This window comes from Micrasema longulum, unplaced genomic scaffold (genome assembly GCF_059751315.1).
Source record: "Micrasema longulum isolate JH-2025_06_02 unplaced genomic scaffold, ASM5975131v1 h1tg000251l, whole genome shotgun sequence".
In the NCBI taxonomy this organism is placed as follows: domain Eukaryota; kingdom Metazoa; phylum Arthropoda; class Insecta; order Trichoptera; family Brachycentridae; genus Micrasema; species Micrasema longulum.
Window position 1 is genome coordinate 217,835 of NW_028277456.1, and position 72,089 is coordinate 289,923.

The 72,089-nt window shown below is 35.2% G+C and overlaps 1 protein-coding gene and 6 long non-coding RNA genes across 9 annotated transcripts in view; 3 read left to right on the plus strand and 4 right to left on the minus strand.

Annotated features, from left to right (window-relative positions):
• SmB (small ribonucleoprotein particle protein SmB) overlaps positions 1-1,363 on the plus strand; it is a 3,322-nt gene extending 1,959 nt beyond the window's left edge. Inside the window, exon 2 of the mRNA XM_088223775.1 lies at positions 1-1,363. This exon is cut by the window's left edge and continues 1,684 nt beyond it. The gene's annotated coding sequence lies outside the window, so the exon portion shown is untranslated.
• Positions 1,364-7,420: 6,057 nt separating this feature from the next.
• Positions 7,421-23,240, minus strand: LOC148283243 (uncharacterized). Its single transcript, XR_015821887.1, has 3 exons — positions 22,585-23,240; positions 17,175-19,135; positions 7,421-9,528 (listed from the first exon to the last, which is right to left on the minus strand). It is a non-coding gene; the product is annotated as an uncharacterized LOC148283243 (long non-coding RNA).
• A 6,466-nt stretch (positions 23,241-29,706) lies between these two features.
• LOC148283244 (uncharacterized) lies at positions 29,707-37,036 on the minus strand. Its single transcript, XR_015821894.1, has 3 exons — positions 36,348-37,036; positions 33,759-33,986; positions 29,707-30,405 (listed from the first exon to the last, which is right to left on the minus strand). It is a non-coding gene; the product is annotated as an uncharacterized LOC148283244 (long non-coding RNA).
• A 218-nt stretch (positions 37,037-37,254) lies between these two features.
• On the plus strand, positions 37,255-41,808 carry LOC148283245 (uncharacterized). Of its 2 annotated transcripts, XR_015821893.1 has the most exons (4): positions 37,255-37,386; positions 37,798-38,190; positions 38,484-38,545; positions 38,692-41,808. It is a non-coding gene; the product is annotated as an uncharacterized LOC148283245 (long non-coding RNA). The 2 variants fall into 2 exon arrangements; XR_015821892.1 differs by having other exon boundaries at positions 37,798-38,545.
• LOC148283246 (uncharacterized) lies at positions 41,019-44,429 on the minus strand. Of its 2 annotated transcripts, none has more exons than XR_015821890.1 (3): positions 43,830-44,429; positions 42,122-42,242; positions 41,019-41,085 (listed from the first exon to the last, which is right to left on the minus strand). It is a non-coding gene; the product is annotated as an uncharacterized LOC148283246 (long non-coding RNA). The 2 variants fall into 2 exon arrangements; XR_015821891.1 differs by having other exon boundaries at positions 42,101-42,242.
• Positions 44,430-44,777: 348 nt separating this feature from the next.
• LOC148283247 (uncharacterized) lies at positions 44,778-48,469 on the plus strand. The gene is made up of 2 exons (XR_015821889.1): positions 44,778-45,010; positions 45,424-48,469. It is a non-coding gene; the product is annotated as an uncharacterized LOC148283247 (long non-coding RNA).
• On the minus strand, positions 48,265-51,608 carry LOC148283248 (uncharacterized). Its single transcript, XR_015821888.1, has 3 exons — positions 51,042-51,608; positions 49,553-49,673; positions 48,265-48,526 (listed from the first exon to the last, which is right to left on the minus strand). It is a non-coding gene; the product is annotated as an uncharacterized LOC148283248 (long non-coding RNA).
• Positions 51,609-72,089: the final 20,481 nt, after the last annotated feature.

Sequence of the window (72,089 nt, forward strand, 5' to 3'; positions counted from 1 at the left end):
TGGGGTTCGAACCTCAGACCTCTGATCCGTGAGTCTGCAACACTTTAAGAGGTAAGATCATGTACGCATATTAGAACTTAACTATAAGCACCTGTTGATGAACTGCATTTTATACAGTTCAGTAGGACTTAATAATTTGTATTTTAATTTTTGTATGTTTTTGATAAATAAATTTTCAAAACTAGCCACGAGACCACAACCCGATTCAAATAATGTAGTCAAACTTAACAAAAGAGATTTTTAATCAAAATCATTATTAAATTTAGCGAGTACTCGAGTAAAAATCCTTCAAAAAGAAATCGACTGGAAATTAGTTAGTCTCATGGTGTACCGGTTATTGCGTTTGCCAGGCATTAAATAAATAAATAATTGTCAAACAATAAATATCGATCAACCCTATTGTATTTTATCATGCTGAGTAGATTTTTGCGGTGGTGTGAAATGGGCCAATCATGAGATATCACGCAGTGGGCTCTCAGTTTGCATGTGCACAGCGGTCCAGTCTCTGTGAATGTACGGTATCAATTTTTAGAAAAAAAAATGTCTTCATCAAATCATAGGAGGCACCAATGCAGTGCCCTATGCACTACTGAGGGCAGAAACGATGATTGGTAGATTGCACGGACACTGGACAGTAACGAGTAGACCTCGGGCCTGATCTAATTGGCCTCCCTCGGTATATATAACAGTATCTACTCATCTCATTCAGTGTAGAATATGTCAAACCAGCAGTTATGAGAATATACTTTAGAATTAAATGTGTTGAGCAATTTGATATTGGTATAAATTCACATCTCTAAGAATTATAAAGGATCTATTTAATTTCTTTAAACAATTTTACTACTTTGAACAAACAAAACATTATTAGCAAGTTCAATTGTACATTTTCAACAAAACAGCTTTGCATTTAGATAAATTTTGTATTGTTTTGAGAAAATGATTAAATAATTGTGTTGTATCCTCGAATTTCATCGTCAGAATGAGTAAGTTCAGTGGTTTTTTTTAAAAATGATTTATTATGTATCGTATTATCAGCTGATTGGTGAATTAGCTTCCCGGAAACCGGAAAAGAACATATTTGAAAAAAAACTCCGCAATATAATTAAATGCTCTAATTTTTACCGCGTGTTAGAAAAAACATTTCATTAACATTTCTTACATCCAATTTCCTGTAGCACTGAACTTACTCATTGTTTGTCATCTTCTAAAACTGTACCACGGAAGCATCAGATGATCTCTAAAATTTCAGCAGTCAACTTTCTATGTTGTAATAATTAATCACATAACTATCACAATATATTCCGCGTTATTTGATTGCTTAAATTATTATTAAATAAAAATTCATTTGATTTTCATCACTAAACTTGTTTGTTTTACGTATTTATGGAATCCTTCATTATCCTAATGTAATAAGTCCTCTATTTTCCCTTAATTTAAATGCTGCTTGTTGCTCGCACTCTGGGAAAATTCTTCAGAGTAATAATACTCCTCCCGCTTATAGTCGCCCATGTGGACAGAAACCATTTAGCAGTTTACAACAATACAACGGGTTTTAGGTACTCAGGTCGATAATTGCAAGCGCAACCTAAAACCTTCCATTACACGTTTGTTGCTAAACGAAAAACCAAACCAAAAATTTGGAACGCTTTTATTCTATGCAATAGAGCGATAGGGCTTCTCTATAAGCGGGCGCATTATTGCTCTAAGGAAAATACACTGGAACCTCGTTTTACACGGTCCAATAATTGAATTAAAAAAAAGTTGTAATAGTAATATAATTATTCTATTCCTTATTAGAATGCCCTACATCGCTCTTTTTACTAGGCGCATAATATATGATGGCGAATAATCTCTGTTGAAAATTAAGGTACTATAAATAGTAAGCAATTTAACTTTTTTGAATTCCAAATCGATTATTGCACAAGTAAAACTATCCAGCATTGTTCTTTTTTAGTATACTTATTTTACACGGTAATGTGTGAAATGTATCCCCCATGTAAAGAGGTTCCAGTGTAGATAAAATGTTCCCGTGTTTCAGAACCACAAAGCAAATCTTCAGATTGCAGTAACCCACGAAAGCTGTTTGAAAAAATATATATTTGGTTTTATGTTGTTCCTACAAACAACTACAAAACTGTTTTTCCAAACTAGGGTAGGTAGACCTAACTATGCAAATAACAATGGAATTTCTATTCCCGATATGCCCTTGTGAAGTATTATCCTAATCTGAACCCTTACCCTTTGAAAGGGCATACATAAAAGAAGTTATTAAAATAATTTGAACATCTCGATCAGTTGGGTAATTTAAAAAATATAATATTTGCACTAGACATGTGCAGTTTGCGATCGAAAAGAGCGCTGAACTAAATGGATCTACGTGTCATTCGGATCTTCGTATCTTTTGTATATTTTTTATCTCTAGCTCGTTTAGTTCATTCGTTCGCAACGATTGTGTCCATGTCACCATACTGTATGCGTAGTTAGTAGATAGGTTAAGTATAGGTAAATTATTTTAAGTTGAGGTCACGCATACATAGTCATTTGCTCTATCTATAAGCATTTCCGAAGTTTACAAGTGTGTTTATTGAACATGTAGGCCGAATTGTCTAAATCCAAACAGCACGATAAAATTAGGGCGGATTGACATTTATTATACTATTTTGTATTTATTTAAAATGTATTCAGGGGCTACTCTTGTAAACACGTCTCCCCTATCATCAAAAGAAATAAAACAGTATAAAGCTTAACATTTATACATGTAAATTGATATTCTCTTTGTAAATAAACCCTACTAAAAACATTGGAATAATTCATAGATTTCCATACAAAACCAGCAATCATTCTTTAAAATATATATTATTTCATCATAATTTTTTTTACATGAAGGTAAGATGATCAGTCTTACGCTTTACTCGTCAGGCCAAGGACTTTGAAATGTTTTAGTGTAAAATGTATTTTTCATTAAATATTTCATGTCAACTGTTTAAAGAACACAAATTTGTTCTATGGCAATTACACATGTTATACTGTAGTAATTCTTAAGTTCTCACATAGAGCTTAAACCAGTAGATGAATCTATATTCACCGTACTTGCTCCCATCCAACAATTTCAACAGCACAAACTCTCCAATAGATCTATCAGATCATCCCGATCCACCTCACTCCCTTGGGTATCTGACTCACTAGTCTTTTGGAGCCCCCTTGTGAGGCCTCAAAGCATCAACTGCTACTATTGCACTGAATTTCTTATAACCGCGCATACCCTTTATGCTTCTGATAGTATACCGGTCAATATCAGCAAAGACCTTAGTAACCATATAAGGGCCACCATACAACGGATCTATCTTGTGATTGATCCCTGATCCCCTATAGTAACACCTTGCTTCCACAAAACATGATCTCCCTTTTTATACTTATGCGCGCCCTACGATGTTAATCATACTGCACTTTCATACGCTCAGTAGCTTTCTCAATATTGCTCTGATCCTCTTCCTGCCTCACTTTCAATTGTTGCGCCCTATTAACGGGTTCAACATCTTCCACTTCACCTCTCAAATCACCCAAAATGTTACTTTCATGTCCAAACATTAACTGATAAGGAGTAAACTTGGTACTAGCATTTACAGTATTTTTTATCCTCCAAACAATTTCTGGTAAGCCTGTATCCCATAATCTAGGATCAGTTCCCGAAGCACGCATAGCGTCAAATATAGTACGGTTTGTTCTTCCAACTTGACTATTAGGTCTTGGTGTAGCTATCGCAATTAAAACATGTATGAACTGCTTCTGCATAGCAAATTCTTTAAAATGCCTATTATTAAAAGCCAAACCCCTATCAGAGATTCCTCTAGTGGGCATACCAAATGAACTGATCAACTCGTTCATTTTTCTAATTGTCTCTATCACAGTATAACAGTAATCGCAGCTCCGTACTTTATCTCAGAAAATCCTACTTCTGATATGTAAAAGGTCGTTGTGTCTATTTATTTATTAACGAACATTGTCCATTTATACAATTTATAGGGTTTAGATATTACAACAAAATAGTTAAAAACATAAAAAAAATAATCATAAAAGCAGCATTGATAAACATAAGGGACATTAAGACAAGATCTGGACTATTTATTTAGTGCTCGTTTAAATCGCTAAAAACATAAACCAAATAAGTCCAGATCTTGTCTTGTGTTAATAATATGACAAAGACGGGTCATTGGAGAATTAAGGCCATGGTTTGTTCTATGCTGATCGATGAACAGTACTTCATTGTTTCTCAACCTACGAGTCAGAATATTGAATTTTACTTGTCCCAGTAATGGTGGAACTTCGATTGTATACTTTAGTATGCCAAACATATATATGGAATCAATATTAGTTCTTCGTTTTTTTAGACTATAAATATTTAACAATGACTATATCTGCATTAAAAAATAATAATCTATCTCTAGTCCAAGCATACACGCTACTTTTCGAAGCAAACGATGTTGGACGAATTCAATGTGATTTATGCGATTGACATAGAATGGAGGCCAGACCACGGAGGCATATTCTAGAAGAGGGCAAACAGTTGAGCAATAAAGAATTTTGGTTGTACGGACATTAGTAAAATCAGAGGATATTCTGTTAATGAAGCCAAGTAATTTGTTCAAAGACAGGTTATATTACAAGTTTTATTCAGAATTTTTGACAACGGAGATCCGGGAAGGAAGTGAAGGCCGCCAATCGTCATTTTCCTGGACTCTGTTTCAGGCAACATGGCGGGCATCAATCACCCTGATTGACTGTTATCATCCCCCCTCCTCAGTATAAATGTTGCCATGTCACAAAATTATTTCAAGCACTATAAGGATGCTAGAATTTCAAACATTTTATTCGTTTTGTAGCTGCAAGACATGCAGAAATCTAGCTTCTATCTCGCACACGCTCCACTCAAGTGAACAAAAAACTAAACGTCTGTTGAAAATCTGGGGAAATAACAACAAAAACGTTAAATAGCCGTAATTATAATTTAATGACTTTTGTAATTGGGCCACTAAAGGAAATTTGTCCCAAATGGCCCCACTATTCACCCTTTTTTGTTCCACTCTACCAAACACCCTGCATAATGAATTAATAATAGTGGTCATTTTTGGCTAATGGCTAATAATGAATTAATAATAGTGGTCATTTTTGGCTAGTCTTGTCAGGACGTTCTCGGATGGGGAAATGTAGTAAGATAATTTTACAATAAATAATTCCATGGCCCCTACATATACAATCGAATCTGTATTTTGGGAAGTTTGCGGGAGAGCAACAACCAAGTTTGATATTTTTTTTTCAAGAAGCTATCAGATGCTGTTGAATTGCCAAACTTTTCTCTATTGTATTTCAATAGACAAATGTTTGTCTTAAAACCGTCGATTTTTGCTTTTTTAAGCAGTTCTTTTTGTCCTTTAACACATCTGTAGAACTCCGTGGAAGTCACCATAAAATAATCCTTATACCGCAATACACTGCCCTGCTATGTCTTAACTAAATGAAAAAAATCATTTTGCGTTTTCTCTTTTTGTAAAAGATGTTCAATAGGCTCACATATTTAATAAGCCAAAAAGTAATTTCTACTTCTCGAACATGAGATATTCTCTTGTATAAAAAGAAAAATGAAGAAATATGATCAGCAAAGCATAAAATGGTAATCTCCTGTGAAATTTGCAATTCAGCAGGTATGACTTTTAGCTTTAGCAGGGCAGTATAGTCCCTGGAAGCAAACGATTTCTTTCATCGGTCCACTGGGTCATCATCAATGGCCTCTACTCTTATCGTCATACTCTTTCCACTGTGGTATAATGGGCTTGAATTGAAAATAAATGTCTGTATAATTTCAACAATTCACAAAAATAAATCCACTTTTCTTCCAGCAGGGAGCAAGTTTAGCCTCTGTGAAGTTCCTTAAATATACATATTGCTGAAAGCATTTGCGACCCAATCTACTCATTCGTAGTCAGTAAGGTTGCGGAAGATTTTTGTTAATTAACAGCTTGGCTGCATTGGGCAAGTTTCGTACCTGTAAAAATAAAGATTGAGGCAAAAGACAACAATAAAATATGTCAGTATAAGATAATGACAGATCATTTCCTCGATCGCAGTTTTAAATCCAAAGTAACCTACCAGATCGTGACCCGACAAGTATCGGCACAGCAGCTGGCGGTGCCACGACAGAAGAACTACTATGGAGATAGAACAATGGGGAGTGTAGTACCATAACTGTATAATTTAATACCAACTAAAAATCACGAGGAAAAAACCTAAATTCATTTTTAAAAAAATAGTCAAAAAATTATTAAAGCATACAAATATATTTTATTCTTCATTTATTGTTGAACTATATACTTACTTATAATTTAATTTTTTTAAATGTAATGTAACCCGCAGACAAGCTTCGGCTTTGCGGGAACAAAAATACAACTGTATGTTATTGATTTGTTAAAATAAATAAAACTTTTTAAAAAAATCGGGACATCATAGGTTTTATCCTGACAAAGGGCTCAATAATGGCGACAGACCCTTATTGGGAGGATGGCAACCCTAGGCATAACCCCAAACTCAGCAAACATTTCCCTTTTCTTATCAACATAGTGGAAAGTCTATTTGTAATAAATTCTTTGATGAATGCATTTTTTCAAATCACAAAATGATCCTCAAGGACAATTACTAGTTTCATAATTTTTGAGGTGACATTTTTATCTGTTTGTATTTTTTTTATGTCTTTCATACATTAAATGTAGTTAGCTGATTTTTCCTTTGGGGGTGGCGATATCACAATTTTAATTAGAATCAAGCTTTTCTGCACTCATTTTTACAGAATGTGAAATTAAGGGAGAAACTTGAGGCTTCTCAATGCTTAACCGTTAGACTGCGGAGAGTCAATAAATTGACGCCTATTATACCCGCCTAAATTGCGGAGCGTCAACAAATTGACGCGTGACTCACCATTCCTGTCCGAACCTAACCACCAGCGAAGTCGCATGTGCCACGTAAACGGTTATCGATAGTCTCTTTGATAAATTTTTTGTAGTCGCTGTAAAAAGGGACTAAATGGAATTTGCGCCCATAAACAGATGTTAAAAAATAGTTTTGTTCATTGTATTTTATATTTATTGTAAATAAAAAAAATTCAACTTTTATTTCTTTTACTTTTATTAAAATTTTGATTCTTTCTCTACAATACACAAAAAGAATTATTAAAATCCGAAAATTTTCATAAAGTTATGGCATTTTAGATTTCTTTCGTTTTTTTTATTAACGCGTATAAAAAATGCATCGCAATTTTAACATAGATTCACATAATGACCTCAGCAGCGTAACGGTTAAACCAGAGATAAAATAAATTTTGTAATCAAATAATAGGCTATCAAATCATTTAAATAATGCAACGATTGTTCGATATATTTATTTATAAATCTTAAGATATCTAGTACAAATATAAAAATAATCTTACATAATATTAAATGATAACATGGGATTATTAATTTAAACATTTATCTGATCATAAGAAGTATTTTTCAGTGGTCCTCATCTTACATTATTCGCCTTCAGTCTGTATTAAATGCCACAGCGACTTACTTTTGGAATCTCTAAGTTCAGTCATATGACTCCACTGCTTGGGGAAATACACTGGTTACATTTTCTGCAGAGGGTGGAATACAAACTCTGTTGGCTTATGCATTAGTCACTGCACAACTCGGCTACAGAATATCTAAAAGGACTATGCATCCTAGATGAACAAGCTGACAGATGTCTTACGCTTCGATCAACTGTATCTACGGCGGTAGGAAAAGTTGTTATACCTGTATGGAGAGCATTCTATGGTCTTATGGCATAGAATGCTCTCCAGGTGCGAAGCTGTGTGACTGAAGTGATGTTCCTGAAAAAACTTAAAACCCATGTATTCTCTAAAACATTTGAATAAATCCTTAGCATGTGCAAAAAGTCTTAAGCAGTTTTCTAACAAAAAGCATTAATTTCAATTTACCTATAGTTTTATTAAATTGAGTCACATTAGCAAATTAATGTCACTGAACCTTGAAATTATCAAATCACAAAAATAATTTAACTTAGAAATTTGTATAAAAACTTTGAGAACGGTAATCTACCCTTGGGTTTAAACACTTTTTTCAGTATGTATAATAAAGGCAAAAAGGTATGTACATGAAAAAAATTCTTGTCACATGTTTTTTTTTCTTAGACTTCTAACTCCTTTTTACATATTTTCTCGATGGAGGGATCGAGTTAATCGACAAATATCGCAAATAGTGAATGCTTGTCTGTGTTAGGTAAGTGCATTTTTATAAAAATATAAAACAATGCAAGAATTTTATATTTACAATAAGTCATCAGTATAACAAAGTAGGTATGTAAAATACAATAAAACACTAACTATACTTTACTTATTCTAAGGGTTAGACAGTAAACATAGCAGATTGAGATTGGGTCCATAAACTTGCTATATAGATAGCTTATAACTGAGAAATATAAAACTTAAAATTAATGTAAGTAAAATCGTAATAAAATAAAGAACATTGACGTTTGTTGTCAATTAATAATACTGATATCTATAAATACTTCTCGCCTCTCGCCCAACTGATAGATTATCAGATATTTAGACTATAAAGAATATTTCAATATATTCAATAAGTTTAGTAAAAAAATCTCATATTAGTGGAAAAACTTGTATAAAAATAGTATGTACTCAATGCTTTAAAAATATTTTTTACCTGTGAAAGGAAATAAAAGTCTTATACTAAAGTATTTTTTACATGTAGACAATACAAAAGACAAGACAATATTGTCTTGCCCCGGCTCCGTGAATAGCCTGGACCGCGCAGGACAGAATGTTGGGACAGTATGAAAATTGTTGCAAAAATTAATATGGCGTTTTAAATAATAATATAATTAATATATTATTTATTTTATACCAAGATGTATTGGAATTGTTAAATGACGAACTAAATATTCTTAGATAAGAACTAGAGATTCTTACTGTATGATGAAAATAAAAAATATATTTTTTTAATAACAAATGGCAATCATACAGTTTCGCATATATTAAATAAATTGTCTAGCTTTTATGTATGTGTACGCGCATTGGAAGGGTATGTTTGTGTGTATATGTATGTATGTATATGTATACATATGTAGGTATCAGTGGCGTGCAGTGACTTTTGAAACAAGGCATGCGATCATGGGAAAGAAAAATACACCATTTTTATATTTTTTAAATCTGTATTATTTTATTTGTTTTTTTTTTTTAATAATTTTTTTTAATATAGAAATATTTGAGTTCTTATGACTTATTCAAATATTTCATTTTCAATGAGTTGTAAATAACTCACTATTAGAAAAATGGGAATCGTGTTGTGGTATAGTGGGATCCGAACCACGGACCTTTGATCCGTGAGTCTGCGACACTAGCCACAAGACAACAACTCGATTATTTGATAAACATAATATTGATGCTTTAGAACAGCAGTTTCCGTTTTTTGTTTATGGAACCTGTAACGTACGCGTTACCACGATGAAAGTTTCGCCGGTTCGTCACCCGCGTCTGCCGCAGTCAAGCTTCCCGGCGTAAGTGGGAAGCCGCCCTCCCAGACAGAGCCAAAGACAAAGTCGGAAGGTAGGAGCACAGCTGCGCCGACCGCAAGTCAACCTCAATAGCCCTGAAAAGGACTTTCCACCCGGTCCAAGTGGTGCAGAGAGGCGAAGGCAGTCAGCAGGCAGAGCGGAGCGAAGAGCGAAGTGCAGGAAGGCGAACAGGACGGAGAACGGAATAAAACACGTGTGAACTGTTCAGAGTTAGGAACTCAACTGATTTAATATCTCCAATTGACCGCCTTATAAAGCGGTGCGCGTCGGGCTCCGTGAGTCGGCCATCCCACCCGCGCCGGCTGCCTCGGAGTGGTGGGGGTAATCTTTCCCCGCCACTCGCTACATGCCGCCGGCCGCAGGTGGCGTAAATACGGGCGCTCAATGCCCGTACGGGCCATTTCGTCGGCAGCCGCGACGCGCGCAACATGACATTTACATAATATATTTTTGTACATTTTATTCATTTTAACCTAGCTATTTTTCCCCGGTAATACTGAGGCCAGGCTCGAAAGTGACCATTTTATCTTTATTGAGAGCCCAGCCATCAGTTCTATACATTTACCGGGGATCCTTTCTAATTAATGTATTATTTTAATTTATTCGATTTTACGCGTCCGGAACACTCCCCCCGTGCAGCTAGTCTGTACTATTTTCCTGCTGGGCGCGTTGTTCCTCTTCCTTCATTAGTACGGCGATCTTCACCGCTGGTCTGGTGTAGGTGCCGTTGGTGGTCCGCACCTCGACGACTCGTACTTGTCCGTCAGCTGCTGGTTCTGCACGGGTGACTCTGCCGCGAGGCCAAGAATTCCGCGGCAGATTTGGGTCCATGATGAGCGCGAGGTCCCCGACCTGTATTGGAGGCGCGGGCTCGCGCCATTTCTTCCTGTGCGCCAAGGTGGGAAGATACTCCCTCAGCCATCGGCGCCAAAACATGTCGGCCATTTTCTGGGCGATCCTCCATTGCTTATGAAGGCAGGCCCCTTCTTCCCTTTTGTTATAATATGCCAGAGTTGGCTGTGTGTTGGCTGACCCGAGCAAGAAGTGGTTCGGGGTCAGCGGTGCTTCGTCGTTGGGCTTGGTTGACACATGCGTGAGCGGGTGATTGTTCACGGTGTACTCTGCTTCAGCCAATATGGTTTTGAGGGTCTCCTCTCTTGGAGCCTGCTCGTTGAGGGTTGCGTGGAGGGCTCGTTTTACAGATCTCACGAGTCTTTCCCACGCTCCCCCCATATGAGGTGATGAGGGCGGAATGAATTTCCACTCAATTTTGCGAACTGTAAGTTCGGCGAGCATTCTGGGGTCCGCCAGGAGCTCGTCTACGGCCTGTTTCAGCTCTTTGTCCGCTCCCCTGAAGTTGGTAGCGTTGTCCGAGTATAACGTGTGTGGGCAGCCTCTGCGGGCGGCCATCCTTCTTATGGCCATTATGGCGGAGTCGCTTTCGAGGGACGACGCTAGCTCCAGGTGGATCGCGCGTGTGGTGAGGCAGGTGAACAGTGCCCCATAGCGCTTTTCTTTTCTTCGGCCGTTGGTGATCATCATCGGTCCGAAGAAGTCAAGCCCGCAGTGCGTGAACGGCGGCGTCCTGAAGGCCAGTCGGGCCTCAGGCAGTTGCCCCATCAGCGGGGGTTGGGGCCGGCTGCGCAGCATTTTACACAGCGGGCACCATCGTGTTATCTTCCTCACAGCCCCGCGGAGTCGCAGGATGAGGTAGCTGGCTCTCAGGTCGGCGATCGTCCTCTCGACTCCCGGGTGGCCACCCTTCCGGTGGCTGTGCGTGATCAGCAGCCGGGTGTATGGGCAGGTCCCGTCCATGATAGGCGGCGCGCTGCAGTCCTCTGCGAAGCTCTGTGCCGCTTGGATGCGCGTTCCCATCCGGATGACTCCCTCTTCGTCTAAGAAGGGTGCCGCTGCATGGAGGCGGCTGTGCGGCGGGATAGGCGCCTTTCGTCTCAGGAGCTCCAGCTCTTCTCCGAAAGCCGTCTCCTGGGACCGCTTCAGCAGCATGATTTCTGCGGCCCGTGTTTCTGAGGCGTGAAGTTCAAAGGTCCCCCCTGGGGACGGCAGGGACTCGTGGCGGCGGCATCGTGCGATGAATCGCAGCACCCATGCCGTCGCCCTGACGAGTCGGGTCCACGACGAGAAGCGCTGCACCTGGGGTAGGGCCTCCGTCCGTCTGATGTGGCCCACGAAGTGGCGGGGTTGTTTCCGCTCCAGCGTCTTCTCGTCCGGTTGTTGTAGTAACTTCTTCTCTTTCGGCCAGTCGGCTTCCCCTTTTCTCAGGAAGCCGGGGCCTCCGAACCATAGTCCCGACCTCGCAAGGTCGGGTGGGCCCTTGTCGCGGGTCCCTATGTCGGCTGGGTTGTCCTTGGTGGGGACCCATTTCCAGTCCCGTACGTCTGTGAGCTCGTCAATCTCGCCCAGCCTGTTTGCGACGAACGTGCTGTACCGCAGTGGGTCGGTTCGCAGCCAACACAGGACCGTGCTCGAGTCCGTCCAGAACACGGTTTGGGTGATGAGAGCTCGACTCTCTTTTTTTATGGTGGCGGCCATCCTTGCCGCTAGTAGCGCTGCCTGGAGTTCTAGTCTAGGCACTGACAGAGGCTTTAGGGGGGCCACCTTGCACTTCGCCATTGGGAAACTTGTGGTATCGGCCCCCACAAAGTATGCCACTGTGCAGCATGCCTGCTCTGACGCGTCGCAGAACACGTGCAGTGTCACGGGTTCTTTCTGCCCTTGCAGCGAGCATCTCGGTATTGTACAGCCGTTCGCTGCCAGCAGGTCGCGCCATTCCAACCACTTTTCGGCGTGGTCCGGTTGCAGCGGTTGGTCCCAACCTGTGTTTGTCCTCCAGATGGCTTGCAGCAATATCTTCGCCCGTATCGTGAGGCACGCAATGAAGCCTACTGGGTCGAAGATACTCATGGCGGCGCTCAACATGCCGCGCTTGGTGGGTCGCTCCGGGATGGCTGCACTTTCGGCTCCGTGCCGAAATATAAATAGGTCGCTCTTGGGATCCCATACGATCCCGAGGACCCGCTCCGTCATTACTTCTTCCCCTATGGTGACTGCTGTATTGGCCCGGTCGTCGGCCTTTACTTCTTCCAGGACATCTGGTTTGTTTGAAGCCCACCCGGTGAGCCGGAACCCGCCATTGCCGAGTACGAGGGTAACATCGCGTACCAGGCTTGCAGCTGTTTCTTCGCTGTCTGTGGCGTCTAGGTAGTCATCCATGTACATATTGTGCTCGATCGCCTCTGCTGCGGCGGGAAATTCTTTCGCGTGTGCTCGTGCGACTGTGTTTCGCACGAATTGCGCGCTGCTGGGTGAGCACTTCGCTCCAAACATCATGGACGCGAAGACAAACGTGTCGGGCTCCTGCCCGTCCTGCGTCCGCCATAGGAACCGCTGCGATTGCTGGTCGGCTTCCCGGATTCTTATCCGCAGGAACATCTCCCGTATGTCGGCCGCGATGGCTACTCGTCCCTCTCTGAAGCGGATCACGTTTCCGAGGAGGGATGAAAGCAGGTCAGGTCCCGTCAGTAGATGGTCGTTCAACGCCGTCCTCTGGAACTGGGCGGCGGCGTCGAACACGACCCTTATCTTGCCAGGCTTGTTGGGGTTTGTCACCGCGAAGTGGGGCAGGTACCATTTGCGCGAATGGTGGGCGTCTACCTCCTCGCGGCTTAGTTTGACGGCGTATCCCTTTTCAATGTAGTCCGCCATCTTGGCGCGATATGCGATCGCCAGTATCGGATCCTTCCGTAGTTTATTTTCCAGGGAGTGCAGCCGCTTCATGGCTGCTTGCCGGTTGCAGGGCAAAGAATCTCCGTCTTTCGCCCACAGTAAACCGGTCTCCCATCGTCCGGATGGTAGTTGTGTGGTTGAGCTGTTCATGAGCTCCGCCGCTCGCACATCTGCGGCGCGGCAACGTTCCAGGGTGGTTACACCTAGCGAGTCAGCGGCGAAGCTCTTCTTTACCAGTTCCGCTAAGTCCCTTTCACCCTGGCCGTCTGGGGGTAATTCAAAGGCGGGGTGTACAGCCCCGCCGTAGGTGACGGCTCCTAGGGCCGTCTCGATGGTTAGCCGCCCGTCCTCTTGTAGGACTGGCGGGCCTGTAGATACCATTAGGGTGGCGTAATCAAGACCGATTAACATCTTCGGCTTGATGCCTGGCCCGTGTGTCTTGGTGCTCTTTCGGTTGCGGTGCGGCAGATCCATGACCCGCACCGTCTGTGCCTGGACACCAAATTCTTTGTTTCCTTTAACGAGGATTACGGATACACGCTGTGATTGTAGCGTGTCCGTGTTCCCACTGGCACCGATGAGTCTCAACTCCTCGCAGGCCCCGGTGGCGCCCACTGCACGGGCGACATCCTCCTCGAGGAGAGTTACCGATGAACCCTCGTCTAGTAGTGCGTGGATCTCCATTGACCCACGCGGGCCCTTCAAGGTTACTGGCACTACCTTGAAGGTCACTGGGACTTCCGTTCGCCTTGTCAATAAGACTTGCTCGTTCGGCGTACTGTCCACTCTCTCGCGGTGTAGTGACCGATGATGCCGCCCGTGGCACTCGTCGCACTTCGCCGCTTCACAGGTGGTCGTTTTGTGTCCCGGTTCTAGGCATCCGTAGCACACGAACTTGGCACGCACAATTGTCCACCTCTCCTCTACCGTTTTCCGGAGAAACTTCCGGCATTGTCCGAATGCGTGTCCACTCATGTCGCAGAACAGGCATTTTTTGTCCTGAGTGAGAAACACGTGCCTTTCTTGGGTACGCCTTTTCTCCACTCGGGCGGGTTCCGTGCTGATCCCGATGCAACCCGCATTCGGTATTGCACCGGTCAGTCTCGCTAGCCACAGTGCCAGATCCCTGGGGGTAGCTTTTCTCACGGTATCCGCTCGTGACATAATCCACATCATCCTCTCGACTCGTGGCAGCTTCTGAGTCATCTCGGACAGAAGCTTCGGGGAGGAGAGGTGGCTTCCATCGAGGCCCTCTACGGTCGATACGACGTTTCTTATCGCGACCGCGTAGTCCGTCAGGGCCTCCAGGGATGCGTTGTCGGCCAGTTTAGGGAGTTTTCTTATCCGCTCCAGTACTCTGTCCACGACGATCTCCGGGTGTCCAAAGGCGGCCTCTAACATCTTCACAATGTCCGGCACATTTCGGGGATCTACCAGCAAAGACGACACTGTGGCCTTGGCCCGTCCTGTGAGGGCTCGTTGCAGACGGAGAATGTTCTCCGCGTTTGTAAGGGAGCACATCTGTGTCGATTGATCAAATTGCGCCTTAAATATTCGCCATTCTAGCGGGTCGCCGGAGAATTGCGGTAGATCCCTAGCGCCGGTTTGCCTCGCCATGAACGTGTGCCACTCCGGCGGCTGTCTGTATTTCGTCACAGGCTCGCCGGTGGCACCCGGCGGCATGTATTCCGTGGGTAGCCCCTCTTGTACCCACGCGCTCACCGGGTCACGAAACTCGTAGCCCCCCAGTGGTATAGTACGTGCCGCTACGGGCTCGCCTGGCCCGGCGGCGTAGCGTACGTCGGCGTCCTCCCTTCGGCTGTGTGCGGGTGGCGCCTCATTGTCCCGATGCCGCTCATTGTAGCGGCCTTGTAAATGTGCGTTTGTCGCTCCGGCGTAGGCCGGCTCAGCGGCGTAGCGTGTGTTGGCGGGCTCCTTCATCCTGGAGTCCGTCTCTGCGACCGGGTGCCTCCGTGGCACCCCGTCTCTCACCCGGCCGCTGTCGTAGTGGCTCGGCGGAAATGTGTACGCCGCTCCGGTGTCCTCCGGATCAGCGGCGTAGCGTGTGTTGGCGGCCTCCTTCGTCCTGGAGTCCGCCTCTGCGACCGGGTGCCTCCGTGGCACCCCGTCTCTCACCCGGCCGCTGTCGTAGTGGCTCGGCGGAAGTGTGTACGCCGCTCCGGTGTCCTCCGGATCAGCGGCGTAGCGTGCGGTGGCGGCCTCCCTTGCTCTGAAGGCTGCTTCCGTGTCGGCGACAGGGCGCTTCCATGCGGCCCCGTCTCTCACCCGGCCGCTGTCGTAGTGGCTCGGTGGATGGATGTACGCCGCTCCGGTGTCCTCCGGATCAGCGGCGTAGCGTGTGGTGTGGCGTGCGGCGGCGGCCTCCCTTGTGCTGAAGGCTGCTTCCGCGTCGGTGACAGGGCGCTTCCAAGCGGCCCCGTCTCTCGCCCGGCTGCTGTCGTAGTGGCTCGGCTGCTGGATGTACGCCGCTCCGGTATCCTCCGGATCAGCGGCGTAGCGTGCGGCGTGGCGTGCGGCGGCAGCCTCCCTCGTACTGAGGGCTGCGTCGGTCCTAGACGCGTCTGACGTCAGCGGCAGCGGCTTGTGAGCCGGTTCCGACGTCCCGTGCGATGTGAGGTCCCTCTCGATGGTGGGCGTGAGGGGGTTTGCCATGTCTCGTCTGGCGTCCTCTCTCGCGTTGGCGGCCTTCAGCGCGGCGATGATCTCGTTGAGGCTGCTCACCTGCCTCTCGTGATGCGCCTCGCGTTCCTCCATCTGTCGGCGAAATGTCGCCGATGAGATGGACCGCTCCGAGGGTGCGGATCCCTCGTCCGAGTCCTTTTGTTCCTCCAGAAGTCCTTGATGAGGCTCCTCCTGGCAGTCGTGTGAAGGCCCTGGCTGGGGCTCCTCCTGATGTGCTCGTACAGACCCCGGTTGGGGCTCCTGAAGCTCCTCTTCGTGCTCCGTGCCGGCGTCTCGACGCGTTCCCGAACGCGTCGACACAGGCGATCTGTTGACCGGCATGCTGTAGGTGTGTTGTAGACTGGAGACCACTGGCGACGATCCTTAGCTCCGAAGGACCAAATGTAACGTACGCGTTACCACGATGAAAGTTTCGCCGGTTCGTCACCCGCGTCTGCCGCAGTCAAGCTTCCCGGCGTAAGTGGGAAGCCGCCCTCCCAGACAGAGCCAAAGACAAAGTCGGAAGGTAGGAGCACAGCTGCGCCGACCGCAAGTCAACCTCAATAGCCCTGAAAAGGACTTTCCACCCGGTCCAAGTGGTGCAGAGAGGCGAAGGCAGTCAGCAGGCAGAGCGGAGCGAAGAGCGAAGTGCAGGAAGGCGAACAGGACGGAGAACGGAATAAAACACGTGTGAACTGTTCAGAGTTAGGAACTCAACTGATTTAATATCTCCAATTGACCGCCTTATAAAGCGGTGCGCGTCGGGCTCCGTGAGTCGGCCATCCCACCCGCGCCGGCTGCCTCGGAGTGGTGGGGGTAATCTTTCCCCGCCACTCGCTACATGCCGCCGGCCGCAGGTGGCGTAAATACGGGCGCTCAATGCCCGTACGGGCCATTTCGTCGGCAGCCGCGACGCGCGCAACATGACATTTACATAATATATTTTTGTACATTTTATTCATTTTAACCTAGCTATTTTTCCCCGGTAATACTGAGGCCAGGCTCGAAAGTGACCATTTTATCTTTATTGAGAGCCCAGCCATCAGTTCTATACATTTACCGGGGATCCTTTCTAATTAATGTATTATTTTAATTTATTCGATTTTACGCGTCCGGAACAGAACCTTAATTATTATTCATCACTTTTTTTGTGGAATAGTAAAAAAAAGTTCTCGATAGTAAAAATGTAAATTGACAAAAATAAAACCCGTGAAACGTATTTTGAATTAAAAACTAAATATTTACAGTTTTTCTGTTTTCTAAGTTGATTTTCCCGCGCCCCCTAATTCACGGAATTCCTGTGACCTTTCGGCAGAACCTCAGGATTCCGTGAAACACCTTTTAGAAGTTGCTCGTCTAGACAAAGTGATAATAATATAACAGAATCGGAAATTTCTCAGATTATTTCAAAGTCTTATACTAATAACTAACTAAATAACCATCACATCATTTCTCCAAAGGGGTAGGCAGAGAGGATAGAACGCCACACCACTATTTCCTGGCACACTTTCCACGCACGCCGATTCAAAATTTTCCATAAAACTAAATATGCTTTTAATAATAATAATAAATTCCTTTTCATTAAATGAAAGACCACTAAAACTTCTCTTTAGTAAAGGTTCGATTGGGCAATTTCAATTATTTTCCCGATTAGCAACGCGGTTAAGTTCACATGTACTGCTTCCCTGGGCGGCCATATTAGGGATTATGAGTTGAATAGACAAATTAATAACTAAAAATAAAAAAAAAACAAAAATAATAATTCAGATAGCCATTTTGGAGTAAAAAATGTAAAAGTTATCGCGATTAGCTATTTTATACGTGAAAAAAAAACCACTGAACTCAAAAATCACTTTAAACAAGGTTGTTCGGGTTAGGTATTATAAAAACCGGAAGTCAATATTGTTTTAGTGAGAAAACATCAAAAGTCCCAACAACGCTGTTTTACATTAAAGAAAATATAAACATTTTAATTAGGTAATTATTGTTTTTTTACAGATTGAAATACTCATTTGGTTACATAATTATGTTTTGAACCTTTAATTTACAGATTTAATTATAAACATAAAAAATGCTAAATACCACAGAAAAGTCCTTACAAATGGAAAAGTATCTCAAAAAGAATTTGATGATTTTGAGAAACATATTCTTTTGTGATTTCATTTACAAGTTATGTACTTACTACCTACGTAGTTTTCCAGTATTAAACGCTGCATTTATCGCATGTATGGACGACACGCCACTGATAGGTATATATGTATACATGTGTAGGTATATATGTATACATGTGTATGTATTTATGCAAATGTGTATATATATATGTATCAATATGCGTATACGAACAAGTTTATATTTTATTTGTCTGTTCTTTCTATTAACTTGTAAATTATTATTGTTTTTTTTTCAATGATTTACCCAAATATTTCAATTTTGGGGCCATTTTCAACGAGTTGTAAATGACTCACTATTAGAAAATGGGAACCAAGGTTGTGTTAGAGGACCTCTGATCCGAGAGTCCGCGACACCAGCCATGGGACCACAACCCAGACCACATCTGATTATGTATTAAAATGTAATTGCTTAGCTTGGAACGGTGTATGTACCCTTGTTAGCTGGGCAATGTAAAAAAATGTATATATGAGAAAACATATAAATAAAATTTTAAAAATTAAAAATTTCTGCGGCCATTTTGGGCATAATTTTTGAGGGCTCAGGGTGCTCATATGTGTGTTAATAGGTCGATGGGGTAGTTCAGATCGATAGCAAAAATGAAAGTTTAATGACAGTTTCTACAATTAGGATGACATTTCACTATTCCACAGTGACAGCCTCCAGTATTGTCACCGTGCCCCTTTTTCCCCCACCTTGGCCCGCGAGTGGCCCAGCATATCTCAGTCTTGCATTTGCTGCATATCAAATTATCACATCCATGAATTTTTTGAATTACAATCCCACAACAAGGACATTCCATGGCTTCATTCTTAATACTTATCATATTATTTACAAAGTTTTTCGTATGCTTAGTTGCGTCTTTTTCAGTTCTCATGAATTCTTGACACGTTAGAACAGAACTGTTATGTTGACCCTGTAAAAAAAGGAACCCTTTTAACCATTTCTTCACTAAGGGGAATCAAACAACCCCAATGTACCTATTCATATTCATACAGAACAAATATTACGGAATTCGCTTAAATCTCGCTAAGCTGTTTCCGTCGCGTCCATCCAGGGCAGGTTTTGTCGCCGAGTTAATTAAAATATAAATAATCACGCTTACAGTATGTGGCAGTCAACATTTCTCAAATAAAGGTAAGTAAATAAATTATGGTAAAATATTTTTTGTGTTAAACATGGGATGTACTGTTTATTTATTATTTCTTAAATACACTCGTCATAATTAATATTTCACTATCTGCACCCAGTTGTGCATAAGACACTGCATTGGATGTCTAGTTGCAGCGTATCTGTATATTTTTTGTTAATTCGAAGGTAAGATGACCAGTCTTACACTTTAAGTGCCAGTTCAATATTTTCCATCCACCCTATCGGGAACCCAGACAGAACCTCAAGCACGGTAGGCAAACGCGATAACCACTACACTACAAGGCGGACTTACCTCCCCTCGATTTCCATTATAAGGTATAGGTGTAACTATAGAGTAACAATCGACTCGACGACATTCGACAAGGGTTCTAGTTTTATTTCATACACATTCTTCATCCCCCTGCACACAGAATACATGAATAAAACTTTCTGGAACATTAAGTGCCGGGGTTGTTTTACAGGATTAATCTTATTACCAGTTACTTTGATAAAAAGTCATTTTGAAAATATTTGAAAATAAGAATACTTTGTAGGTTTTCTAATCCTCAGTCATCTAGATTCTATTTTAAATGCAGATCATAGCACTATCATCTCTTTTCTGGCCAGAAACATATACAGCAATAGGAAAAGTCACAATTTCCTTTTTTACATATATTTATTCTTTAACTTCCCTTTGTTTGTTTAGTGAGAAAAAAATAACATCTTGCTGGTTGCAAGCTGTGAAATAAAACATTGCTATTTTCGTAAGAAATAAATACGAGTGTTTTTTTTTTAAACACTGTAAATAACACCATGTTCAAGCTGCGTAAATGAATTCTATATCACTCACATTATTTTGCTACTGTGCTAATAATTAGAGTGGAACAAAAAGCATCACTAAGTTCGAGAAAGAATTGTTCTGAAGGCAAACTCATAAAAATGTATAAACTAGCATAATCCACTTCACAATGGAAAATGTATGTATACATTTCGAGGAGTATGCTACTTATTTATCTACTTTATTTTATTTTATTCACTTTGATAATTCAAAAATTAAAAACAAAAAAATATAATATATAAATACCTTAGAGTAACAACCTAATAGAGACGCCTATACGGAGAAAAACCATTCTATGACTATTGACCACGAAGTTAGCTATATATATAGCTGACTTTTGGGGAATTCGCATCCCCCGGTTCAGACCAGCTAGGTTAAGAATACACTTCTGCAGCTCTCATGAATATAACAAATAAATCATTTACAAAATATGCAGTACATTGCTAATGAATTTATTTTTATAAATGAAGCACCACTATTTAAAACTAAATTTAAATTTTTCTTAGAATAAAAAAAAACAATAAATATACACCCCCGGCAACATAATTAGCCGAATGACTAATTAAATACAAAAATTCCTGTTAGGTGTTCAAAGTAATTGAACCTAGGTTTGAGTCATGGGTTATCACTTCTAGGAACAATTAATAGCTACTTATGAACCTGGAAAGTCCTAAATTTCTTCAGTTATATACACCCCATTTGGCAGTGATTAGTCTTTTTTTCAGAGTGTCCCTATTTTATTGAAGCAAAATATCTACGAGACTTAAACTTTCATTAGAAAAAGAAAAACAGTTATTGTTGCGTTATCTAAAACATACTTTTCTAATTGTGATAAAGCAAGGCAAATACAGTGCAATGAATTAACTGTGAGGAGATTTCTGAAAAAAATTCAAAGAAAGTGGGACACTAAACCGAAAAGTGGGCACAGGATTAAAACGCTACGCTTCAAAACGTGATGATCGTGTTCTAAAAAAATTATCATTAAGAAATCGGTTCGCATCAGCTTCAGGACAAAGAGCACGACTACAGGAAACCACCGGTGTTAGTGTACGCACAGTCTCAAATAGACTACTAGAATTTGGATTACTGGCCAGAAGATCTGTAAAAAAAAACTGAACTGAAATTTTATTTGATTGGTCCAGACGGTTTGCAGACAGTTCGCCGCCGAGCTAGAGAACAATATAGCAACGAATGTCTCGCACCCACAGTTAAACATTCGCCTTATATCATGGTGTGGGGATGCATCGCAAAATTGGGTGCTGGTAATTTAATAATGATAGAAGGGTCAGTGAATGCTGAAAAATATAATGAAATAAATTTAGAGGGTGTTGGGCCAGCAATTGAGAACATAACTGAAGAAATTTATGACCCTGTATTTCAGGATGATTCTGCGCCTTGCCATCAAGCTCGTTCTGTGAGTGTGCAATTTTTTTCAATGCATACGCATGATGGTTTACCTTATTGCATTTAACATTTTTGAGACTAGTTTTAGTGTTTTTCTTCATCAGGTATCGCAGCTCAAAGAATCATTGGAAATTAATTCCCTTTCGTGGCCAGGAAATAGCCCAGATTTTAACATAATAGAAAATCTATGGGCCGTAATGGGAAAAAAATTAGGAAGAAATCTCCGAAAACGGTGCAGGAGTTACAATAGAACAAGTGTGGTATGAAGAAATTTCCGCAGAATTTTCGAATAAGCTGTACAAATCCATGCCAAAACGGAAAATAGTGTGATAAAGGCCAAAGGCGGTCATACAAAATATTAATGTTGTTCTAATTAAATAATACATATTTTTTTAATACGCTTTAGGGTATTTTATTTACTAAATAAATGTTTTTAAAATTCAACGTTTCAGTTTAAAGCATAACAATTAAAGAAGTTTTTTTTAATTTATTTTTTGTCTCGAATAGAAAAACTCTCATAACTTTTTTTTATGTCAAAATTACTGTTTCATTGATGTAAAGTATACATATAGGTATGCGTATAAGCATAACATTGGAAAATGTGTTAGAATGGAACGGAAAAAATAAATAAATACCTAAGTTCTATTTTTTACGGGTTCGGCTATTTATGTTGCTGGGGGTGTATAACATCTCCGTACAAGCAGTATTGTCCAGTTTTGGGGAGGGTTTTTACAGAGTTGAAGAAACCAAATAAAATGGCAAGCCTCACAATGTCAATGTTTTTTATTTGCCTCTTTTAATAGGCATTTCTTTATCAAATTAGCATTAAATATAGTGTCGTATACCATTTTGTAACATTCAATTTAATAGATTTGCGCTTAACTAGTAAATAACTTAAATTGACTTTAATTTAATGGTTAGATAGCCTATTCATCCCTTTTTAACTTGGATTTTACTTCTACACTCGAGCAATAGATAAATGAAATACTCACCTTACATAAGACACAGTTGTTGAATTTACAAATTTCACAGATAAAAGAATCAATGTCTTTAATATCATACATGCCTGTACAATCTGGGGTCAGGCATTGCATAATATTCGGTAAAAAGCTTGCGATGGAAAGTGACCTTTCAAGAAATTTTGAGTATATTTCAGGACCTACTAATTCCTTAATTTCACAATGTTGTATAATTTTATCACAACTGTATGTGTCGTCTCTATATGGGCATGTTATTTCTGTGTCATTAGAAATTTTCACAACACTTTTTATGCATTCTTTACAAAAAGCGTGAATACATTCCATTAAAATGATTCCCAAGTTTGGTGGACATTCCGTCATACATATTTCACAAGTGAATGGATATTTATTCTCAATTAAATTTAGATCATCGAGAGCTTTTAATTGATCGTATAAGTTGCTTTTTTTTTTATTTGAGCAGCTGGCAGATGTACAAGGTTCACTTTCGTCATTTTCGGCATAATTTGATATTTCGCTTGACAATTCAGGCTCATTTTGATTAGAGCTAATAAAGTTGTTTGGATCCATTTCCTTAGAATTCTCATCAAAGGAAGTACCCAGAAAAGCACTATTTTCTTCCTTACTTTTGTCATTATTTTCTTGATTCGCCATGTTATACACTGAAAAATTAATATGTGCATACAGTTGTAATTTTTTTTTGACAAACATTATTTTTTAAATATGTTTTCAGAAAATTAATATTGTTATAGTATGTCAACAGAGATTAGAAAACCCTGTCGATAAGGAAATGTAGAAGTCTAGGCATTTACAGGACTTGTCACCTGTCATTAGCTGATTTAGGTAATCAATTTACACTGTGACATTAGAAAAGTTACACCTCAATGATAACTTTACCCAGCCTTTTATATTCCACTCTCCAACTCTGTTAAAATATCTAATATATATATAGGCATATTACCTTAAGGGAATTTCTTCCTACCTACCCAAACTGTTAATTTAGGTATTAATTAATACAGAATCTTATAATTTTTATCAAAAATTTTAAACGAAAATAAACTAAAAATCTACACTATATTATGAAGAGTGGGGAGGGAGGGGAGGGAAAAAGGAGAAACTCAAATATTTAGATAGTGACATTTCAATCATAATTTAAATGTAAATAAAGTCTCTGACTTAGTGGGCAGATTATTCTACTATCGAGCAGCTATTACTGTGAAAGAGGAGGCATCATAGGCACATTTGCCTTAGATGGCAGAAAAACATAAAATATGAAACTATTTTATTTACTTATTTATTCAAAAATTTTGTACAATGCACACGGAGAGGGTTTATTACTTCATAATAATTTCTTCCAATCAACCAATGTGTATTATTTAGTTTTTTTATGTGTTTTTTTCATTAGTTTATTCAGCCTTGCCAACTCTACCGAATTCGATGGTGGTCACTATTTTTCTGAATTTACCGATTTCAGCTTGATGGAAGTTCGCAACGTTGAGCTTATTTCTAGACCAAGAGACAAGTCTGTCTTTCATCCACAAAGATCCGTCAATTCATCTAGCAGGAGGTGAACGTAAATTGGGCTTTTCTTAGCAGGCTTCTTGCCGTTCCCGGGTGAATCGGTACATATCCATATTCACAAAGCTCGCTAAGTATATTGGGCACCGGCTCTCGAAACTAGTAAATGTTAATGAAAATTGGCAGCTCACACACAGAACTGTATTCCTTTATCCACCCGAACATGGTAGTTAGAATTATATTATATTCAAATATAAATGGTGCAGATATTTCAACAGAGATGGAGTCGGTAGTTACCTTGAGAAGAGAAGTCTAGGTAGGGTTTATGACCTATTTTAGAAATATCTATTAATATTAATAAAATTCCTAGAGGGTGAAATCAGTTACTTCTTGGTATAAGTTTAGTCATGTTTTTTTTTTAATAAAAAAAGAAATATTAGCGTTCTTATACTTTACCCAAATATAATAATTTTTGGAGGACATTTTCAACGAGTTCTAAATAACTCGTGATTAGAAAATGGAAATCAAGTTGGGGTAGAGTGGGGTTTGAACCTAGGGCCTCTGGCCCTAGAGTCCGCAAAACTAGCCACGGGACAACAACCCAATTTCTAAATGTTCAAATCTTGTAGTAAATTCGTCATGATCGTAGAACAACGACGCATGTGATTTTGTTCAGCTTTACATGAGAGCGGTTTAATATATAATTTTTTTATACTTTCCATTTCAACCTAAAAAGTACAGAAGTATATCATTTGATACTTGGGTTTGTTATATACCATATATGTATATTTCTTTTTTCAAACCTGGAAAAAGAGACTTTTAAAATCTTTTTCAAGATCAAATTTTTAAAAGTCAATGTCGCATTTTTCGGATTTTTTTAACTATTTTTTTCTAACTGGATATCTGTCATTGTTCTACGATTCTGACGAATTAAGAACTGTATAAAAAATATGAAGCAGCCAACAAAAAGACATAGGTGACAAACAGTCGTAGACACCATAAACATACTCAAAGGTAAACTGGTGTTTACATGAGGACAATACAATATCCTCCTGTCCCAGCATCCAACCAATTGTCCACATGTGAACAGCAAGGACAGGACAATTGACTAAGACATTGTTCTACATATAGATTAATTGGATATCTCTGCAGGACAATAGATTACCACTGCGCGCGGCCGCATTGTCCTCGTGTGAATGCGCACGGGCGGGGTAGTGGGGTCCGTAGGACAATAGCGACTTGCTCGACACATACGTCTCATAAAAGGACAAAGACAGGGGTAATCCATTGTCCTGTGGAAATAGCCTACCTACCTGTCTATCTCTGGGACAATGTTTCAGAACATTAACTCTTATGTCCTCCAAATTACAAAAAATTTTAACCTGTCCTTGAAAACTGGAAACTTTCCTAAGAAATGGAAGATCTCATACTTAACCCCCATTTATAAAAAAGAAGATAAAACTGACGTCTCCAATTACCGACCCATTTGTATTCAGTCAGCCATTCCAAAGTTACTGGAATCTGTTTTGCTAACTAAGTTCACCAATGAAATTAGTAAAGTTATCACTCCGTTACAACATGGTTTCATAACTGGTAGATCAACTCTTACAAACCTCATGTTGCATCAGAATCAGTTGATCACATCAATGGAGAGACGTCATCAAACTGATACAATTTATACTGACTTTAGTAAAGCGTTTGACAAGGTTTCTCATACAATTTTAATACCCAAACTTAGTTCATTGGGAATTACAGGTAATATCTTGGAATGGTTTAAAAGCTACCTGTCATCAAGGAAAATCTTAGTAAAAGTATTCGGTTATAACTCGTATCAGTTTGAGGCATCTAGTGGGGTACCCCAAGGCTCCCACTTGGGACCAGTACTGTTTTCTTTGTTTGTTAATGACATTGTGTCGATATTTGGGAAAGTAGACATTCTTCTCTTTGCCGACGATCTTCAAATTTCAAAAACTGTTACCTCTGATACCGATTGTGGAGTTCTTCAGTCTAATTTGGTAAGGCTGTACAACTGGTGAAGAAAAATGAACTTTACTTAAATGTTGACAAGTGTTGTGTAATATCATTTACAAGAAGTAAAAAACCCATAATATTCGATTACAACATTAATAATATCAATCTGGGAAGAGTTACACAAATAAAGGATTTGAGGATAGTTTTTGACGAAAAATTGTCATTTATTCCTCACATTGATACCATCACTAATAAGGCAATGAAATGTTTTGGATATTTGCAGCGAACTGTAAAGGATTTTAATTCCATCACTACCCTCAAAGTGCTATTTACTGCCTTGGTTAGAAGTAATTTACAATTCAATTCAACAATTTGGTCACCTCATTACAATGTTCATATTTTAAAGTTAGAAAGAGTACAACGTAAATTCCTTAGATTCATCAATTACAAACTTAATATACCCACTGAAAATATTGATTATGATAATTTATTATCTACACTGAATATGTCAACTCTTTGTAAAAGAAGAATTATAAATGATTTTTTAAAACTTATATAAAATAGCAAATGGCGTATTGGACGTCCCGGAATTAACTAGTGTTATCAGCTTAAAAGTACCTGTTCGAAATACTCGGCAGCTAACATTATTTTTTTAATCTCCTGGCAGTCACAATTATTATTACAATTCACCAATACCTAGGCTACACCGGCTAGGTAACGAGTATGGTGAAGTTGATATATTTTGTCTGTCTTTATATAAATATAGGTTAAGTATTCAAAAGGTTATAAATTAATTTGTATAAAATTTCATAATATTGTTCTTTATTTACTTTTTTTTTTTCTCATGTATCTCTATAATAAAGTATAAACTTATATGTATTTATATGTATGCGTGTATATTTTCATATGTAAATTTATTGAATATTTTTCAATGTACCATATACCTATGTTGGTACATTTCCTGATTTTTACTTATTATTGTATCTTTGAGCTTTTCTTATGTTATCTTTAATTTTAACTAAATTTACATTCTCATGTTTCACTGCTGCACTTGAATGTAATTTCTAAAATATGTAAAAGCCCGTAGGGCGTGTAGATTAATAAATAAATAAATAAATTGCTCTTCACACGTGGACAATAGGTCGGATGCTGGGACGGGACGCCAACTTATCCCTACTCGATTTCCTATTTCAGAATTTTTACCTAAAGGTAGCCATCGAGTCAAAAACACTCATCCAAGATTCGTCCTCGTGTTAAAGCTACTTAATTAGAAGAGTGGACATGGAATGTATGCTGAGTATAATAACATACCTACATATTTTTTTAAATTATTTTTAACCAACCTGTTGAAGTAGACTCGAAAGGCTGCCACAAACAAGTTCAACACTCGACACGACAATAATACTCAACTTTTACTCTTTCAATTAGGAAATTAGTACTTTCTAGACTCAAAACATAAACAGTAATTAAATATAGGTATAGATTAATTGAATTAAAATTTAAAGTGTAAAAAGTAAAAAGATCACCGGCACTATACACCAATTATATAGTGGAATATTTTTCACTCTCAATCGATTATTTTATAAATGTCTAATATTTTCATAACCGATTGTATTTTAAGCCGATCACATTTGTCTATATAACACCATAAAAAAAAAAATTAAAAAAATATATTGTCGTTTAGTAGTAATGTCATATTTTGAGTAGTATACGATCTGTATAACTTTTTTTACACTTGGCAGCCGGCAATTATATAGTACAGGCACATTGCTCACTGTTGCGCTCTGTATCGAATAAAGTATTAAGTTACAATTTATTCATGATATCGAAAGACAAGATGCCAGAGATATGGACTTCCCCTTTATAAAATAAAAGTATCCATTAAAATCATTAATGCCAACATTGCCAACCTTTAAGTAAAATTAAGTACTGGAATAAATGTTCATGTCAATGTTGCCAACTTTACCGATTTTTCGGTAGATTTTGGGAGCAATCACCAATCTACCGAATTCGATGGTACCTAATTCTACCGATTTTGTCACATTTGGAAAAATTTGTGATTTTTATGTCATAATAGCAGCAACCCCCTTCCCCTGTCGCTCATCACTGTTTTTGAACAGTTTGTGATAGCTCGGCAAGACCGTGGCTCCCATTTCAAGGCGGCGTTTACAAGCAAAACATTGCCTAAAAGAAATATATATACATATATAAAAAACGCCGACAATAGGGAAATATCACATACTACGAATACCGGTAAAAATATATGAAATGGATTTAGAATAATTCATTGTATTTTCAAAATCAATATGGACACTATGGAGAAATGTTTTCATATAATTCAATTCAATAAAAATACGTTCGTAGAAAAACGCGACGTGTTTGGCTTTGGTTGTTGTGACGTTAAGATTCATGAAATTGTTCTACTCAAATTTCAATGGCAGGAACAAATAAACATGAATCGAGACGTATTAGGGACGGGGCCAATGGAATCACAGTTTTTGCGGGAATTCAGAGTACAAATTTAAAAGTATTTTTTATGCTACTAATAATTAGCAAAAAAAAAAAAATTTTAGTGGGCAGTATTTCATAGACCTTTATTACTTTGAAATGTTTAAAAAAACGTAATATTCCCTTATTGCAGTTTAATGAGAGCTGCACGTGGAAAAGAAAAATAATGTGATTAGAGTTTTTATTTTTGGAAAAAAAACAATATTATTTAACATAAATAAACACCAAATATAGAATCATTTTTGTCCTAATAACCTATCAACTAATAAAATGTTATCGGATGCACAAAAATTGGTGTTATTATTTATCAATATAAAATTGAATAGTACAGACTACAGACTAACAATATTGTATACAGACAAAATAATTGACATATTTGGTTTTGTCGTTGAGAAGAAATGCATTTTAAAAATTAAAATTGTAACTTAAACAAAATATAAGATCAATAAAAATAAAATCTATAATGAATGAAAAGCAAAAATAGTATAAGGAAAGAAGGCAAAATAAATTACACAAACGAAAAAAAGGAAAATGGATACAGAAAGTGTCTTTCTTTTAACCAATTTCTTAATAAAATCATAATTAAAAATTCGTAACATATTTCATTCATGAATCTATAGATAAGCACAGCACAGCTTGAAAAAAAAACACATAATTATATTTGTTTAAATTCATTGAACTTTTTAGTTTTAAAAGTATAGTATTTAGCTTATTTAATTTAAGTTATTAATAGGCATATATTTGAAAATCATATATATTTAATTATTCATTTACGAACGGATTTAATTTAAACCTTATTAAGACTTTAAAATAAATATAATGTTTGACCAGAACCTTCAGTGAGCGTGGTTTTCCTCGGAACTTTCATTTTCAAGATTTTTCAAATACTTAAAACTTATACTCAGTGATGTCCAATTACCATAAAAAAATCATTTATTAAAAAAAAAACATATTTCAGTTTAAAAAGTAAATATTATCCTTTTAAATATAAAAATTAACGTGCTGTAAATTGCAGAGAAAGCACTCCCTCCACATACTCGAAAACCGTTTTAAAGACCGAGGGTCTTCTTTTCGGTTTCCGTCATACTAAAAAAGATCATTTTTTACAATAATAATTCATTTAAGTGCGGCAATTCTATGTTTTTTGTCTTTTAATTTAAATTTTAATTACTCAAATCAATATGTTAAACTCTTAACTCTACTGCTTTCATTGCCCCTTTCACTGAGTGTTTGGCAAATCATATAGAGGCCTTATGTAGGATATTGTCATTCTTCCTTATGACCATATGCTGTAAACTATGCAAAAGGTTTCACGGTTGATTTTTTTAACCTTTGGATAATTTGTTGCTCCGCCAAGAGTTCTTTCCAAATATTACTCCAAGTTATATATCGTCACCCTAACTTGTAAAACTCGAAAATCCTCAAAAATTTTCCTAACTGTTTTTTTTTCTATTTCCATTAGGACTTTAAATAATATATCTGTAAAGAAAAAAAATTAATATGTACGTAAAACTTATACATCCGTATGGTGTAGTTTTTTTTAAATAGCGAAAAAATTTTCTCCACGATTCGCTACTGAAGTAAAAACTGTTTTTACTCTCCCCTTTATTTTACAAGTTAGGCTGACGATATGAGTTTGTTACAGCCGGGATACGGGCATTTTTCTTGACCATTTAAACTGGTTTCGATTGTTAGAGTCATACATTTTACGCAGAAGCTGTGGCCACACACAATCAATTTGACGATTTGACTGACGTCATAGTTAATCTGACATTTTCCACAATTAAATGTTCCCGGTTTAGTCTGTTGCTTATCATTATTTTTACCGCCAACATCATTCTGAAAAAAAAAGGGGTTTAGTTTCTCGGAGATCAAGTTATCTCAGTGACAAAATTGTAAATAATGAGGAAGTTCAGCGGTTTTTTTTCATTTGTTAATTAACTGTTAAAATATGCCAAAATTGTTATTTTTCATTGTTTTACATCGTATAATCAGCGCTGTGATTTTTTAAAATTTTGTATTTCTGAAATTACTCCGCAAGGGATTTTCAAAAAATATTCTCACTCCATCTCGACTAGATCTCAGTGTTTTCTGTTTATTTAAGTGCTGCTCCTTTTTACAGTATTTTTCGAACCATTAGACGTACTTTTTTACTATGAAAATTCAACCGAAAATTGGGGTGCGTCTTATCGTCCGTAAAATACGGTAATTCACGAAAAATACTTCCGTGAAAACATGTAAATACGCAAAATTTTATCTCATTTATAAATAAATAAAGTTTTTTTTTGTTTCAACTCTATGGCCCATTTCATACGATTGCAAAATTCCACAAGGCATGCGGTATGATAAAATTGCATAGGATGTTTTTTTTTTTTTAATATACAGGTGTTCTTTAAACCCTGTCACATCCGAAACCACGATGATCAGTATGGGCAAGAAGACATATTAGCATATTAAAAAAATTATTTAGAACGAAGAAAATTTAAAAAAATATATTTAAAAAAAACAAATGGTAGCTTACTTCTGCAAGGGAGAAGCGAGTGGGGCGCAGTCACGCGGTTGACGGTGTATCAGACTTTCCCCTCCCCCCTCCTCGTTTCTCCCCTGTAGAAGTAAGCAACCATTTGGGTTTTTTTTATATTTTAAAATTCTAGTCGTTCTAAAAATTTATTTTAATGTGCCAATATGTCTTCTTGCTCATACTGATCATCGTGGTTTCGGATGTGACAGAGTTTAAAGAACACTCTGTATACATATATTATAGTCTGGTCACCACATTACATAACTCTAAATTAATTTGATTGTATCTGTGCAAAAAAAAATCTTCATATCCTAACATTCAAATGTAACCTGGGCAGTACCCTTCATTCTTATGATCAGCGCCTAGAACACTTCAGTCTAGATAAATTAAAATTTAAGAGACAGATTGTAGATTTTTGTAATGTTGATTCTACATTTTGTTTGTAGAATGTACCACTGAATGTCCCCAGTCGGCGATTGAGATCCTACACAACATTTTATCTTTCAACCTTTAATAACAATATGGCGCATTTTGACGCATTATTGCGCATGTTAAGATTGTATAATAATGTAGAAAGTAATGCTGATATTGATATCTTTAACGATACATGAAAATTTATAAAATCAAATATCACTTATGTTAGGTAAAAGATACCCATAAGTAATAATTTATTGTAATAACTTGTAAAACAATCAAAGAATTCAATTAAGCTGGCCAATTAAAAAAAATATCAATTGTAAACTTTTTTTCTTTCTTTATTTGTGCATGCTGTGTTCACATATAATTGATGAACGATACTTACCTAAAATAACAATTTGTGATAATTATACCAATGTCATTTAGGTATATTTTTTATTGTTTGTGAATCAAAATAACTAAAATAAAATAAATATATATATATATATATACAGGTAACCCCCGTTGATTGTGACCCCGGCGAGTGACGCGATATTTTTCGTAATGTAGTAAAGTTAAAAATGAACTAAAAATAATCGATATTGTTGAAAATGGTGGTAAAATTGCAGTTGTAGGTAGGGATTTCAAATTGCCTGAGTCTACAAAGCAATCAGTTTTTTAAAAAGCGAAGAGAAATTGTTTTTAAAGCAAGCAAAATGGTTGGTATTAGTGACGCAACATATCTCTGCTTCTGCTTCCGCAACTGCGGAAGTTTTGGATGTTTTTTGTAATCCGGTTCTGTTTCTGTTTCCGCTTCTTTTATAACGGAGTTTTACGTGCGGGAAGGGTGTTCCAGACGTTCTTGCCAACCACAAGCGAGCCGGGCGCGTGCTTTCGGCATTGTCGCAACGCGTTTGTTTACGTACCTACATACTTTTTTTAACGAAACCTAATACTTCACAATAATTCTAAAACTTGGTTTCTCGTTTCTGCTTCTGTTATGACACTTTCGTTGCATTACTAAATTAAATACCGATCAAACTTGCATTGCCTTAAAATGATTGGCGAATCGGCTATTGCAGGCATAGAATCAGCTGAAAAATATCCGATAGAGGTCCGTGAAAAATCCCCCGTTGATCGCGAAATTTAGCTTTTCACGGCCATGTCCAAAACGGATACCCCGCGGCCAACGGTAGTTACCTGTATATACCTATTAGTGGCAGGCAAATACAACAGACATACACCACGAGGCTGGCTAATCTCCTCTCGATTTCCTTTTGCATAATTTTTACTTAGGAGTAGCCAATAAATAAAAACAATATAATAAAAATGAATCCACCCTTATTTTACCGTGTCGCGACGTCGCGACATAGGTATGTACACGTATGTCGTGTGGATTGTGTGACCTTTATAAAACCGGTAAATGGGACCTCAAATAAAACAAATAAACCAAAAAAAAGTACTTGTCTCCATCGCTCTTTTTATTAAGTAAGTTTTTTACCTGTTGTTAGGTTAGGTTTTTAATCTGTTAGGTTAAGACTTTCTCTATCTAATTGCTTTGCTTTATTGCGTGCAGAAAGTGCCTTCTATGTATTTTCAAGTGTACCTATGCGGGACATTAAAAAACTTCGATTGTTTAATAACTTTGACAGTGCCCCAAAACTATAAGACAAGTGTTAGCAAACAAACATGGAAACTTAGATTTCTTTCATTTATCTTTTTACAAATTAAAATCAATTAATCACTTCTTTTCTAAATTATAAAAATGTACATAAGTGTTTTACTTGTTTTACTGTTTATACTATGATACATTACCTCTGCTACTCCCATACTTATAATATTTAAACTCTTTATGTATTGTTAATTTACTGAGTAAGTTTGCTGTATCTGTGTTTTAATTTCTTGTTAAATTTTCCTCTGTTATTTCTTTATTTTCTGCTGATTTTATTTTATGTATCTATATTTTCTTCACTCATGTAAGTACATATGTTTTATGTTTTAAATTTTGTTTAATTGTAATTGTTTTTAATATTATTTTATACTTTGTCAAAGGCGTAAGCCGTCGAAATAACTAAATTATAGTGTGAGCGCGTGTCTTTACACATTACAACAAATGCAAATAGCGCGTCTTTATCAGCCGTCTTCATTTGTTGCGAGTTGCGACGCGATTCTACTCGAAATTCTTCCACAATCTCAACTCGAAAACTTTATAGGATTTAAGTAACAAATAATAACAGCATTAATTTTGAATCACTCATTTGATTGTATTACTTACCTCCCATAATGGTCGTCCGCAGTCTATAATGGGGCAAACTGCTTTGTTGGCTGCGCTTTTTTCGATAGTTTCCGTTATGCAATTTGTGCAAAAACAATGGCCACAAATTACAAGCTTGACCATTTTGATAATATCATAGTCAATCAAACACTTCAAGCATTTGAAGGTTTGCGGTTTATTCTCCTGTTTGTTTATTTTATCATTTTCATTTATATTTCCAGTATTATCCTAAAATTAAAGAATGGACGATTATATAAACAATATGGTATTATCACCCGGGAGGAATATCGGACTTAACATATTGTACATATACCTAAAGGATTTCTCAAAGACTCTTTCAGTGTTTATAAAAGCTCTAATAATCAATAATTTCATTCATAAATTTCGTTTGCATCTCAGAAAAGCTATTTTATTCGGTTGGTAATAAATTCGATCATCCAAATCAAGATAAAGGTTTTAGCTCTTTTACTTCACAATAGTCAACAGATGGGAGAGTTGAAGAAATGTGGGTGTTCAAACATGGGCAGAATGGTGAATGTTACACAGTGTGTAAAATGGCCACTTAAACCAGCCAATGACTGTAAATGCCTAGACTTCCATATTCCCTTCTCAAAATTGTTTTCCCTCTCTGTTGAAATAAATTTAAATAGTGATAGACGTTTTATTTAATGATAAAAGTAATTTCGTGTAATTTGCATTGTCTTGACATCACTGGTATTTATATCACTGAGTGTCCATTATTATGATTGTTTTCATATTTTAATTTTTATCTAACGAATAATAAGAAGTTTTCTAAAATGAGCTGAAATTGATCATTTTATATACTTCTTTTTATGCGAGTGACATGATTCGAACTTATTAATAAAAGTTTTGAGACAGGGCCTAAAAAAAATTTTTCTCAAATACTAGGAAAAGCTGCTATAAAAATTTGGGCTGCTTCTAACCATTACAAAATATTATTTGAAACACTATACAATGAATAATATAACATTAAAGTTCCTGGAATAAAGTAATGGATTCTAAGTCATTCGGTTAAATAAATGTTTTCAAAGCTGTGAAAGATAAGTTTTCACCGAATAAAAAGAACACAATAACCTCTCATTCTGTTTCGATAATAATGTCAGCCAATGAACAAATGCTTATACACAATAATACATTCATTAACCAATAATTTTATTCAAACAGAAAGCAAGGTATGTTATCTTTATCAATTATTTGAAATATTTTAAAAATACATTTTTTCTTATCACCACAATATTTTTCAATTTTAAACACGATTTATATTTCAATTATTATTTTTGAGTTTACATTAAAATTCCATTTTTTGGTTTACAATAATTAGAAAAATAATTTTTGTTTTATGTGGAATTAAAGTATATTATTTTTATTTACTTAATTATTTCATGAGATTCGACTTAAACGCTTATTAAATACACGCCTTTTCATAATATGCTGATACCTGAGGGTTTTTTTTTGTAAATAATTTATTAATGGATAATATAATTCAGAAAGAAGTGGAAAGTTATATTTATAATTCTTTTTTGTGTAGCACTGACTGAAAACCCCGTTTTTTTTTAAAAAATTATATGTTATCCTAAAAATATTTACTGATTAAAAATAAAATAAACAAATTATTGTGAGACGTCACTCCCCATTTTATACACAAGAACTGTTTTTTTTTTTACGTTAACGTAAATATATGTATTAAATTTATATAAAAATTGTATTTAGTAGGAATGTTGTATACGTTGTATACTTATATTTTTTTTATCTAAATAAAGTAAAAAATAAAATAAAATGTTCAAAACAAACGCATAAAATCATGATGTATAAAAACGACCCCACTCCGAAGGGTTAATTTTGATCACAAAGTTTTTATTATTTTCTCGCTCACACGACATAATATTTTCTCATTTAAAAAATAAGAAATTTAATTTTTCTTTTACGAAGGTTTGAAGTTCGAAACTGAACAAAGTCACCCCATTCCACTTACTCTACTCGAATCATAAATTTTTACGTAAAAACTATCTCCGCATCCGATGACGTCAAACTTGATGACGTCATAAGTTGTCTGTTTTTATTTATATTTAAATTACTAGACTTTGATCCTTTATATGTCCCTTATTTCTGGATTTTAATAAGAATAGTACCTATCAATTGTCTTGTGATTTTTAAAATTAATTTATTAGTTAAAAAAAAATCCGTGATAATTGCCCATTTCACCATATTTCAATGAAAACATTTTTAAAAAACAATTTGTCTCCACATATAGAAATTTGAAGTACAGGACAATGGATCAAGACATTGTCCTAGAGAAAGACGGACAAGCTATCTCCGCGGGACAATTGCTTACGCGCAAACCGCGCGTTCGCCTACCATATTAGATGTCCCGGGTTCGGTTTCTGGCACGGGGGTTATGAAAATTTATTTTGAAGGTGAGATCTACATTGTAATGTTTCATTTTCTCTGAAGACTGATCACCCTGCCTTTTTGTGATACGATTGATCAATTGGATTTCCAATTCAGTGCCCTGTGCGCTGGGTACGGATAGACAAATAATTTAATAAAGTAAGTAGCACCTTTACATACCTCCCATACTGGTTTTTCACAAATAAAACAGACTCCAGAATCATGGCCTACATTTAATCTCTCGAAACATTGACAGTACTGTTCAAATGTGGCGAGTGTTTTTTCTAAAAATGTTTTATAAACCAGTTCGCTTACTCCAACTTTAATGTCTTTATGTTGAATATGTTTCTGGCATTTGGTAACATCGTCAATTGGGCAGTGTATTTCAATGTCGGTGGCCATCTCCACCATACTTGTCAGACACTCTTTGCACAAAAAGTGATGACATTCAGCTAGTTTCACTATATCTTGGGATAAATGCATATTAGCACAAAAACCACACATTAAATACTGCTCCATTGCCTATGAAATTTCAAAATGACGGCAGTACATTGAGACAACATTTTACTTATAAAACATTATTTAGAGGTTATTTGCGTGGTTATCAGTAGGTAATCAATATTGTTATCTATCTGAAAAGATATCAAAAAGTAAATAATATTGGGTTGATTTCCGCAAACATGTAAGGTGGTATCAGTTTCAGTGCCGAAAAAAGGTGTTTATTGTCGATTTGTACAAATGTCCCGATGAATGCTTCTCAAGATAACGTGTATTTTAATTCAAACGCTCGTGGTCAGGTCAGTCAGGTGTCGAGTAGGCACTACGCTCTTTTAACCCTCCCTCCTGGGGTGGTATTCTGAACCACTCTCGTGGGCCTCTCTACCTCGTTAAAATCATTTTGGTATCCTGAACGAATCTCGTAATAGGTATCGTTAAAACCACGCATGCGCACAGCACACAAATAAACTAACCTTGTAAATCTGGCAAACGTCAAACATGCGACCCGCGAGATGTTTCGTTTTTAAAAATGTATGTTTATTTTTTATTGTGAGCTACTAAATTGGCAATTAAATATATTGCGTCATCTGTAAAAACTCAAAAGACGCCATTATACAAATTACGACAAATCCATTTGTGCTCATAAATTGGAGGTTCGTAAGTTTTTTTAAATTTGTCTGGACATTTTTAGTCTTTGTCAAAAATAACGGAGTTAATACAGGTAAGTACTCGTAATTAATACATTTAATCAATTTAAACACGTAATATACTGTCAAAATATTAGTCAGATCGATTTGAGGTCTTTTTTCCTCGATGCAGATCTGGCACAGTTTGAGTATGTCAGTCGGTGTTGATTATATTTTAACACTAAATTCGTTTCTAATTTATATTAATTATTAATGTATATATACATACATTATCAAAGGGAACTCGGGATACACATTTAATGCATCTTAATCATGCTATAAAGGTTCCTAAAGATTGCCATATTGAAGCTAATTGAATGACAAGACGATGCATTGATTGATTGTTTAGTATTCCCAAAGACATACGGTCGGCCGTCGGCTCTTATACTTTCTACTTTTGCGTAATTCACTATTTCAGGCATTTAAATAAATTATGTTTTTTACAGATTTTTATCAATAATGCAAACATTCTTCGCTTCCATGCAGGTGCTCCCTCGGTTAACTAGTGATAACTATATTAAGATAATATGTTATGAGGAAAATAATGAATCAGGTCATTAAGGAAACTGACAGGGAAGGTGTGCCTACATTAAGACAATTTCAGTAGAATTATAATATATGGAACGCAATAAGCAATATTGGATACTTGTGGGCTGAAATAAAAAAGTAAAAAATGAAAGGTTCCTGTAAACAATTATGCCTGCAAATGATGAATTTTGAAGAAACTCCGGAAACTATCACAGATGATATAGTATAGGACTTCAACAATGAAGATGTTAACAAGTTAATTGAATATCACTCAGAACCTCTGTCAAATGACTGCTTAATTACAACAACTGGTAAATGAAATACACAGTTAATGTCCTTACATTTCCTTAAAAAGCTGATAAAATTGTCTTTGACAGTAAAAAATATGAATGAAGCCTTATCTATTTTGAAAATTAAATACAGCATGTTATTATATAGAACTCTTTATCAAGAAAACAAAAAATATGGAAGTATTTAACTAACTCTTGAAAAATTTATAAAGAATCACCTGAAAGCACTTAAACACCTCATCAACTTAATTAAAAAATACATATTTTTTACATCCCTCGACTTTCGTACATTCAACATTCGCACACATTTTCAGGAACCAATTATGTGCGAAAGTCTACTGTATTTCAATGCTTGGGACAAGATGTCGCTCTAATGGTTAGTAATACTGTAATTATATGTCTGTATACTGATAACGTAATGAATCATTACATGCAAGAACATTTTTTGCTCTAATTATAATTGAAGCTGTAAGGTTTAAATATCAAATCAAAATACATATAAATTTTAAATCCTTATTTCAGATTTGCTGTCACAATTTTTGAATGTGTAAGTACAAAATGAACCAGTGCAAGATCTGTTTGTTTGATCCCATATCGTTGAAATATACTTATTCTTCTGACATTCTCAATTATTAAAAGGTGTCAAACCAAAAAATAAAGTCACTAATTATTTTCATTAAGGTTGTGTAAGGTATCTCATCATTTCCCTATCCGCACCATGTGGTGCATAGGGCACTGCATTGGCGCATCAAATGCAGCATATTTCATCATCGGTTACATGAAGGTGAGGTGATCAATCTTACACTTCAGGTGCTATTCGAGGGACTGAAACATTGCAGTGAACGTTAAGAATAAATATTTTCTGTTGATCCTGCCAGGAATCGAACTTGGGACCTCAAGCACGGTCGGCAAACGCTCCGACTACTACCCTACGAGGGAGACATATCTCTACCCAATTTCCTTTTCCAGAATTTACATAAGAGTTGCTGTAAAGCCGAAAACGCTCGTCCAGGGTTCTGCTTTCATTTTTCAAGCAGAACTGTTTCCTTTGTCAGCTTGGACACGGACAAAGGGTATGCAATATTATGTTTCCTAGAATTCGAGTTCATTGTTGGTTGCCATAAAGGAATAATAGAGCATAATATATTTAATCAATTTATTCTAAATTTGTTGCAACAGAGAGGGAAAACATTTTTGAGAAGAGAATATGGAAGTATGGGCATTTACAGGGCTTATGACCAAATTGAATTTTATTAAATTATTTCTCCCTAGAGAGGAAATCCAGCCAGTCCGCAAGTATTTGGACGTACTCATAACATTGTTTTATTTATTTTCACTATGGTACCATATCCATAGTCTGTATTTTTTTTTTTTTTAAATGTTATGTTGAATATGCATATTAACATTTAAGATTGTTTTTATTTTATTTTTTATGGCTTACAAATAATGAACAATACAATAAATTGGTATAATATCAAAATTTATAATAAATAAAGTTAAAAAAAAAACTTTTTTCAATCGACTAAATTTAATTTTTGTAACTTTTTATAATTTTTATGTGTATTTTACATTTTTTTGGACTTTAATATTGTTATTTTAATTTCACTAGATTTTTTCCCCTATGCTTATTATTATGGCATAACACGGCAACAGCCTAAAAAAAATCAGTACATTAATATGTAAACTGTGAATCAATTGAGTTAAATTGGGTTGTGGTCCTATGACTATCGTCATGGACTCACGGTTCAAAGGTCCGTGGTTAGAATCCCATTCCATCCCAACTTGATTCCTATTTTCTAATAGAGAGTTAAGCTAGGGTTTCCTAGGACAGCGATGCCCGTATTTTAACGGCCGTAGTGAACGGTGATGCGGTGGATAACCGTCGTAACGGTGACTAGAGAGTGGTTTCCTAAGAAAACAGTATTATCAACACCATTTAACACCGTTTCCCTAGAAAACCACTCTCTAGTCGACGTTACGACGGCTATCCACCGCATCACCGTTCACTACGGCCGTTAAGATACGGGCCCCGCTGTCCTAGGAAACCCTAGCTTTATTTACAACTCGTCGAAAATGGCCCTCAAAATTAAATGTTTAAGTTAAATGTTAAATCTTTTTTAAAAAAATATATACTGAATTTTTATATGGTAGAATAAATAAATGCAGGTAATCATCATCATCATTTCAATTCCGCACCTAATTGCATAGGGCACTGCATTGGTACACCAATCGCAGCGTATCTTGATCTTTTTGTTACTTAAAGAAAAGATGATCAATCGTGCGCTTGGGGTGCCAGTCAAGGGACTATGAAATATTGTACTGTAAAATCACCTTTTAAAATAAATATTTCATGTCTACCATGTCAGGAACTGAACCTGAGACCTCTTGCATGATAAGCAAACACGTTGAGAGGATGTGAGAATACATTTTCTTGTAACAAAAGGTAATATAAATAAAAATAATTTCAAATGTACTGTTTTCGTAAAACTAACTAACTAAAACTAAAGTAAATACAATTCTTGGCCAGAGCCCTTATTTCTCCCGGTGAAAGTGATCACATTAAGGTTCCTTATATTTGAAATATGTGTTTAAATATTTATGTGTGAGATATGACTATATTTTAATTACGTGAAAAGGAAACTAAAACACCAAAATATTTTTTCAATAACAGTACTTGCACTGTAGTTTATAAGTTTTTAGGTATAAAATAATTTTAAAAAACTAAAAAAAACTAACTAGAATTTAGCTAATGCTCTACATTTGTGAGAAAAGGTTTGAGTGTTTGATGTAGTTGTTGTAGACTCATTTCTGTAGTCCGCTTTTCTGCTCTGCCACATATTTACTCCCATTTTCTCAGATGATCATAAAGGTGTTAAAAATTGACACCAAATTGCAACATTTGATATTTCCTCTTTGCTAAAAATAAATAAACAAAAAATTATATAATTTACAATACATTTTTAATTACATTTATTACAAAATGACATACTAAAATAAGCACTTAAAATAGTAAAATATATCTTATTTAGGTTAGTTGGAAGTTATTCATCAGGTATTGCAATAAACCTGCCAATATACATATTTTTGTATATTGTACTAAAGTTCATCAGTACACTCAAAAATCAAACACCTTAATTATTCCGCATATTGTTAAACCTTTTAAAAAGAAAACTTTGAAGACTATATTTTGTGATTTATATGTTTTATTTCTCAGAGCAAATTATTATGCAGTAAAGGTAATATTTTTAAAGATGTCTGTAGGTATTGTGATTATGATATTGCAATTCGAATATGTGTAAGCTGATTAATTCTAAATATTCAAAATGATATAAGCGATGTCATATGTAATAGTATAACTTAGTATTTTCCATATGGTGACAAATTTCCTTTTGTTAGGACATGCCAACGTGAGCTGTAGAGAAAATATTTAATATAATATGAATTTTAAACTAATACAAGATATTTTAATAGTACTTACTTTATTTTTAAAAAATTCTTATGTACTTTGGCTCTTAATCTGTTTGGTAATAAAAAAACATTTGAAAAAATAACAAATTGGGTATTATTTAAAGCAAATCTAATAAATAGTTTAATATGGAAATGAATGATGATTGATATTTAAATATACAAATGTATAATAACTGTGTAGGTAGTGATATTTCATTGTTTTTGCAACATCTTTAATACCCAGACTGGTATCTTAACTATAAAAATATATATATTACAATTTTTATAATAATAACTGAAGTATTGTATCCTTTTTTATTTAGATTTATCTTTATAATAAAGATATCAGTCATAAAGGTGTAGCGACGAATCTTGCTACTGATTATTTCAGATTTGTGAATTTAAGTACCACTTATCTTTCATTTTTTAGTAAATTACAATTTAAAATGAGAATTTTCAAGAGTGCAAAAAAAACTTGAATTACTTAATAAACAATGTGTCCCACCTCCAAGCAGATGACGAATATATCCTATAGTTTGATATCCATATATTCCATTACAGCATAAATTTAAAGAGCCAATCGATATCATCCCTTCGAAAGATCCGCTTTACTGGTTTAATATAATCTGAAAAAATACACTTATAAAGGTTCAATTATTTACAGATGTTCTAAAAGAGAATGAGATTTTTTTAGAAGATAATATCATTAAAAGTCTAGACATTTATAGAGCTTACTATTTACTACTATTATTATTAATATTGATATAATATTTGTTTTAGTGCAAAGGTATATTTAAAACACCACTATTCTTAACATAAATTATATTATATTACAATAACCTTAATAATATTGTATCCTTTTTATAACACATGCTGTGAGCTATTATAAAGGGTGATGGGTTTAGCAAAATTAAAATATCTTATGTGTATGCATGTCCAATTGTCTTTCATTGTTTCTTAATAAACATTTGTAATTTTTCACGTCTCTGAGGGAGTTTGTCGTTACAAGATTCTCTTACTTTTTTAACATATTATTTTCTGGATATTATGTATACCTGTGTTATTTTTATAAATACCTAATTTTACCTTTTTATTTTCATTATTTCTATATGTGTGAATTAAGATGTTCTATTTTGTAATGTACATATATATGAATAAATAAAATTGAAATACCACCACTAAACCACTAATAAAATAAATATTAATTATGAGGAAGACTAATGAACAAAGAAGACCAAAAAAGAGATGGCATGACCGAACCCAACAAATTATTTGAGAAGGATCTCATCAGTGGTACGGGCGGTACGGCAATACTTTGTAAGGCTCCCCTCCCACTAGGCAGCCTGGCTGCGGCAGCTAATACTACATATGACGGCTTATTAGATACCGCACACTAGGCAGCCATTAGAACGCGTTTGACGTGCACGGCAGCCAACTGGCTGCCTGCAGCCAGAACGAGACAAAGCAAATGTATGTGACTGCCTCAGTCTCCGCGCACTTGTCGTAGCAGCCAGAAGTATTTTATGAAACGAATTTGCAATGACTTTCGATACAGAAGATCCATAAAATAATTTTGAAATGAACCCTTTCAAGTAAAGGATGAATTCAATATCTTCTTTTTGGTTTGCGTTTCTTACGAGATAAAATGTAAACAAAAACATCTTCCACATCCATTTTATTTGGACTGGCCGTCAGGCTGGCTGCTTTAACTGGCTTTGCAAAATTTTGACTGCGGCAGCCGAGCTGCCTAGTGGGCGGGAAGCCTAATTATCAACAAAAAACTTAAAGGGGAACATAAAAGCTGTTAATATATTACTTGCGATTTTAACCAAACAAAAATACTGCTGAAACGACAAGTATTTACATACATAATAATTATTTACATTACGAATATCAACAATTAAAACTAACAGTTCGCAGTAGCGGTATTGCTGTACCACTGCGGATATGGTAATACTTCAAAAGTTGGAAAAATCAGCACACATGCATGAGATTTTGTATGACTGCAAACGCATGTGTGTTGTATATCCTCTGGCTGTCCCGGGGAAAACGGCTTGGTGGTTTGTTTATTTTTTACTGACACTAGCTTATTCTTAACCTTTTACAATTTATAAATATTATAATGATTAACAACTTGAGAAAAACTCGTAAGGTAGGTTTAAACCGTACACAATATATAAGTTTGATTAAAATACCGAATTAGATAAACATACCTTCAAATGATGATTCCTGTTGTCGCGCAAGATGTACATTTAGGGACGCTGTGGTTCGTATGCAAGTGTCTATAGAGTACAGTAGATATTTCACAGAGGTTCTATAAAAATAAACAAAATCCCTAAGGACATGCAGATCCGGGGCATACTTATCATTTACAAAAGTAGCTGAACTGTCACTGTATGTTTGTTTATGTTTTGCATTGTTGCAATATAGAAAGTACAGTTTCGCGTGTAGAAAAAATAAATACCCCACATGGCAAACGTTATAAATTTTCATCAGGATAGCAAAAGCGTTATATTTTGTAATAGGTATATTCATCTCGTCAGTGACGCATGCGCACGAGTATTTTTTCTCATTTTCGCCACTCACGCTCTTGCGGGCAGATATCGAACTATGAAACGTCAATTATAAAACCGTCTAAATAACGAGAAATAACGATTGAGGTTTGGTAAATTCAACATAATTAAGTATTTTGGGTCATTCTTAAGGTCACAATAATGTTTCTATTGAAAATCATTATTTTTGGTTTTATGTGTTCGAATTCATTTACGTAATTTGACATGTAATCATCAGAATTGCCATATAGAAAACCAAGCTTAACCGCGTTCAAAAAATAAAAATCCCTAAATTACACCACGTTATATTCTCGTCCGAAAGTCGAGATCATCTCGTGGGTGTCGAGAGTGATCAGAATACCACTGCTGGGGTGGTATTCTGAACCACTATCGTGGGCCTCTCTACCTCGTTAAAATCATTTTGGTATCCTGGGCTAGTATTCCAAACGAAATTATAGCGCGGTATAGCGCGTTTTTACGTACTAAATACGGATTATAGCGCGCTGTAAACGCGTTCGGAATACCAGCCCTGAACGAATCTCGTAATAGGTATCGTTAAAACCACGCATGCGCACAGCATACGAATAAACTAACCTTGTAAATCTGGCAAACGTCAAACATGCGGCCCGCGAGATGTTTTGTTTTTAAAAATGTATGTTTATTTTTTATTGTGAGCTACTAAATTGGCAATTAAATATATTGCGTCATCTGTAAAAACTCAAAAGACGCCATTATACAAATTACGACAAATCCATTTGTGCTCATAAATTGGAGGTTCGTAAGTTTTTTTAAATTTGTCTGGACATTTTTAGTCTTTGTCAAAAATAACGGAGTTAATACAGGTAAGTACTCGTAATTAATACATTGAATCAATTAAAACACGTCATATACTGTCAAAATATTAGTCAGATCGATTTGAGGTCTTTTTTCCTCGATCCAGATCTGGCACAGTTTGAGTATGTCAGTCGGTGTTGATTATATTTTAACACTAAATTCGTTTCTAATTTATATTAATTATTAATTTATATATATACATACATTATCGTACGAAACTCGGGATACACATTTAATGCATCTTAATCATGCTATAAAGGTTCCTAAAGATTGCCATATTGAAGCTAATTGAATGACAAGACGATGCATTGATTGATTATTTAGTATTCCCAAAGACATACGGTCGGCCGTCGGCTTTTGTACTTTCTACTTTTGCGTAATTCACTATTTCACACATTTAAATAAATTATGTTTTTTACAGATTTTTATCAATAATGCTAAAATTATTCGCTTGCATGCAGGTGCTCCCTCGGCTAACTAGTGATAACTATGTTAAGATAATATGTTATGAGGAAAATAATGAATCAGGTCATTAAGGAAACTGACAAGGAAGGTGTGCCTACATTAAGACAATTTCAGTAGAATTATAATATATGGAACACAATAAGCAATATTGGATACTTGTGGGCTGAAATAAAAAATGAAAGGTTCCTGTAAACAATTATGCCCGCAAACGATGGATTTTATGAATTTTGAAGAAACTCTGGAAACTATCACAGATGATATAGTATAGGACTTCAACAATGAAGATGTTAATGAGTTAATTGAATATCACTCACAACCTCTGTCAAATGAATGCTTAATTGCAACAACTGGTAAATGAAATACGCAGTTAATGTAAGGAAGAACAATTACATGCAAGAACAATTTTTGCTCAAATTACAATTGTAGCTGTAAGGTTTAAATATCAAATCAAAATGCATATAAATTTTAAATCCTTATTTTCAGATTTGATGTCACAATCTCTGAATGTGTGAGTACAAAATGAACCTGTGCAAGATCTGTTTGTTTGATCCCATATTGTTGAAATATACTTATTCTTCTGACATTCTCAATTACTAAAAGGTGTCAAACCAAAATATAAAGTAACTAATTATTTTCATTAAGGTTGTGTAAGGTATCTCATCATTTCCCTATCCTCACCGTGTGGCGCATCAAATGCAGCATATTTCATCATCAGTTACATGAAGGTAAGGTGATCAATCTTACACTTCAGGTGCTATTCCAGGGACTGAAACATTGCAGTGAACCTCAAGAATAAATATTTTCTGTTGATCCTGCCAGGAATCGAACTTGAGACCTCAAGCACGGTCGGCGAACGCTCCGACTACTACCTTACAAGGCAGACATATCTCTACCCAATTTCCTTTTCCAGAATTTACATAAGAGTTGCAGTAAAGCCGAAAACGCTCGTCCAGGGCTCTGCTTTCATTTTTCAAACAGGTCTGTTTCCTTTGTCAGCTTGGACACGGACAAAGGGTATGCAATATTATGTTTCCCAGAATTTGAGTTCATTGTTGGTTGCCATAAAGGAATAATAGAGCATAATATATTTAATCAATTTATTCTAAATTTGTTGCAACAGAGAGGGAAAACATTTTTGAGAAGGGAATATGGAAGTATGGGCATTTACAGGGCTTATGACCTGTCATTGGCTGGTTTAAGCGGCCACTTTACTTATTGTGTTTAAACATCCAAATTTCCTCAACTCTTCCATCTGTTGACTTTTGTGAAGTAAAAGAGCTGAAACCTTTATCATGTGGGTGAGATTCATCCATCCAGCAACAAATTTAGATTGGAATAACTCCCTAGGTAGGAAATCCAGTCAGTCCGCAAAATTTGGACATACTCAAAACATTGTTGAATTAACTAACTGGTAAAAGAAGAAGTATAAGAATTGGAAAATTGTTTTTTTAGGTGTTGCCTAGTAGGTGATTTCAGCCGGATGATATGAATGACAGGTCATAAGCTCTGTAAATGCCTAGACTTCCATATTCCCTTCTCAAAAATGTTTTCCCTCTATGTTGCAACAAATTGAATTTTATTAAATTATTTCTCCCTAGGGAGGAAATCCAGCCAGTTCGCAAGTATTTGGACGTACTCATAACATTGTTTTATTTATTTTCACTATGGTACCATATCCATAAAGTCTGTATTAATTTTTTTTTAAATGTTATGTTGAATATGCATATTAACATTTAAGATTGTTTTTATTTTATTTTTTATGGCTTACAAATAATGAACAATACAATAAATTGGTATAATATCACAATTTGTTATGTTTAGAAATTTTTCATGAATTAAATGTGAATACAACATGCACAAATAATTAATAAAGTTAAAAAAAAAAACTTTTTTTTAATCGACTAAATTTAATTTTTTTAACTTTTTATAATTTTTATGTGTATTTTACATTTTATTTGGACTTTAATATTGTTATTTTAATTTCACTAGATTTTTTCCCCTATGCTTATTATTATGGCATAACACGGCAACAGCCTAAAAAAAATCAGTACATTAATATGTAAACTGTGAATCAATTGAGTTAAATCGGGTTGTGGTCCTATGACTATCGTCATGGACTCACGGCTCAAAGGTCCGTGGTTAGAATCCCATTCCATCCCAACTTGATTCCTATTTTCTAATAGAGAGTTATTTACAACTCGTCGAAAATGGCCCTCAAAATTAAATGTTTAAGTAAATCATAAGAACACAAATCTCTTTTAAAAAAATATATAGTGAATTTTTATACCGTAGAATAAATAAATGCAGGTAATCATCATCATCATTTCAATTCCGCACCTAATTGCATAGGGCACTGCATTGGTACACCAATCGCAGCGTATCTTGATCTTTTTGTTACTTAAAGAAAAAATGATCAATCGTACGCTTGGGGTGCCAGTCAAGGGACTATAAAATATTGTACTGTAAAATCACCTTTTAAAATAAATATTTCATGTCTACCATGTCAGGAACTGAACCTGAGACCTCTTGCATGATAAGCAAACGCGTTGAGAGGATGTGAGAATACATTTTCTTGTAACAAAAGGTAATATAAATAAAAATAATTTCAAATGTACTGTTTTCGTAAAACTAACTAACTAAAACTAAAGTAAATACAATTCTTGGCCAGAGCCCTTATTTCTCCCGGTGAAAGTGATCACATTAAGGTTCCTTATATTTAGAATATGTGTTTAAATATTTATGTGTGAGATATGACTATATTTTAATTACGTGTGAAAAGGAAACTAAAACACCAAAATATTTTTTCAATAACAGTACTTGCACTGTAGTTTATAAGTTTTTAGGTATAAAATAATAAAAAAAAACTACAAAAAACTAACTAGAATTTAGCTAATGCTCTACATTTGTGAGAAAAGGTTTGAGTGTTTGATGAAGTTGTTGTAGACTCATTTCTGTAGTCCGCTTTTCTGCTCTGCCACATATTTACTCCCATTTTCTCAGATGATCATAAAGGTGTTAAAAATTGACACCAAATTGCAACATTCGATATTTCCTCTTTGCTAAAAATAAAAAAACAAAAAATTATATAATTTACAATACATTTTTAATTACATTTATTACAAAATGACATACTAAAATAAGCACTTAAAATGGTAAGATATATCTTATTTAGGTTAGTTGGAAGTTATTCATCAGGTATTGCAATAAACCTGCCAATATACATATTTTTGTATATTGTACTAAAGTTCATCGGTACACGCAAAAATCAAACACCTTAATTATTCCGCATATTGTTAAACCTTTTAAAAAGAAAACTTTGAAGGCTATATTTTGTGATTTATATGTTTTATTTCTCAGAGCAAATTATTATGCAGTAAAGGTAATATTTTTAAAGTTGTCTGTAGGTATTGTGATTATGATATTGCAATTCAAATATGTGCAAGCTGATTAATTCTAAATATTCAAAATGATATAAGCGATGTCATATGTAATGGTATAACTTTGTATTTTCCAAATTTCCTTTTGTTAGGACTTGCCAACGTGAGCTGTAGAGAAAATATTTAATATAATATGAATTTTAAACTAATACAAGATATTTTAATAGTACTTACTTTATTTTTTAAAAATTCTTATGTACTTTGGCTCTTAATCTGTTTGGTAATAAAAAAACATTTGAAAAAATAACAAATTGGGTATTATTTAAAGCAAATCTAATAAATAGTTTAATATGGAAATAAATGATGATTGATATTTAAATATACAAATGTATAATAACTGTGTAGGTAGTGATATTTCATTGTTTTTACAACATCTTTAATACCCAGACTGGTATCTTAACTATAAAAATATATATATTACAATTTATATAATAATAACTGAAGTATTGTATCCTTTTTTATTTAGATTTATCTTTATAATAAAGATATCAGTCATAAAGGTGTAGCGACGAATCTTGCTACTGATTATTTCAGATTTGTGAATTTAAGTACCACTTATCTTTCATTTTTTAGTAAATTACAATTTAAAATGAGAATTTTCAAGAGTGCAAAAAAAACTTGAATTACTTAATAAACAATGTGTCCCACCTCCAAGCAGATGACGAATATATCCTATAGTTTGATATCCATATATTCCATTACAGCATAAATTTAAATAGCCAATCGATATCGTCCCTTCGAAGGATCCGCTTTCCTGGTTTAATATAATCTGAAAAAATACACTTATAAAGGTTAAATTATTTACAGATGTTCTAAAAGAGAAAGAGATTTTTTTTAGAAGATAATATCATTAAAAGTCTAGACATTTATAGAGCTTACTATTTACTACTATTATTATTAATATTGATATAATATTTGTTTTAGTGCAAAGGTATATTTAAACACCACTATTCATAACATAAATTATATTATATTACAATAACCTTAATAATATTGTATCCTTTTTATAACACATGCTGTGAGCTATTATAAAGGTGATGGGTTTAGCAAAATTAAATATCTTATGTGTATGCATGTCCAATTGTCTTTCATTGTTTCTTAATAAACATTTGTAATTTTTCACGTCTCTGAGGGAGTTTGTCGTTACAAGATTCTCTTACTTTTTTAAAATATTATTTTCTGGATATTATGTATACCTGTGTTATTTTTATAAATAACCTAATTTTACCTTTTTATTTTCATTATTTCTATATGTGTGAATTAAGATGTTCTATATGAATAAATCAAATTGAAATACCAATACTAAACCACTAATAATAGCCAAGAATTCCTGGCTGCGGCAGCCATTAGAACGCGTTTGACGTGCACTGCAGCCAGAACGAGACAAAGCAAATGTATGTGACTGCCTCAGTCTCCACGCACTTGTCGTAGCAGCCAGAAGTATTTTATGAAACGAATTTGCAATGACTTTCGATACAGAAGAACCATAAAATAATTTTGAAATGAACCCTTTCAAGTAAAGGATGAATTCAATATCTTCTTTTTGGTTTGCGTTTCTTACGAGATAAAATGTAAACAAAAACATCTTCCACATCCATTTTATTTGGACTGGCCGTCAGGCTGGCTGCTTTAACTGGCTGCGCAAAATTTTGACTGCGGCAGCCAGGCTGCCTAGTGGGCGGGAAGCCTAATTATCAAAAAAAAATTAAATGGGAACATAAAAGCTGTTAATATATTACTTGCGATTTTAACCAAACAAAAATACCGCTGAAACGATATGTATTTACATACATAATAATTATTTACATTACGAATATCAACAATTAAAACTAACAGTTCGCAGTAGCGGTATTGCAGTACCACTGCGGATATGGTAATACTTCAAAAGTTGAAAAAATCAGCACACATGCATGAGATTTTGTATGACTGCAAACGCATGTGTGTTGTATATCCTCTGGCCGTCCCGGGGAAAACGGCTTGGTGGTTTGTTTATTTTTTACTAACAATAGCTTATTCTTAACCTTTTACAATTTATAAATATTATAATGATTAACAACTTGAGAAAAAACTCGTAAGGTAGGTTTAAACCGTACACAATATATAAGTTTGATTAAAATACCGAATTAGATAAACATACCTTCAAATGATGATTCCTGTTGTCGCGCAAGATGTACATTTAGGGACGCTGTGGTTCGTATGCAAGTTTCTATAGAGTACAGTAGGTATTTCACAGAGGTTCTATAAAAATAAACAAAATCCCTAAGGACATGTAGATCCGGGGCATACTTATCATTTACAAAGGTAGTTGAACTGTCACTGTATGTTTGTTTATGTTTTGCATTGTTGCAATATAAAAAGTACAGTTTGACGTGTAGAAAAAATAAATACCCCACATGGCAAACGTTATAAATTTTCATCAGGATAGCAAAAGCGTTATATTTTGTAATAGGTATATTCATCTCGTCAGTGACGCATGCGCACGAGTATTTTTTCTCATTTTCGACACTCACGCTCTTGCGGGTAGATATCGAACTATGAAACGTCAATTATAAAACCGTCTAAATAACGAGAAATAACGATTGAGGTTTGGTAAATTCATCATAATTAAGTATTTTGGGTCATTCTTAAGGTCACAATAATGTTTCTATTGAGAATCATTATTTTTGGTTTTATGTGTTCGAATTCATTTACGTAATTTGACATGTAATCATCAGAATTGCCATATAGAATACCAAGTTTAACCGCGTTCAAAAAATAAAAATCCCTAAATTACACCACGTTATATTCTCGTCCGAAAGTCGAGATCATCTCGTGGGTGTCGAGAGTGATCAGAATACCACTGCTGGTGATGTGTAGCTAGTACACATTGCGTCTAATAACTATAATATATTTATAAATATAATAAATATTGGGTTTAGATTTTCAGTGTTTCTCCATTACACATTTACGTATCGACTTGATAATTTGTTATTAAATAATAAGTACTTATTAGGCACAAAAAAAGCATTTTATCGGAAATCGGGGATAAAGTATACCTACCAATGTTTCGCATTATTGCGTATGAAGAAAAGAGTAAAGAATTTACGCCCGTCGCTGAGTCAGTCATGTAGTCCAGTACTAGCTACTTAGTAGCAGTAGCTCTCGGGAAGTTGGCACGGGTGCACGTTTCGCCCGAGTCGTTAGCGATACCCAATGGTTTTTTCATGTTTTCAGCAGTTAGATTTAAAATATTATCATCTTTGATTAAAATTATGGTTAATTAAAGCCATTCCCTATAAATATTCCATTTCCCTTTTTAAATCTCTTATTTTTTTAATGTGTAGTGACTACACAGCACCGTAACGCGCGGGTGTTTTTAGGACAGTAAGGGAAATGTTAATAATACGTTCACTCGAGTATAAAGGGGAAATGCTAATTTATTTTCAATTAGTTTTTTGTTCGATTCTTCATTAGTTCTTTTATTTTCTTCAATTAACCAGAGCGGTAATTAATTTCAGGATGTGTTGAAATTTTTTTATGATCCTACCACATAATGTTAAAAATGCATCAAAATTATTTAAATATATTTCTTTGAAAAATCACATTTGTTTTGCTTTTCCCCCGTGCAAACACACATTACAATCCATCGCTCTCCAGTTTAATAATATTTGCCACGTTGGCCAGGTCAAATGTGTGCTTCTTGCTTTGTAGTGGCTTATTTCCACCAATAACCACAAAAATCCGGACTTTGTGCGTTAGATTTTACACGTATTCACCTCTCAACATCCCGCTGTACCTCGCCGGTAACGGATTGTGTGACTTAAGATCAGTGTTATTCAACATGTAGCAGCGAGAGGAGCGCAATGTAATATAGCATCCTCTCGCAATAAATTTTATTCAAAAAAATTATGAATTTCACAGAAAACTAAAAATATTATGAAACACCATCGTGATAATCATAATCATACGTATTTTTTTTAAATGTTGCATTTATATGGCATTTCAGCTAAGGTATTCCTGCGATATTCCCCTCAGGAACCGCTGTTGTTTTTCACGCTCAGGCTTCGAAAGGTTAACATAACGTGGTAAAATACTTATTTGGTATATTTTGATTGTGACTAAACATATGTAGACACAAATGTGTTTGTTACAAAGTCTTGCGAAATGTTTTGCCTCTGTGAATTCTTTCTTTGACATAATATTTGTGTGTTTTAACTTTCAAATATATATTTTTTTATGTATTTTGTTTTATAATTCAATATTTTAATTATTGATCTTAACTATTAGCGTACTTGCATCAAAACTTGATGCTGGGGGATCGTTAGTGTATCTTAGTAGTCGGTCGAGACTTTTATCTTCAACTATGACGTCATACTGAAGCTATGTCATTTCAGTGCGTAGATATGTGTACCGTGACGTACGCTTCCCCTTGTTTCATATCGATGTACCTACCCAAAACTTGAAGGTGAGGGGGTCGGTAATGTATCTTCGTAATCCCTAGAGAACCAATTAATAAACCAAAGTAGGGAAGAAAATGCCTAACACTCATCTAGTGAAACGGAAGGCCTGTTGACTACTGCCAACAGGCCGGCTTCTCCTGAAGAGTTTTGAGTGGTTTCCTCTCCACATAAACAAATGCTGAGAAGTTCCTGATTAGCCCACATTAGTATATCCCTCCTGATCCCAACAGTTTAGATAAATTTAAAGAAATTTAATTGCAGAAAAATCCACTTTTCAAATGTAAACCTTGTGTATTATAAGCAAGGTAAATAATAAAGCAACTCCTATATAAAAATAAAATAAAAAATCCTTAGAGAAATTATCTTCAACTATACCGTCGAGGTGAAGGTATGACGTCTTTACCTTCCCACCATAATCGAGGCCCAGGAGGTCCAATTATTACAGTAGTGACTTACAGCCACCGAATAGATGTGCTTACATCTTAGAACACCCAGGCTTGAGAAAAATCACATTTAGAGTTCTCATCGGGAATTGAACCCAGGACCTTCCGTGCGCGAGTTAAGTGTCTTTACCACTACACTTAGTTTGGAAGACTTTGTTTAGTAAAATAATTGAAGCCTTTATTGATGCGAGTGAGATTCATCTGAATTATTTCATGAAACAGGCAATGCCCATTTCACATGATCATCCAAATTCAGACAGCACGATAAAATTAGAGTGGATTAACATTTGAGTGGGTAAAAATCCTGCAACATTTGTCAGCTCCATGGTGTACCTACTAGTTATTGTGTTTTCCTGGCATTAATTAAGTAAAATAATAATTAAAACACAATAAATTTCAATTCACCCTCTGATATTTTATTATGTGGATTTTTACCACGGTGTGAATGTGTGAAATGGGTCGGCGTTTTCACACATGCCAGATTATTAGAATGACAGCTGTCAAACTCAAATCAATAGTGATGGAAATTATTGATCACTGATCATGTACCGATCAAATCGATTTTATCAGTTTTTTCATGCAAACATGAAACTCTGTTTCTGAAAATTTATTTAAAAAAAGCGCAAAAACAAGCCTATTTTAGTGTGTTGAATACAATTATTCACCAAAAATAAGAAATTTATACTTTTTTCGTGAACATTATCAAACGAACTTTTTTTTTATTCGATCAATTTGTCCCATCTTTAACGTTTTTTGCAAAATGATATAACCTTGTAAAAACGTCGTTAAAAATAGGTTTGTTTTAGTTTTTTTTCAGTTTTAAAGCTGATTTTATATATTTATGTTGATTTATATGTCAAGAATTGTATTTAAAAAAATAATTAACTTCCCAAATACGAATGATTTTTCGTGTGTCAATATAAATCACTTCTTAGACGTTACTACAAAGTTACCTATGTCGTCAGTTTTTCTGACAACTATCATTCTAATCATCATACATTTTAAGGACTTTAGATTTCTTCTTCAGCCGAGTTCAGTTTTATCCATATAAATGTAATTTGTATTTTGATATAATAATAAATCATTTATAAATAAAACACATGATTCATTCAAAAATCAAATCAAATCAAAAATTCATTAACCACATAACTGCTTGTGAGTAGCAGTACAAAAGAAAACAAAAAATGTTTTTTAAAAAAATTAACACAAAAAGTGGCTTGTTTTACCGTGTTCTGCATATTGGTCCCGGCCGATTTGGCATTTCGTACCCGCCACGTGAAAATTAAAAAAAAATTGTTAAAAGTTCTTTTCAAAGAGAAATACGATTAGTTCAATACAAAAAGTAAATAAAATTATATAGCTGATTAGCGTAAAATTATTTACGGCTAAGAATAAACTGTTTCCATCTTTTTATTGTTTTAACGTATTTGCCTAGAACTATATAGATTCTATAAATGTTATATTTGAAGCACTACCTATACCTAACTTTGTGATTATTCATTATAATAAAATAAATAAAACAACTTTGTTTTTAACCATTAATTTTAATTTTTATTTTATTAGTTAAGTATATCTTGAGAAAGAAGCTTCTGTAGCTTTGAAACCGGTCGGTGGAAAAAAAAATAGTGGTCAAAAACAAAGTCGTTTTATTTATTCTATTATTATTATTATTTGACAAACATATATAATTTATTATAAACAAATCATGAAAAATGATTAGATTCATTCTTAGGATAAGTAAACAATAAAAAAATATGAACACAATCCTAACACTATATAATACATTATGTAGAAGCACGCTGGAGTATGCATGGAGTCCACAATATGATAAATACAAAAATAGCATAAAGAATACACAAAATAAACTTTTCAAAAGACCCCAATACAAATATGGTAACGCTCCGATTATGGCCACGCTTCAGCATAGGCAAAATTTATCAGATTTGATATTTCTGTATAACATATCAACGACAAAATTGACTATCCTGATTTACTTTCCCTAATTAATTAATATGTACCATTACACCCTACAAGGCATACGCCTTTGTTTTAAATGAAGAAATATAAAACAAATGCAGTGAAGAATTCACCAATCAACCGAGCAATTACTTACTATATTGAAAATGAGCAACAATTAGATCTCGGTATATTTCACGACTTCACAAAGGTAGTTTTGTAAAAATAACACATATTGCAATTTATTTACTTATTTTTTAGGATGTAATTTTTTTTATTTATTTTTATTTGAACAAATAACTTCATTATTGATGTTCTAAAATAATCATCCTAAATATTTACATATTATATATATATATATATATATATGTATGTGTGTATATGAGTACTTACAAATATGTAATTTTTTTTTGTTTATCATTCCTTTTTTGAAATTTTTACATATTTTTAAATTTTGATTTTAGGCCGGAGCGTTCTTAACTTACATCAAACGATAAGGTGGTTGATAGGTTTCCTTATTAATGTTTGAAAAAAACCAGATAATTTTTGATAATCGTTGTTAAATAAGTCCACTTATATTCACTACACATTGTCACATACAATACTCACACACCCATACACATATAAAACACACCCTTACATAATATATGTATATATGCTTACCCTGACTAACATGTACAATAATAACACTGATACACTAAATAAGTACTTAGCATAAATGCTATTATGCTATAACCAATACAATTCAACTACAAACTAAAAAATACTTCCCTTTCAATGGTTTCGTCAATAAAGGATCTTGGCATTACTTTAGATAGTAAACTCTCCTATCGTGAACACATTGATAATATTGTAAACAAATCTCTCAAACTTCTCGGTTTTATCAATAGAGTGACGGCGGACTTCAAAAATATTAATACCATCAAAACTCTTTATTGCTCACTAGTTCGACCCCATCTAGAATACGCTTCTCCTATTTGGTCTCCATTCTACAGGACTCATATTGACCATATCGAGTCTGTCCAACACCGTTTTCTAAGAAAAGTGGCATGGTTGCTCGGATTACAAAGGGGTAATTATTCTTATTTTGAAATAGAGCAATCTCTATCTGTCTTCATTGGAGAGACGTAGAACTGAGATGGACCTTATATGCATTTTCAAAATACTTAATGCTTTAAGTGATGTCCCATCTCTGTTGCAATCAATTTCTTTTCATGTTCCCAACCGTGTCACCAGAAGTCAAAATCTGCTATTTATAAAATCTTCTAAGAGCAACTTTGGTTTTTATGCCCCAATGTCCAGAATGTGTAGATTAGTCAATTCATCACACGGCTTTTCGTAGATCTCTTCGCGACTAAACAGTGTGGGATGAAGTTGGATTGGCATGGTTTAGCTCAAAGTTTTAGGTCTTTCGTATTTTTGAATATATTGTTTTGCCCTTGTTTGTCTTTGCTAAATAGTTTTATGTTCTTTTTGTTCAGTTTCTTGCATTTATGTTTCTTCATGTAACTGTTGTAATTGGCTCAGGCCGTATATATATAATAAATAAAAAAATAAAAAATTCCCAGCATAAAAAGTTATCCTCATAGTGTAATGAGGAAGTTCAGTGGTTTTTTTAAAAAAAAATATTTGTTAACAGACTGTTAAACTAAGTAAAAAAAATAATTTTTTAATTTTTATATATCGTATTATCGGCGCTACGATTTTTCAAAGTTTTGTATTTCTTAAATAACTCCGCGTGTAACGTCAGAGGTTCATTTCCGCTTATTCTCATTCAGTTCTTCCCATTGGTCCAGAAGCGACAAGCAGACCGGAAATCTTCCATAGCTCTCAGATCATAGGTTGATTCACATGAACCATTAAAAATAGTGCGTTTTTAGTACGTAAGAAAAAAAAATTGTATCCAATTTCCCGTAGGGCTGAAGTTCCTCATTGGGACACATTTTTTAGATATTTATATATATTCTATCGACATATTGAAACCATTGTATAAATTCTATAATGTGTTTTGTTTTATAAGAAAAATAAAATATAGATTATATAGTAAATCAAAACAGATTTAATAAATTTACTACTTTCGGGGTTAAAATTAATTATTTCTTTGAGGTTCTAGTGTAATTGAAACTGCCAATAAAAAAAAAGAAAATATAAATAAATCAAACAATTTTATGTTTCCAGGATTTCAGTTTGGACATAATATTAATTTAATCATGTTTCCGATTTACAAGTACACTTCGACCAAAGCTAATTAGTGAGGCAGTGAGCCCGGCAGCATAGTGTTCACACATGGATAACACAATATTGTCCTGTCCCAGCATCAGACCTACTGTCCTCGTGTGAACAGAAATTTGAAGGACAAGACAATGGACCGAGACATTGTACTAGAGATAGACGGGCAGGCTATCTCTGCGGGAAAATGGATTACCCCTACCACCGTGCACAGCCGCATTGTCCTTGTGTGTACACGCACGATCAGAACATAAGGACAATAGACACTTGCCTCTCGCGTGTGTGTTGCTCCGGCGCATTTTAATTTTTAGTTGTCCTCCAACAACTCCAATACATCTTGGTATAAATTTTATATTATCATATTTTTCTCTTGGCTTCATAGAGTAAGGGATAGGTTTTTTTTTTATATGTATCATTGCATGAATAAATTTAAAAAAATTAAACAATAGATCATGTTTTTTCGCAAACTCGCACGTAACGCGTGTCTTTGTGTAATCATTTTCGCAGCGTTCGGTGCCAAGTGTGAACTACGATAGAATAATTGTTCTCCACTGTTCTGTCCTGCCCGGTCAAGGCTGTTCATGAGTTCAGGGAGCTGGGACAGGACAATATAATCCTTGTTTTGTCCTTGTGTGAACCCGGTTTCATGAACAAATGTCAGTAAAACGAGGCGTTTGCGTATTTGGCTAGTCAGACGTACCTACGGATAATTTCTTAATTAATGACAGCCTTTGCACGATGGATGGCAAGGGTTATTGGTTACAAAGTTGCACCGGCAGCCGCCCGAATGGTCTCCTGGACCTCGAGGCCCCCAGCGCGCCCCCTTAGTGGCCCAGCACAACTCAGACTTGCACGCGGTACATACCACCCAGTCACAACCCTCATTCTTCGCAATAACTATTCCGCAGAATGGACATTCCATAGCTTCCCCAGCAATAATAAGCAGATTCATCATTTCTTGGTTGTGTCTGTCAGACTTATCCAGAGAGTTTTCATAATCGCTACATGTCATCACCGCAGGATTGTGAAGACTCTGAAATAATTAAGATTATAGTTTTATTACATTATAATTTAGTCCGCCTTGCGTTGAAATGATTTTTCTTCTCATTTCATTTCATTTTTTGCACCACAACAGGCCAGGAGGCCCAATTACAGTGGTGAATTACATTACAGAACAACCAGGCTTGAGAAAAATCAAATTTTAATTTTTGTGTTCTCACCGGGAATCGAACCCGGAACCTTCCGTGCGTGAGTCAAGCGTCTTGACTTCTACACCACGGAGGCCGCCAACGATCAACGCCAATGATCGATGTTTGCCTACCATGCCTAAAGTTTTAGGTACGTTTACTGACAAGGTTGGCGTTGTGAAATATTTAGTTTTTCACAGCAATAAGTAATTCATAGTCCTTGGACTGGCACATGAAGCCCTCATGCATCTTGCCTTTTTTGTATATTATGACTAAGAAAACTGTATTTTCAATATTTTAAATGAATAAATAATAAACATCTTTATTATTTATTTATTTATGCTTTATTAAGTTAGTTCATAACATCTTAAGAACGAATATAAACTTTTAATAACATTACAACTATTTTATCAAAATTTCTCAATAATAAATTTGAAATATTTCGATCTTTTCTATTTCCTTTATTTCTTCAGGTAACTCATTGTACAGTTTCAATCCCTTGTACAGTGAGTTTTGAGATTCTGTTTTTCTCCTCATTGGTAATCTTATCTTTTTTTTATCCCTTGTTTCATATGTATGACAATGTTGGTAAAATTTTATTATTGTTTTATTTTATTCATCCCCTTAATTATTTTACGTATAAACATTGCTAAATTATATTTAATTTGCTGCTTTACTGTGAGAAAGCCAATTTTTTTGTGCATTCTTTCTACATTATAATAGATATTTCTTTTGAGTATAATCCTCATCGCATTATTTTGAAGAATTTGTATTTTATTAATTTCCCCTTCATTACAAAAAAAAAGAATAGAAGAACAGTAATTTATGTGTGGACATATGATTGTTTTATATATAAGAACACTACTCTTTACATCTATTACATTTCGCAATCTTCCCATAAATTAAAAAAAAAACTTAGCCAGTATCTCTTATTATCTCTTAGCCAGTAAAAATGCAAATGTTTGCTTTTTAGCCCTGTTATTATAACATTTATGATTAAATTAAAATAACTACTAATCGCTGAAATAGGTAACTAAATTTGAGATGAAAATAGTTACAGATGACGAAAACGTTTATTTACCATTAAAACTAGTGATCCGCTGACATTCCATTTAATGAAATAGGAACTATGAAATTATGGAGAGATGTGACATCGTTTTAATTTACCAATTTTGAAAATAACAATAATGTAATAAGACGAAGACACAAAATTCAATTTTATTTAAGGCAGTAAAAAAATATTATAAAATGGAAAAAAACATTTATGAAGATAAAATTATTTAAAATTCAAACAGAAGGTTAATAAATATGTATTAAATATCTTATATATATGTATGTTTGGATCATTTATATAGCGCCATTTTTGTGAAAATCTGTACAATAAATTAATATCCCAGCACGTCTTGCAGCTACAGAGCGCATAGACGGTTGAGATTCTAGTTCTTCGTCTCCAATCTAACAATTATGATATATGGGAGCTAGATAACAGCACGTCTTGCAGCTACAGAGCGCATGGACCGTAAGAAATCTAGCCCCTATTTACATTTTTTTATTTTATTTTATTTGACAGTGAAGTTTAGAGTTTAAGTGATATTTTAAAAAATGAAATAAAAGCAAATTTACAAAAATAGAAGTTAGATAACAGCAAGTCTTGCAGCTACTGAGGGCATGGACGGTTGAAATTCTAGACCCCATTTACTAAATTTAGATATTTGATAGTTGATAAAATTTACACAATATGATATCTAACATCACAAAAAGCCTTGCAGCTTCAAATTATAAATTAAATATATGTTCATTGTTATTATTAAAGCACACATAAGAATAATTTTATGTGTGCCCTATTTCAAGATTTTAAATAAATAAATGTATGTATGCATTATTTACGACTGAAGGATAAGCAGTTTTCAAAATAATAACAGATGCAAGAAAAGTTGCTTTCTGAGCAAACAGAAAAAAATGCTTTTTGGTTTATTCATTTATAAGGGGATTGCCTATATTGGGGACGAATAAATAAGTAGTAAAGTATTCTATGGAAAAAATCAAATATTTAAAAATAGGTAGAGTTTTGATCAAATTTGGTAGATCGGTAGATTTCCCCCAAAATTGGTACTACTGAGAAATCAGTAGGGTTGGCAACACTGGATACAATTGAAACAAAGGAATAATATTTCCCTGCCTGTTACAGCTGTAATACCAACTTAAGAGACAAAAAATGTTGCCATAGAAAAGGGCGGTATTAAAAGACGGGTAGGATATTCTAGATAACCTAGTAACATATTCTAGATAAGAAAGGCAACATAATAGGAGTTTTTATGGTAGATAAAAGTCTTTCGTTATAGAGTTGAAGAAAAACAATACAACTTTAATTTTTCATCAGTAGGTTAGTATCTCAATCAATGTTAATATAACATATACGTTTATGATTCGTATCATTAATTGTAGAGCTTTCCCACTTATAGATTACGCAAACAGGGTATAGTCTAAGCTTATAACCGAGTTACACAGTTTAAACCCGTGGTGTGCCAGCGGGTGCCTGTAAGACATCAGACCCTCCTATAATAATATTAAATAAAAATTAGTGTCCTATTCATCGACACCAACATTTATAATATGCAGGCACCAGGGCCTCGATTATGATAGGAATAAATTTAGTGTTATTTTTTCCATCTGTTTTACTATCTTCCTGAGTGTACATATCGAGACGTTAAAGGAGCCGGCTTTATAATCGCTCGGTAGATAAATACAGACAATCGTTAATCGTTAAGCATTCTGTCTTGGAAATTGTAAAAAGTCATATAAAAACCACGATAAGTTGGTATTTTTTGCTTGAAATGAGATTTATTGGAGTTTATAATCTCTTTGAAGTGGGCATTTTTTATCACAGAAGCCTATTTAAAATATAAATGAGAACTATTTTTAATTTTAATGAAGTAAGGAACGCAGACTAAATTTTCAGGATCAATCATTGGTTGAATTCGATCATATGACGTCGAGATGACCAGTCGGTAAAACATAACGAGATAGATAGAGATAGTGCAGAAGTCAAGTGTACCGTCTCAATATGTACAGGTAATAATAGCGTTCATAATCGCGGCACAGGCCCGCTTTCGATCGGGGTTTCATCAATATAATAAGAAGGTAATGAACCTTATTGTGAGCGCTTGCATCTGGAGAAATAGGATTTCACAATAACCATTTAACGACAGTTCAATGTCTACCGGTTTCGAGATGTACCCATCTCTTCGTCAGGACACTCACTACATTAAAACCGTCATGATCATAGAACAACGACACATATGATTTTCTTTTGTTTTCACAATGTCACATTTTTCGCACATCCGTCGTTGTTCTGAAGATATACAAATAGTAAAACTGTATTTTAAAAAGAGAGAGAACTTACCTTACATAAACCACAATTATGTGATTTACAACCTGTGCAAATAAATGATTCAACTCCTTCGGATTCATTCCAAACATCACAATTTGGGGACTGACAATACATAACGCCTTGCATCTTACTCATAGTGATAAATAACGATCTCTGTAGGAATTTTTCATACTCCACCTGACCTACTATCGACTTAATTTCTCTGTGCAGAATAATTTTATCACAACTATAGTTTTTATCTATGTACGGGCATTTTATTTCAACAGCTGACGCCTTTTCTATTACGTACTTGAGACATTTTTTGCAAAAAGAGTGAACACATTCTTGTAGAATAATTCCTGCTGATGGCTCGCATTCGTCGAAACAAATATCACAAACGAATGATTCTTGATTTTCAACAATGTCAATATTAGCAAAGGCCAACAAATCGCAGTACAATTTATTATCTTCAGTTTTTGTGTAATTTTCTTTTGTACCCAAATGAGATCCAATTTCTTCATCATTAAATAGTGGTAATTTTATGAATTTTTTGTAAATTTCCTCGCTGACAATGCCTTTTATGCAATGGGTTGGAATGATGCAATTGCATGTATAATTTTCATCACTATATGGACACATTATGACTTGAGATACCGTCGTCATTTCGACAAGACTCGATATGCATAATTTGCAAAAAAAGTGGATACATTCTGATAATACTACCCCCTCGTTAGAGTTACAACAATCAAAACAAAATTCGCATTTTGCAATCTCTCTGTTTTCTACTAAATGTGTATTATTTAAAGCTATTAGATCATTGTATAAATTATTATTATTTTTAGTTGGAGAAACCAATTTATTTTCAAAGATTTCTACTGTTTCATCTTGAACGGTGACATTTTCTTCAGATCCATCAATATCATTATTTTCATCAGTTGTTATATTAAACCCTCCTTCATTTTTAACATCAACAAATTGTTCAATATCAAAGGGTTTTAAATGTGTTTCATGAAGGTTTTCAGTGGCAAACGCATTTTTGTTTGTAATGATAATATCATCTATGTGGGTAGTTATGAAGTTTACATTATCCTCATTTACAGTGTTCCGCTTTTCTTCCTTTGTACTATCTTTAATGGCTAAAATTTGTTCATAATTATTAACATTTATATTTGTTTCACCAATGATAATATTATTTTTAGTGTAAAAGATTTCCTGATCGTAAATTAACTGTTTATCTTTTGTATGTTCACTGCTTTCAATAATAGCATTATAAACGTCCTTAGGTTCATCTTCAGTACAGGATATTTTACCACAGTCAAAATGTTCATTCGTCTCATCTTTTTCACTATGATTCGGAACGTTTTTTATTTTAGTGTCTTTTGAGTTTGTTTCTCCTGTTTTACTATCAACAGCTGATATTTCTTGATTTTCAATTTTCTTGCAGTATTCAATTACATCGACAATCTCCGCCGTTTTTCTCCGAAGATATCCATCTTCCCCCTCTGTGTTATATTTTAGGGTGTTTCTCTCACAATCTGTTGTGCACACAATATTTTTACTGTCAACGATTGATTTTTTATTTTTAGTAACTTTTTTTTCATTGCACTCCATTTTGTCACTCAGGCTATTTGATTATTTATTTTTAACAGCATTTATATAAATTTCCATTGCTTTATCAGCCTCTGAAATAATGTTATAAAAATGGTATCAAGTTATGAATACATCATGTAAAATAAAATTTAAAAAATAATTTATTTCGTCGGAAACAACATACTTAAAATTACTATTATTGCTATATTACGAGTAAACAGAAAAAAGTGAGTATTTGGTTTGTGGGGCAGTTAAAAAAATAAAATAACAGACAGGTAGAAAAAGTAGATTTCTGAGAAAACAGAAAAAATGTGCATTTGGTTTATTCATTTATGATCGGGTAAATTTCACCCAAAATCGGTAGATCTTGGGAGGATCGGGTTGACACCCTACCGATTATTCGTTTTTTTAGAAAAATCACATCTATTTTTGTGTTCTCACCAGGAATCGAACCGGAACCTTTCATGCGTTAGTCAAGCGTCTTAACCACTACACTACGGAGGCTGCCGAGATATTTAATATTTTAAATCTGTGTGGTTTTGGTAGCGTTATTCTGAGTGACAGATTATTCTTTTTTATTTTATTTTTAAAATAAATATTTGTGTTCTTGTGATTTATCCAAACTATTTATTTTTGGAAAATGAGAACCAAGTTGTGGTAGACCGGGGTGCGAAACTCGGACCTCTGATCCCTGGGTCTGCGACACTAGCCACGGACCGCAACCCGGTTCATTCCTATATTTAGATTGCTCCTAACAGCAAAAAATAAATTGTGAGGCTCAAAAAGGTGAAATTTCACAGTGCCCGAGATTCAAATTAATTTACTGAGATAAAGATACGATAAAGCGAAGACTGAAGGGCCAAATTTCCTTGCACGTACCAGTCGGGAATAGCCAATTGTTGCCTGCTAGTAAACCTTTATCTTTTGAACAATATTATGTTCCAATAATATTGTATAAAAAGCAGAAAAAATGTAAAATAATAATCGTAATAATGTAAAATTCTAATCTTATTTTTGTAAGATATTGAAATATTTTAGTCCCTGGACTGGAACCTGAAGCCTAAGACTGATCATCTTACCTTCATGTAACAAAAACGATCGAGATACGTTGCGATTGATATACCAATGCAGTGCCCTATGCACCATTCGATGCGGAAAGGTAATGATGGTGATGATTATCATGAATGTGGAAGGAATAATAAATTCATTAAAAAAAAATTAAGAATTACTGGATGTTTATGCCTTGTCTTCCTTTAAAAAAATACAGATACAATACTCCCCGTTTATATTTTTTTCTTTACGATTTTTTTTGTTGTAAAGACAATTGGCTATTTTTCCTTTTTTTTTAAATGTCTTCAAAAGATCGAATGAGTGAAATCATAATAAGAATATACGTGTATTATTTTATAACCATCCTGTAGCTCTTGTGTGGCTGTGATGTCACTCTAGTCTACATACGATACAAGACTTGATATTTTTTTTTATTTTTATTTATTTGGATAACCAACAGCTATAATTATATCATATTTATATAACAAAACAAATAACAAATAAACCAATTACAGGTTTTCACAAGTAGCATCACAGTAAGTTAAAAAAGATTCTCGAACATAAAATGAATAGTAATTAAATGTAAATTTAAAAGAAAAGAAAAAAATATACTACGAGTTATTTCGAAAGCAAACGCCGCACGTTATTAAGATTATTTTCAAATAAATCTATGTTAAATGATTTATTTATTACATTAAAATTATTAAAAGTTCGCCTTAAATATGAATTTTGCCTATAATTAGATGAAACAAGAGGTATGTGAAGAAGAGGGTTATTTCTTAAAACTTTGGAAGGAACATTGATAGAAAGTTTGCAAAGTAGTTCAGGACAGTCAATTGAACCAGAGGCAATTTTAAGTAAATAAATTATATCCGCTATTTCACGACGTTTTTGCAGAGGCAGTAGGTGATGTTTTTTACATATATGAATATACTGGTCAGATTTAAACTCAAGTTTCAACCGGAAACACATGAACTTTACAAATTTTTTAAAAATATTTTCAATGCGTGATATCTGCACATTGTACATAGGATTCCATATTTGTGATGCGTATTCTAAGTTGCTTCGCACTAATGTACAGTAAAGGATTTTAAGTGTCTTTGCCATAGTGAACGACGTAGAGCTACGCATAACAAAGCCAAGCGCACGCGATGACTTTTTTATGATGCTGTCAACATGGGCGTCAAAAAGTAATTTACTATCATGGAAGACACCTAGATCCTTTACACATAATGAGCGTTGGAGGTTTTGACCCTTAAGCACATAGTTAGTACGTAAAAAATTTACTTAGCGACTAAATGTAATAACTGAACACTTAGAAGGATTAAGGTCCAAGCAGTTGGAGTTGCAGTAATCCTCTAGACGGTCGAGATCTGACTGCAGATCAAAGACGTCAGCTGGGGTCTTGATTGTTGCAAAAATTTTCATGTCGTCAGCAAAACAAAGCAAACGCGAAGAGGTAAAGCATTTATCAATGTCGTTAACAAAAATTATGAAGAGCAAAGGTCCCAGAAGAGACCCTTGAGGCACCCCGCTGAGGACCCGTACCCAACTAGAAATAAAATTATTAACCACTTCCGCTTGCGACCTGTTGTCTATATAAGATGAAAACCATCTGAAGAGGTCACCTCTAATACCGATTTTAGTTAATTTTTTTAATAGTAATTTGTGATTGATTCGGTCGAAGCATTTACTGTAATCGGTGTAAATAACGTCTACCTGATGACCACCGTCCATTGAATCAGTAAGGTAATCATTAAGTAAGATTAAATTTGAAACAGTAGATCTCCCTTTTAGAAAGCCATGTTGAGATGGACTCAGTGAGTTTTTAATGGCGGAATATAGTTGGTTATAGATTATTCTTTCAAATACTTTAGACACTATACACAGTTTAGAAATTGGTCTATAATTGGCAATATCGGTTTTAGGCCCTTTCTTGTGGACTGGTGTTATAAAAGCGGATTTCCAAATATGTGGGATTGTGCATATAAAATATCTCTCTTTTTTTAAGGGATGAAGTTGTATTTTTTGTAATCTTCAAATGGACGTTTTCACACAGGATTTGGAAAGTAAAATTTGTATATCTATGCTGGATTTTAATACAAAAAATATTTATCCTTGCTACGCGAAGAATGAATGTCCGCCAATACAGAAATAAAAAAATGTATAAGATCTTTTTTTCTACGAAGATAGAACTCTTAACAAGGAAGACAGAGACGCTGTTCTGTAGCCAGTGTTTGTGTGAAACAGATTCACTCGTTTATTTACAGTAATGGGGGACGCATGCATGTAAAATGAGCGGCTTGTTTGTGATTTTTAATTTATTTTTCAATAACAGGCAGGCAAACATTATGTTTATTCTTATAAATTATGGAAAAGGAATTATCAAACAGTATGCCTTTCTGTTGTTTTTTTCAATTGTCTAAACCATTGTTTTTCAACCTGTGGGTCGCGACCCCCTGGGGGGTCGCGGAGCCTCTGTAGGGGGGTCGCGAGAGGTCGAGAAAACTTCAGTTTTTTTATACAACATATAATTCGTGAGACTTAAATAAAAAGTCGATAAGAGTTAAAATTATTATATTTAACAAAATTTCCCTATAATCAATCATACAAGTCAGAAATATGCTAGTTCAAAACATGTTATTACAAAGAAAATAAATATTAAAAATGTGTTTAAATAGAAAATGATTACATCTGTACTTGCTTATCTACGTTCATTTTAATGTGAAGGTTGCGCTTGAGTTTGTTCAATTAATTTCTCCCATCGTGGATCCGTTTTTGCCACATTAAGTATTAAATCGTTTTCCAAATTTAAGCGATTTCTTAGTTTACATTTTATTCGCGCCATTGGTGAAAATGTCAACTCGCACAAGTACGAGGTAGAAAATGGAATCAAACACTTCAAAGCCTCGGTTGTTAATTCCGGGTATTCTGTTTTTCTTTTTAACCAAAACGTATCAAAATTTTCAGACTTGAATTCCAAGTGTAACATCCCATCGGCAGATAGTTCCAGCAGATTCTCTTTGAGCTTAGTTGCTAAATTTGCCTCGTTTATAGCTGCATTTAAAAACGGATTTAAGATCCATCTTTGCCCAGTGTTATCCGATATCTCTTGCAGTGAGAAGTAATGGCACAATTCTTTCTTCAAATTATGTAACACCATTTTCATACCAGATATATATGAGTTGATGTTGATCTCGCTTCCGACTTCTTCAATGAAAGACTGGGTGGACGAAAATGAATCAAAGTTGTTTTGATTTATAGATGATGACCACAATTCATTTTTTTTATAAAGCCATGGAGTTTGTCTTTTGCTGTAATGACATTTTCATCACGCCCTTGAAGTTTTTTATTCAAGTTATTTAAATGTTCAAATAAGTCAGAAAGAAAAGCCAATTTTAAAAGGAATTCCGGGTCAGAAATGAATTCAGAGTAATGTGACTTGGCTTGCTGTAAATATACTAATAGTTCAGCGCGAAGTTCCATAACTCTGGTCAGTACTTTGCCTTTTGATAACCACCTAACTTCTGTATGGTAAAGCAAATTACGGTGTAGTGTCCCCATATCTTCACAAATGATTCGAAACAATCGAGTCTGCAACGCTTTTCCTTTAATAGAATTTACAATGTTAATAATAATATTAAGAACTTGACTGTATTCTTGCGGTAAGGATTTGGGTGCAAGAGCTTGGCGATGGAGAAAGCAATGCATTCAACAAGCGTTTGGCATTTGTTCTTTCAGTCTAGCAATAAATCCACTCTTCGCACCAGTCATGGCTTTTGCTCCGTCACTACAAATAGCAAAGCATTTTTGTGCCCAATCGATATTCATATCTTGCGTAGCTTCAAGGAACATGTCATGCAAGCATTGACCTGTAGTATTTTTGGGAAGTGCCTTGCGAAATAGTATTTCTTCCATTATTATTTCATTGGATTCAAAACGCACAAAAGCTACAAATTGCGCACAACTCGCAATATCCGTTGATTCATCAAATCGCAAGGATACAAAAGAACTTTTCTTTATTTTTTCTATGACTTGATCACGAACATCAGTCGCCATATTGCTTATCCTGCGTTGAATGGTATTGTCAGAGAGAGGTATACTTTTGAGCTTTTCGACCTCTTGCTTGCCAAACATAATCTCTGCCATATCTAAAGCCGCTGGTAAAATCAAATTTTCGGCAATAGTGTGAGATTTCCCTGCTTTAGCCACACTAAAAGCTACTCGATAACTAGCGAGCAACGCTTTCTCATTCAGGTTGGACATTTGTCCTATAGCAGTTTTTTGGCGTTCAAGAGCTTTTAATTTTCGCTCAAAAAATTCCACGGGGTTTTTTTTTTTCATTAGGATGTTTTGTGTTTAGGTGGCGTACCAACTTCGATGACTTCATGCTTTCTCTTGACAAAATTTCAAAGCAAATTACGCACTGCGGTTTACTGTCAATCACAGTAAACCCAAATTTTAATAAATGTCGTCATAAAGACGTTTTTTTTTATTCCACTACTCCCGCTAGACGTTGATGGTTTTGATGATCTTTTCAGGAATTTATCCATTTTCAATTATAACAACTCAAATAAATGCGTACCGTAAAACAAGTGGTTCGCGCTCTTCAAACAATTAAACAGCAGACATGACCACGCGTGACTTACGCTCACAAATCAGTCTATAATTACTCCAACTCCAAGGCACCTTAACACCGAATTTACACTTCTAAATCGTTTCCACTTATCGGGATTGCTTCTGATTCCACTTGCTTCGCTGTCTTGCATCAAACTGCCATGGCCGCGGTCGACCGCCGTATTTATAGGCCAGCGCATTCTAGCGAGAATTATCTCGAAGCGTTAAGAAACGTCGCGAAACTTGTGGATCTTTCGGACTACCAGCGCCATCTGTTGCTAACATCCGGAACCTGCACTAGTTCCTAGTGTTACCAACAGATGGCGCTAGGAGTCTAACCCTAACGATATATTTTATTTATTTATATACATCTAATATGTTTGTATTTGTTTGTTAGTTATCAATTGGCCACGTATTCAATTTAAAATTATATGTTTTACGTACTTAATACTTAATTATATGTTTATATCAGATTGCAAATAACGCAAACGCCAAAAAATTTTGTAAGTATTATATATTTTTAACATACATGGAAAAAAGGGTTGGGGGTCACGAAATATTTTTTGATACTAGGGGGGTCGTGTCATGAAAAAGGTTGAAAAACGCTGGTCTAAACTTTAGAATATCCTGTCTTTTGCTTGTGGTAACACGATGTTTAATCACCGTGCGCAAAGGAATTATTTACAACAGTCTTTTGAGAGGTAGGGAAGAAAGTTCAGTACAAAAAAAAACCTTAAGTTATTTCCCTTTTTTTATTATCTATTTCATTTTTCTAATGCTGTGCTTCTTCTTATTAACTTATTACCAAAAAATCAGACGTTATTAAATCTTAAAAACGACTAATTAGACGACACTTTGCTGACATCGCGGCTTTGCTGGGCTCTGATCGCCCACCGAGGAGATGGCGTGATTTGGAACGATCGAATGATTCGGTAGATCGTTAAAGTATTTGAAACGAGGTGATTTTTTCGTAATCGAGGTGTTTTAAAAAGGCTGGATTATTGGTCCCGCGCTCTCGAGGCCTGGGCTGCAAAGGCCCTTAGGGTCGGCTCTACCCGGTTTTCGTGTCGGGGTTTTCTTTCCCCTAGCGAAGTGGACATAGAAAAGCTGAAAATTCCCGCTACCGTACAACACTTTAACAGTAGTGTTCGAGCAAATCTAGAAAACACTAATGGATGTCACAACTCCTTAACTCCGACGGACTACATTGATCTAAAAACCTTCGTCTATATTATGCAACAAGAAAAACTTACCTTTGTCTTTGCTATCGAGCAGTATATTAAAAAACACAGAGTCGTAATTCGTAATCGACAGGTTCTGACAAGCCACTGAGTAAAGTTAGTGACTTATGCTTTTGAGGGAAGTTAGTGACATAAATCTACTTTCGTCCTTAATGTACCAAATTTACCGAAATCAAATGGAAATATATTTTTTTAAGGTTGATAATAGATTTTTGGGCAAAATATCCATCCAGCCCTAAATTAGACGGTTTCGCGGCAGCGAAAGTTGTAAAAAGGGTATTTATACCGGAGCATTATTTTTGATAGTTTTAAACAGTAATCTAAAAACACTGCCAAATAATACTATTTATCATCATTCCATATACCTAGTTGGATCCGTATTCCATATACCTAGTTGGATCATATGGTGTCCACAAAGAGCCTCCGGGCATTTCTGCTCCCAAATTAGGATCGCGTCCCGTAGATCTCACTTGAACTGCCGAATTGAATAATTGATGATATTTATTCAGATAAAAATCTATTAATTATAATACAAATAAAAGTACACGGCATTCATGTTTGAATGCATTTTATTTCTAAAGCAGTTGAAGAGATCATACTAATAAATATTGTGCCGTAAATACACAAATTGGATGAAATATGTGGTCAAATTATAACACGTCCTATTTTTCATACAATATTTGAGCCAATATCTGCGCGCGCAGTCATCTGTCAAATATGTGCGAAGGTTTTCACGGTCACTGTTATCAATGTGTTTCTTTTTTGGGTGATACCGTGTTTACCCTGAAGATGCCTCCTGCAATGGTAGCCGAAACGTCGGGACAAATTCAATACACACGGTATCACTAAAAAAAGAAACATATTGTCATCTGTCAACTTCAATTTTCAAGGCCCATTAAATATTTTTTTGTTGCTTGTGTCATGTTTTTTATCCAATACACAAATTGAGAAAAAACTAACAAAGAACAAATCAATGATTTATTTATTTAAAAAACTTAATTAATAACTATAGAGATTTATACCATAACATCTTTAATAAAAAATCAATAATAAAATGTACCTA